At 38.1% G+C, this 72,089-nt stretch overlaps 1 protein-coding gene and 1 long non-coding RNA gene across 4 annotated transcripts; one reads left to right on the forward strand and one right to left on the reverse strand.

Moving 5' to 3' along the window:
• Positions 1-655: 655 nt before the first annotated feature.
• On the reverse strand, positions 656-53,122 carry GASK1B (golgi associated kinase 1B). Of its 3 annotated transcripts, none has more exons than XM_082729199.1 (5): positions 52,971-53,122; positions 50,690-51,826; positions 35,101-35,315; positions 6,241-6,467; positions 656-3,383 (listed from the first exon to the last, which is right to left on the reverse strand). In XM_082729199.1, exons 2-5 carry the CDS (start codon positions 51,585-51,587, stop codon positions 3,176-3,178), a joined length of 1,548 nt encoding a protein of 515 aa, XP_082585325.1. In that variant the 5' UTR covers positions 51,588-51,826; positions 52,971-53,122; the 3' UTR covers positions 656-3,175. The 3 variants fall into 3 exon arrangements, with proteins under 3 accessions (XP_082585325.1, XP_082585323.1, XP_082585324.1); XM_082729197.1 differs by lacking the exon at positions 52,971-53,122 and adding an exon at positions 52,517-52,702; XM_082729198.1 differs by lacking the exon at positions 52,971-53,122 and adding an exon at positions 52,513-52,702.
• Positions 53,123-53,194: 72 nt separating this feature from the next.
• LOC309863945 lies at positions 53,195-57,896 on the forward strand. Its single transcript, XR_014311313.1, has 3 exons — positions 53,195-53,288; positions 53,651-53,739; positions 57,234-57,896. It is a non-coding gene; the product is annotated as an uncharacterized lncRNA (long non-coding RNA).
• Positions 57,897-72,089: the final 14,193 nt, after the last annotated feature.

A 72,089-nucleotide genomic window follows, 5' to 3' on the forward strand; every position in this document is an offset into this window, starting at 1 on the left:
TATGAAGGAAAGTTCTTAATTCTTGATGATACCAGTTTTTAGAGAACAGTCTTTATCCTCTTTCTTTGACCCACGTACAATTTCCATATCATTTTTTGACTGGTGCCCTAAGAGTGCCTTCCTTTGTTCTGTGCTGAGATAAGCATTAGAATTTCCTATGATACTGTATAGATAAATCTACATCTAGGTTATTTTATTCATTAGATATAATGTAATATATATTTAAAGGTACAATGGAATAAACATGTTATTATACAAGTTCAGAGATTATAAATGTTTTAAGTATAAGTCTAAAGCATTTTATATTTTGATAAATTCCCCAGAATGCCTAATAAACTTAATAAATATGAATTTTACAAAGATAACCTTAATTATATAATTCTAAAACTCACCTCCAACAAAGAAAAACAAAAATTGTGGTATCTGTTAACTAATTTGCATACCATCTAAGACAATGCTCTATGTACACCAGGGAAAGCAAACGATCACTAATATCAATATCAAATAAATGTATATACAAACACAATCCAATAAAACTCTGTCTGTTTCTTTTATCATGGACAGTGGTAGCAGACAGTCTTCTGTACTTAACTTCTGAAAAGTAATGCATGTACAAAAAAAAAAAAACCCATCTAAAAAATAAAAACCACGCATCTTTAATTTCTAATATTTTTATTACAGATTTTTAAGATATGTATTTATTTTCATATTATCAGCTTAAAGAAAATAAATCACACAAGAATAAACTTTTGTACTTCTGCCAAGGTAAATTGTTCTATTTCAAATTTATCAAGTTATAAATAAACCACATAATATGCTTATGTGAATGAAACCACAGTATAATCTGAGTGCACTAGAAAGGTACAGAATACTCTCATTGTTTCAGTAAGAGAAAAGAAGAGCATTACTTAGAATTAAAAGCCTGGCCCCGTAGCTATTCATTATTCAACAATAATACGGCATGAATTATTCACTGATTATAAAACAAAACACAATGTTAAAAAGCAAAGGTGACTAAAATAAACATGTGTTCCAGGACCTTTCATTTAATATTAAGCATGTCAGAATCACTGGAGGCAAATAAGCAAAGCCAGACCCACATTAGGGAGAACCAAGCCACCCAAAGGCTGTGTAGCTTGGTACACAACATGAAAGCTGATTTCTAGAGAGACTGGATTCTCACCACTAATTTCACAAATTTGGATAAAGATGACCTATTCCATAAAAAGCTTATTAAAATGCAAATATGCCATCTCGATAAGACAAGGTATAAGGCAACCTGACAAAGTTCTTTCAAGTCAGTGGCTCAAAATAAAACCTTGGTCTCCAAGGTTTTGGTAGTCCAATTTTTTATTAAAATGCTGATTAATGAGAGAAAAGGGAGATCTTAAAAAACTCAAAGACAGCAAGTCAAAGTGGAGACTTGGGCAAACTAAAGAGTGCACAGAATGTGTGAAACCAGAGAAAGGACCTCAGAGGGATAATGGAACAGTAGAATGGTCTGAAAACCACTTCTCCAATGGTCAGCACAGCAAATACGGATGCTACAATGTAGTTCTTTAATATGAGTCTAGGAAAGTTACGATTAGATGGTCAAATGATCCCTCTCTCATTAGCCATTTCTCTTCTAGTTACCATGTGTTGTTCTGACATTTTGCCCCTATATATTTGCATAAATTAGAATCCATAGGTATATATTTTTTAAAAAGACTAGTCTTTATTGTAATGTTTTAAATAGTTCTACTTTACAGTGGTGTTAAATGACCCTTGATTGGAACATAGAAAACGCAATGTTTTAGCAATAACATACAGAACTTAGAAAACAGAGACTAGAAAGCATTACAATACTCTTAAATTGTATTCTTCAGCTTTCAGGGGAAAAAGAAGTCAGTATAACAGTTTTTACATAGGAGTGGGTGAGGTGGGGGGCAGGGATGATGACTTGTTTGAGATTTAAAACCTCTGTATGAATATTTATCATATGTGATGACAGGCATATCTTCCCAGGACACAAAGACCCAACATGTGAATACTGTATGTCCATGTCTTATGCCTAATTAGGAAGTTGGTAGAAGGTGTTTGGGGAAAATTATTTGAAGCTCAACATTGTCCAAATTCACCATTTTGATTCTAGTCATGTGCTTTCACTGAGGAGAGTCAGGTTTTATTTTATTTTGTTCATATTTCTCCTATTAGAATAAGCTAAACAATATATTTAAATGCACTCCATACCTGGTTCTATTGTCCGTATCTGGGCAATATCATTTAAATCTGAAGAACACCACTATTATTAAGAAAATATACAAAAACTAGAATATATCATTTGTAAAAATGACAAAATTTGTTAAAAAAGCATCTATTAAAAAAAGGCACTCTGTAAGTATAATTTCAAATAGGTAACATAACTTAAAATTATTCAAGGTCTAAGCCACTAGACATAAGCTGGACCAAAACTGAGAAAACAAAACTACTGAATGCATAAATTGTCAGATTTGGATAGTTTCAATACTGAAGAGAAAATAAATATCTTTAAAAAAAAGGAAACTATGATTCTTACTTCTCAGATTCACAGGGATGGCCAATCGTTTTATAGATACAGTAGAATATATAGTGGCGCTTTTTTGCAAATAACCCACCATTTCTGTGCAGAATTATCGTACAACCTGATGTTTTTGCAAATCACATGCCTCAGTTTTCCAATGCGGACCTGCCTCTGGGTCGTACTCGGACAGCTCTGTTTCAACAATCAGACTGAAGAGTGTTAAGAGCCCTTCCCATCAGTACTTGGGCAGACCAGTCAATGTGGCATAAAATATGCTTTGTTGAAGGATCAGTACCTCTGTCTTACACTGTTCTTTTAAATGCATGACAAATGTTTTAACAAAGCTAGCTGGAATAATAATTGCAACCATCCTGTAAAATCAGATGTAGAGACTCACGTGACATGATGTTAGAGAAAAATGTGAACAAACGTTTTTTGAGCAATATATTTCTTAAAAGGTTTTAAGCCTGCTTATCGTCTTCAGACCCATCATAAACACTTGGTTAAATTTATTTACTTTATATATTCATCTACACTGCCTCATTCCTATAAAGACTTGAGGCTTGTGTACCTATTTAAAAACAAAAACAAAAAATGCATAACTTTATCTAGTAATCTAACCAGAAGATCCTTTTATTCATTCATAGGTAATACCCTGGCCCCATGTGCATTGATGTAGGTAAGAAGGATTTTGGCTCTCTGCTCTACGACATCAATAAGCTTTTCTATTCCTTGTCTGCCTCCTTGACTTTCCCAATAAACTTTATCAAGAAACAGGGACTGAAGGAGTTTCTGCCGTAAGTGCTGGCTCTTCAAAACAGAAACTGCAGATTCGGGAAACCTGAGAAGATAAAATGATATTTCATTCTTAGTAATTGCTTAGAAATATTATGCCTTACCCAAATGCTTTGCCTTTCATTAATCTGGCATAAATCACACTCTCAAATAGTACCTGGAGAATGAAAATATTTTTGTCACTGTCAAGCTGACACTTCTCTTAATAATAATATACTAGAAGAATATGTTTCAAGGGAACTGAATTTTCTATGTTGAACTTTCCACTGAGAACCTGACATACTAACATCTTACTTTAAGTCATTATCTGCAGGCAAAGAGAGGCGTGGAATTAAAGAGTTCTGTTAGCCTGGCAAAAATACTTCCCTCAATCTTAAGCTCCATTTCACCCATAGAAACCACTTTAATCTGTCAAGTAGAATAGTATCCTCATAAGCGTCAACGTGGGGTTTTTATGCAAGAAGATATGAGAAGCAAAATGCTGACAAATGCATGACTGAATTTAATGTGAAATAATCCGAAATGTAGGTGGTAAGAAGAGAAAGGAATCATTCCATAATGCTCAATTAAATAAAGAATTACTTCTGATTCAGATTATACTTTAGGAATTCTGAGAATCTGGGAGCACTTTACTAAATTGGAATACTAAAGTGTTTTCATAAATTTAACAAAACTCGTGTTTTAGAAGCAGGCATTTCACTGTGACCCACCTCTGGAACACCTGAGGCCAATATGGAAGGGTCCTTGTTGAATTACCTTAAGAGAGTGGTTTGTGCTTCTTACTTTTCATTTAGAAAGTAAAAACAAGCTGCCTACCATTTACATTATCTGAAGAACTTTATCAAGGTTCAAGTTTCATAAGGAGTGTTTTGCTGAATCTCCAATTGACCCCATCCAGCTTTCATTGAAATACTGATGAAAGCACAGTAAAAATACTGGGGTTGCATAGTAAATTTCATGCAAATGTAGTTGCTCCTTAACAACTAAACCAAGAATATATCCTTGTTTGAAGAATACAGTTTGCTGGAAGTTTCAGTCCTCCTAAATGCCTTTTCCAAATTTCAGTGGAGTGAGCTAAGGATGGCATTCAGGGGACATGAATGCAAGGAACCCAAGTGCTGTGATGCTGCAGAAAGACCAAAGGGCACAGAGCTGGACGTGCTTAATGACTCTGAGTAGGTGTGGAATTAATTAATGCTGATAAGATGCTCTGAGCTCCCTGAAGACATGTACTATATAATTTAGTGGCTATGGTATTAATTAAGTAAGCATTTTTGCTCTATGAAATATTTATAATCCATGATTTATAAATTCTATGACCCTTCAACTAATTTAGCTGTACCAGAATGTATGAGATGAAACCGTGAAAACCATGGATCTCTTTGGTGACTAATCCTTTTCACAAAAGAAAATTTAAAAAGTACTTGTCTGTGCATTACACTGATTAATAGGAATATTCTATGCATAAATCTGGGCTAGCAAAGTCTTCATTTTCACTTTTCAATGTGTGACTTACTTATTCAAAAAAATTTTTTGACTCCACTCATTACTCCTCATATTGCATTTAAAGTTAACTTCTTTCAAAGGATAAATAAAACAGTATTCATAATAATATGGATGTACTGAATAGATGAACCATATTCTCAGGCACTCCTAATTCCAAGAGAAAATTTAAAGACTTAAGAAGACCCCACAATATCAACTCAGTAAGTGATGCCTTCGGTCAATTTTTCCACACATAAAATTCCCTTAGTTTAGCCACTTTAAAGAAAGAATTTGTCATACATTCTACTTTCAATCCACAAAGAGATGTGAGAATGAGTATTAATGGGCAAGACATGGCAAAAACTCAGGAAACTGGGGCTCACGAAACTCTCATGGGAATAGTATTGTCTCTAGTCCTGGAAGTACACAAAAACCACACTACCTAATGCGGAGTGCTAGGAAGAAATAATGAAACATGCTTTAGAGTGTTGTTAACAAAAATAAAAGGAACAGCTTGAATAACACAAGTTACTGTAGAAAAATGATTGGACTTGGATTTGAAAGATTCGGGTTTTACTCTCAATTTTAGACTCCTTCATGTGCTCTCCAGGAGTCACTTAGCTTCACACAGCTGGTTCACTCTCTCACTAATGCACCTCTCTATTTCCAAGTCTCAAACATACCCATGTCTTGGTCACTCTGATTTCTAAGGTAGGAAGGCTATGAAAGAGTGGCTATGATCTGGGTCCTGAAATCCAGCCTTGATCCCTATAGCTAAAATTGAATGGCCCACACTCTACAGTGGGTTCCTGCCACTATTAAATGCATTAGTTTCCTTTATTTCCAAATAGATAAGCTCGACACTTTTGTCCCTAGTCTATGTCTATGAGAAAGATTTCCAAATGTTCAAAACCTTCCCACCTGAACTCAAACAACTGCTGTCCTTTGATACTGTGTCCTAATCAGCAGATTAGCTCCAATTCCCCGCCACATTCAGAAAAATATCTTGAGTTTATTATACCTTTAGACATCCCACCACATCAGTAACTGTGTCTGTTAGTCCCCCTGACCCATATCCTGATAATGGAGCTTCTGGCCACCTCCGTATCCCTACTTTGCCAGCTCCTATTCCAGAGATTCCTGCATGCTTCCAACTTTACCCACATGGATTTTCACAGTAAGGGCCAAGGAAACCTAGCAGGAATTTTGTAGGTTGCATGGGTTGGTGAAAGTGACACCATGGCTGCAGTCTTGTTCTGTTCTGCTTAGGTCTGTTTCCCATTTCTGGGCCTCCACATCCACAATTCTTTTTCAAGGGTTAGATCAGTCACACATAGCATTTGAGTTTTCTCAAAACCTTACCACTTATTTAATAGAAATGTGATGTCCCATAGATGTTACTACATCTTAAAACTTACTCTTTGATGCCTTCTAACAATTTGAAGTTTAAGTTATCTTCACTTCTGTCAAAGAAACCCTTGTTGTCTATGAAGACCAAATGCCTTGGGTCATGCTTTCGCTGGATAACATGTGCTAGAGCCACAGAATCTTGGTTGTCACATTTTGGCCTCAGACCATTCTGTACACAGACATCTTCCTTTCGAGGTCGGAATCCACAGCAATTTGTATCTAAGCGATTATAAATCTGAAAATGGAAAGCGAAAACAAAATCTAAGATGCTGAGTGAAAACAAAACTTGGGAAAATAAGATTTCTGAAGAATTAGTGCTTTCTAAATAGCTGACTTGCCAGAATCTAATAAGGCCAGGTTCATTTAATTAGAGGCAACTGTCAGAGGAAGTCCAAGGTTCATATCCCTCTGACTCAGCCATGGTTAAAAGCATTTCCAGCTTCTAACAGCTCCAAAGTCAGATCATCCAAGTTAGACATCTCCACCCTTAATATTCAAAGTTCCCACTGACATCATATGTAGACACATGGCCAGAAGAATCTCTGACTCTATTCATGGCAGAAGATAGAAACCACGGCACTTTTTTTTTTTTTTTAAGATTTTATTTATTTATATGACAGAGAGGGACACAGCAAGAGAGAGAACACAGCAGAGGAAGTGGAAGAGGGAGAAGCAGGCACCCGTAGAGCAGGGAGTCTGATGAGGGGCTCAATCCCAGGACCCTGGGATCATGACCTGAGCCAAAGGCAGATGCTTAACAACTGAGCCACCCAGACACCCCTACCACTGCACTTTTATATACCTAAAGGCTATAGCTCATATTTTTTTTTTCCTCTAGCTGGATTATAGAAAACCTAACTTATCTCAGTGGCTCAAAAGTTAACTGCATCCTCTAACCTTTTTGGACTTTAGAATTACACTAACCTGAAATAAATAACATGGAATAAATCTTTTGAAAAGATGTGACATCCAGCAATCATAACAAGAAGCACTACCTATATGGAGCCCACAGCTAGATTCTAAATAAGTGAGCAAGATGAACAAAATTATTGGGCCCAGTGGGGTTTATTACGGGGATAGGGTTTCTATCCTATAGAAGAAGTAAACAAATTAATTAGAAAGGGAGACCTGTGTTATTTCCATTTCCTTTGGGCACAAAAGAAATGATATTTATAATCAGGGTAAATTAAAGCCTCAAGCTAGGAATTAGATAAGTTTCAAGTCCAATCTCTATGACCTTGTGTAGATTCCTTTACATCACTGACTTTCAATTCAATTACCTATGTAATAGGAATGATACTATGGCACTGTACCTTGTACAATTAGTGAGGATAGTAATGAAAATGTTTATATACCATCCAGCCCTCACCCAGGCATCTAGAATATACTCCAAAAGATGAAAAGTTATTATTTTTGAAACCCACACATACACACTGTATGAATTGATTCACCTCAAAACAAGCTTCCAAGACAAAAGGCAATTTCTCCATATTAATGAAGAAAAATTGAGCTTCAGAGAGGTTAAAAAATCCTCTCTGGGGGCACCTGGGTGGCTCAGTGGGGTAAAGCCTCTGTCTTCAGCTCAGGTCACCATCCCAGGGTCCTGGGATCAAGCCCCGCATCGGGCTCTCTGCCAGGCAGGGAGCCTGTGCCAGCCTCTCTGCCTACTTGTGATCTCTGTCCGTCAAATAAATAAAAATCTTAAAAAAAAAATCCACTCTGAGTAGGATAGAAGTAAGTAGCAAAGTTAAGATTTAGACACAGCTATCGTTTCTCGGCCTTTTGGCTAAGATCAAGTGTAGACACAGGTATATTTGTCTCCAAAATTCCAAGATTTTCCTCCCAATACATCATGTCGAATAGTTTAAGGTTAATCAAAGAAAATACATATGCTCATGATTCAAAAGATGGCTGGACATAACACTGTCACTTTTATTCCTTTGACACTAAATTTCAATTATTTCTCTTTCCCTGTTTTTACAGATCTTGTGGAGCTAGCCACACTTAAGAGGTCAACTGCTCAATAAGGAATGCAGAAAGTGTAGTACCAAAAAGATAAAAGAAAGTGTAGTACCAAAATTTAGCCTACTTTGAAATGATGATTCATTCATTCATTCATTCATCCAACAAATTTTTCTGACCGTCTCCCATCCATCAGTGGGGTAAGGCACCAAGGCAAATATTGCCCATGCTCAGTGCCACCACACCATCACTACTCCCGGAGGAAAATGAAGTGGTCATTTAATTTTGCCTTCCTACCACAGCAAACTTTAAGAACTGGACAAATGACCTTTGTCTCTGTTTTCTGCACATAAGTGAACTTTGTATCAAATAGCATATCTTGAGAAACAGGGATTATAAAAGAGGTCAGCCTAAGCCAATTTTCTGTGACATTTATATAAAACCAGTCACATGGGACAGGGGTGGTTAGTGAGCCAAGAAGCATTTGGATAATGCAGAGGATACATTGCTGATCTACAAGCAACCTACAGATAAAGGGAGGACTGTCTGGATTGGTTCCAGACAACTGATCCATGGGGCTATAAGTCTAAGCAATGATTTATCCAAAATGTCACTTAGGCTGACTGCAGAGAACAGTAAGTTCCCACTCTGGTTAAAGTGTCTTTGTCTGACATGAGCACAGGGGTTGCCCAAAGGTAAGCAAGAGTGACCCAAGCAAATCACTATAGGTTAAATGAAAAAAAGCACAAATGAGAACTATAAGAAAAAATTATTGAGTCTTTTCACTTCAAACAATTTGATCCACTTTGTGTAGTACCTTGACTTCCTTTGAATATAAGAGAAATCAAGTGACGTAATTAGATTGCATCTGATTGCCAATTATTTAAGATCAGGGAGTCAGGGAGAACATGAAAAATAATCCTTCTAGAAGCTGCTTCTCATCCAATTTCCCCTCTTTTATAATTCCCAAAGAATCTCTATACCATGCTCCAACATCATCATATGCTTATAACCTGTCATAATGGCATTATATAATAGAAAAAAAAAACATAAATCCTATTTAATTTTGACCACAACATTCAAGGTCTGTTACAAAGGATAAATGGCAGGCATTTTAGTTTTAATGATTAATCTATCAACCGCTTAATAAATGGTACCCCGAACCCTGAGCTTTTTCTTCATTGTTGATTTCATATCAGTGAAGAAAAGACTAAGAATTATAGCTACATTTCTGTTGTTTCTACAAAAAAGCCATGAGTCAAAAATATTAATGTTAAATAATAAGCTCTTCAGAGTCCAGATATCAACTCTCAGTACTCCTATAAATATTATACTTTTCTATTTTTAAACTACAAGAAAACATTAAAAGTTAGAGGTGGAAAAGACCGATTTAGGTCATTTTTTTTTATTGCCTTCCCAGCATTAGATTGTTTCCTACAGTGTATTTTTAAAGTGCTTTGTCTGATCTAATTTTGAATCACTCAACAGTCTGTGATGATTTCACCACTTCCCTGACAGACTGTTGTGCTATTCAAGTCTAACAGACCTTATTATTAAAAATGGGTGTGTGTTTGGCTCAACTTCTTGTCCAGAAAATGTTCACCGCCCCCTTTTATTTGGACGTACATGTGAAGTTGGTAGGTATGTTAATACATGTTGAGTGTGTGTGGGGTGGTGTGAGTGTGTACACCTACAAATATAGAATCAGGTTGCAAGGCTTCAAATAATCTGGGTTTCTCTTCATTTTTCTTATCCTCTAAGTAAAGTAAATTATGTCTTTGTATTATTGTCCTTGTCTAGCAGGGGCTTAAGTAGCTCTTAAATCTTATTCCCTAGCTTTTCTCAGAATTTTGTTTGTAGTCTTCCTTTTGAATTCACATTCACTATACCAAAAATAATTTGACCACAAAACCATAATCCACTCCCTTAAATTCAGTGCCATATTGCTAGGCATTTAATTTAGTTATATATTGAATATATTTCTGCTTACTTCCAAGAGAGTTTATCAATTTTTTAAAGCCTAATAAAGCATATCCTAGATAGCTGTGAATCTATAATATGGTTTTAATATATATTTTTTGGCTCACATAGTAAAACTATCATTTCATTTAACTACCACATAATTAATCACTATTGTTCACATCTATGGGTCTATATACTTAGATAATTCTCCTACAAAGAAGACTCATTTGGGGTAAATCTTACCAGTTAAGCGATTGTGAGTATTGATCATCATTATTGCAACTTATTCAAATTCACAACCTCTCACTCTTTAAAACAAGGAAAATCTTTTACAGAAGTAATCTTCTAGATTACTACCAACCATCATTTTCCATAAAATTGCTCTTTCCTCTTTTAGGAAAATATATATTTTCAATGTTTACCTAACTAAAATTATACTCAGAAAAATCCAGGTGTTCCAGCCAAATTTTTTGTTGTTGGGAATATTTTTAGATACACTGCCTTCTTCTAAAATTCCTTTTTTTTTAATTCTATTTTTCCTTTTGGGGGTGTAACTTTTGCCTGCATGAAAAAAGTATCTTTTGAGTGACTCAGTTAAGTTTACAGAGCCTAAACAAGGATGCCTCTGCTGCACTGACCAGCTCTCCAAAGCCCCATAAGAATCTATAGAAATCCAATGACTTTCCACCCTTTTGCACACCACCCATTCTAGCTGTGTCTTCAAAAAGTGGGTCTATCAAAGCAATGGCTTCATAGCTTCTTTTTCTTCAAAGCAATGAAATTAAAGAACTAATTTCAGGCAATGTCTGAACAAAAGCAAGAAAAAAATATTCTAAGAGCGCTGCTAATATTAATGAAAAACACAAAAGCAGTCATCTACTGAGTGTTTAGTATATGCCAGGAACTGTACACTTAATGCTTTACATGTATCATTGCATGCCTGCCAACAGTCCTGTCTGATAAATGAAGCAAGTAAAGAACATGAAGGCTGGTTGACTGACCCAAGGTCCCTCATTTCATAAAAGATAGAACTTGGGATTCTAACCCAGATATTCATGCCCTTCTCCATCCTGATAATCTCTCCCACATGCAGCCAATGTGGTGGTGGGGGGGGGAAGCAAGTGCACTTGTATAGAATACTATACTACACTACTACTGAATGTAGTGACATTCAGTAAATACTGGTTATAAAGTTTCAGCAGAATACAAAAAACTGCAGTTCAGGTAAAAACACATGAAGGAGAGGATGTTACGGTTGTGTTTTGAGGGACAGGAAGTATTAACTAAAAAATAGACAAAAGCATGAAGGTAGGCAATCAAAGACATCTTTAGAAGAACTGAGAGTACATGAGACCAGTGCTTCTCAGAATGTCTGTAGTGAAAGACCAGGGGTTTTTGTTTTTTTCTTTCCTTCAGCCCCACAATCTATATGGATTGTTGTTTGTTAAATGATACTGATAATTATAGTAATAATAATTATAATAATAATTTATTACTAGAGAAATAAAATACAAAATACCAGCCAAATATTTGAATCAACAGATGAAATTCCCCTACCAAATGGCCATCAAAGTTTCTAAGTGCTTATTTGCAATTTTTGTACTTGTCATGGACTAATAAATTGGCAGGTTGAGTCACTCAAAATGAGTCACATTTTAAGTAGGATAATGCAGGACAGTTCTGTCGAGGATTAGGGGAACATGAAGGCAAGTAGCAGAGCAAAAGGTGGATAAAAGTATTGTGCCCAAGAGGGAAAGCCAAATTTCTGAAGGGTCTTCAATTTTCACTATCATTTTCTCAAATAGAGCTGGAAGGAAGGTAAAAACAAGGGAGCAGGGCATCAGAGGGAAATGTTAAAAAGAACAAAAACTGAAGGTAATCAAGACAGAGTGTAGTTGGAAGCTGAAGAGAGAGGAAAATGAAGATGTTCCTCCTCACATAGATTAGAAATTCCCCCGATCCAAATATTTTTCTCATTCAACTCTTTTAGTTAAATTACATAACCCTGTAGATTTTTCTACTACCATTTTTGTACACCTCTTTAAAGGTCTCAGTGAGCATATGTGTGTAGGTATGTGTGCATTTCTGGTTGGTGAGTCAATATCTTAAGATCTCACCATCTCTTTTCAGGCCATTTGTTTTTATCCACTTAAAATTCGTACTTTTACAAAGAAAACTGTATTTTTAAAGAGAAAGTTTAAAGAATGTAATAACATGTAGTAAGTAGAAGTTAACAGTTTACCATAGCAACTCATCCAATACTTGGCACATAGTAGGCACTTGATAAGTGTGTATTATAAAAAGAACCTCGGAGAGTTGGTATTCACTGTGAATTTCGCTATTTGCAAAACTCCTTCAAAACCCTGTTTTCTACTGGGAAGAATCAAAGACAAAATAATGGTGGCAAAGGAAGACATGGGTCTTTTTTAAAGTAGCATCCAGTGAATGAAGGGGGAAAAAAAAATTGAAAGGGAGCAAAAGATGGAACTGCCTGTGCTTGCCATTTCTCTTGGTTGGCTCCCTTATTTGGGTTTAATTTCACCAACCATGGACCAGAAACTGTTATATCCCACAGACAGTCTGCCCTAACACCTTGCCAGTACTAGGCATTTCATAAATACATAACAAGCAGATGGGACAGAAAAGCAATAGGGCATCCTTTTGTATAATTAACAGTTTCCTGGAATATTCCTTTGATTCCCAGTTATCTCACTGTCCAATGAGATAATTTGTCTTTAGAAAGCTTGTTTTGTCATTTTGTCAAATTATCATTTGTTTTTAGGAAATGCATGGGGGAGGGGAAGTCTTATTGTCTCATTTTCAACAATTAACTTATTTCAAAAAGGCATAAAGACAGTGCGGATCACAACTAGTATCAGCCCTACCCTAGGTAAAGAAAAACACGGAAATATATAGACTTACTTATTTATATGCTAATAACACATAATTAGAAAAGCCTTGTATGTGAATGTGTCTTGATGTGAATTTGTGTACTGTTACCATGTTACCAGCGAAACTAGATGGATCCCTGTAGTCTAATGAATGTATAAAGGTAGACCAGATCATAGAGAAGAGCAACCTCAAACAAATCCCATAGTCCCCAGGGTACTTGTTAATACAGACTTAGTGTCTTACCTTGCTCTATACAAGCAAAAGCAAAAGTGTTCTCAGCAGCCTGTACCTGTATCACTTGGGGACTCTCACCTCATAAAATAACAGATTTCATTTTTGTTCTTTGCTGCCATGGCAACGGGTGCCCATTAAATTACTCTGCATGTAAATGTGACTAGCAAAATATCTGATGAACACTAAGAAAAGTAAAAATAGTTCTCAATATATATACCTAACAATGGCCGTAGGCTCACTTTTGCCTCTGCCTCTGGAAAGAAGAGTCATTTGCTCTATACTACTCAGTCTCTAGAATTCCACATTTAAAAATATCTATCAATATGAACCAATTCAATGCAGCATGTCTAGTTTCTTCCAAGTTACTGAATCATAAGTAAATATGGAATAGTATTTCTTTATGCAGAAGTAAAAACATGTTTAATGCTATGATATATTTGGATCTATTTCTATAAAGGCAATGTTTAGAACCCAGATACTGTACCTCTGAATAAGTACCAAAAGTCAAACATCATTCTGCCCCAGAAAGACTAAAGAGAGTCACCAGACAAATGATAATCTATTTTTAGAGAAAGAAAATCCACAATCTGTAATTTGCACAAGAAGAGCTGCATGGAAATAGACTCTGCCAAAGGCACACCCATTTTCCTGTAAAAACTTATAAAGAAAACTAAGAGAAATAATTTTTACATTTTATAAAGTTCTGATTTATGAAATGGGTTTATATTAAACAAAGAAAATTAAAACAAGAATAATATAGGTAAAATGTTTTAAAAGTGCCTTCTTTTGAGGATATGAAACACCATTTTTAATAATTTAATATTAAATAGGGTTGTAAACACTTAAGATTACATATACTTATAGCTGAGGTAAATACTGTCACTAAAAACTTTCTTTCCTTGACTTGACTATATTAACTTTCAGTATTCTCATGAAATTTCTATCACTCTTATTTTCCCCTAAATGTAGTATTTTACTATAAGGATATTGGCAAAAATAAGATAATCTAAATGACTAGGCAAAAACGCAATTGTGATTATAGTGACAAAGTTCCTTCGCTTGATGTCACTTTCGTCAGGCTCCTGAACCTTTCTCCTAGGCCCATCTAGGTACTTCCATATACAATCCAGTTTTAGCAAGTCAGTTTAACCAGAACCCTGCCACCATTGATATATGATCGCATTCATCTTCCACTGGCCCCCAGGGATATGTCTGATTCCCCTGGTCTGTCTTCAGCAAGAATCTGGTTAGACCAGTTAAACCAGACCTCCTCTTAATCCTGGCACTTCCTTTTCATAATTTGCCTTCCCACTGACCCCATGCTGTATTCAGGGCGGAGCCCAGTCTCTCTCTCCCACTGGAATATCCCATTACAGTGGTCCCTATACCTACAACCATCATCACCAATAAAGTCTTCCTTGACCATCTTTACCAATGTCACTGACTATTTCTTCAACAATGATTAACAAAATCTAATATAACATATCTGAAAGCTATTTAAACTTGGGGTGCCTGGGTGGCTCAGTGGGTTAAAGCCTCTGCCTTCGGTTCAGGTCATGATCCGAGGGTTCTGGGATCGAGCCCCGCATGGGGCTCTCTGCTCAACAGGGACCCTGCTTCCTCCTCTCTCTCTGCCTACCTCTCAGCCTACTTGTAATCTCTGCCTGTCAAATAAATAAATAAAATCTTTAAAAAAAAAAAAAGCTATTTAAACTTATATCTTTCAATGGAAATTGGTTCTCTTTATAAAAAGCTAACTAATTCTGACAGACTGATTATTCTCTGGTTATTGAAAAATAAGTAATACTTGAGAGTAGAATGGTGGTTTCCAGGGGCTGGGAAGTGAGGAAATGAACAGATGTTGGTCAAAGGGTACAAGCTTTTAGTTGCCAGTTGGGTAAAATCTGAGGATCAGACCATGGTTAATAATATTGTATTGTATACTTTAAATTTGCAGAGAAGATCTTAAGCATTCTCTCCCACACACATACAAAAGGTAACTATGAGAGGTGACAGGCGTTTAGTTACCTTGATTGTGGTAAATATTTCACATGTATACAAACATCAGATCACCACACTCTACACTTTAAGTATATACAGTTGTGTTTGTCAAGTATACTTCAATAGAACTGGAAATAAAACTAAATAAAGTTGAGTTTCAACCTTTTTCAAAGATTACTACTACATGCACTTACATACTTACAGAAGTTCCCATTTGAAGACAGATTTGTTTTAATTCTCTTTAGGATAGCAAGTAGCTATAAAGGAAGCCCTTTATGCAGCTTCGATACAAAAATCCCAGGATACTGCTAACTCACTTTACATTATAAAGTTTCTAATTATCAAAATAACCCAAAGGGACATACATCATCTTTTCCCACATTACAAGTAAGGAAAAAATTCAAAGATGGTAAGTAACTTGCCCAAGGAGACAAAACTAGTGTATGATGCGAACTTCTAGCAACTTCTGCCTGACTCATCACAATGCCTTCCAGGGTAGAAAAGACAAGCTTTTGCTTTCATGAAGATCACAGTCTGATGCTTCTAAGTATGATGCACTGTGCCTGATCCATCATGTTTTACAGAGTGCACGTACTCAAAAACTGTCTGTTGAAAAAATGAAAGAATGAATATGGGCATCGCTCAGCTCACCCACTCAAACCTATCTAATGCAGAGAGCTAACTGCCAAAAGACCTCTCATTAGGCCAGACCTCCATGTTTTCTACTACCCGTTTTCTTGTAAGAAGCTCAGAATCTTCAAATCAAAATCACAGAATCTTAGAATCACAGAGATGTGATACCTTTGACGTTATGAGCTACTATTTGGACAAAGGGAAGTTTTTTTTTTCAGAAAAATCACCCAGGCCCTGCTTCTCAAATGTTTTTTAAGTATCTCTGACACATAGAGTTATTGAAGACACCAAAAAGGATGAATTCATGTGAGCTAGTTATTATATAGAAATTAAACCTGAAAAAATAACTTGTTACGTATTATTTAAAAATAACACTGACCCATCCATTCAACGTTAACATACTTTTAAAGAAATTGCTGTACTTTCCAACAAAATAATAAGAGAAATGAAATTGTTCTTCCAATTAAAAATGATGTTTAATGAAAAAAAAGCAGCTGGTTCAGCTCACAAGTCAAACTACTGCCTAAGTAGTTCTCCTCCAGGCAACTACCACACTATGGGAGGCATTAGGAGTGCCTTTGGCATTCTTCCTGTGTTATAACACAGAATTTTTATTTTTTCCATTTTTAAATTTTTTTATTTTATTTATTTAATAATAATTTAATTTATTTATTTGAGAGAGAGAAACAGGAGGAGCAGAGAGAGAGGGAGAGAGAATCTCAAGCTGACACAGAGCTCAATCTCACAACCCTGAGATCGTGACCAGATCTGAAACCAAGAGTCAGACACTTAACTGACTGTACCACCAAGGTTCCCCTCAAGCAGAATTTTTTAAAAGATTTTATTTATGTATTTGACAGAGAGAGAGAAAGATCACAAGTAGGCAGAGAGGCAGGCAGAGAGGGGGAAGCAGGCTCCCTGCTGAGCAGAGAACCCGATGCAGGCTCTATCCCACAACCCCGAGATCATGACCTGAGCCGAAGGCAGAGGCTTAAACCCACTGAGCCACCCAGGCGCCCCTCAAACAGAATTTTTAAAAGATGCATACTTACAGGTACAGATTTAAGAAAATTAATAGTTTTACTACTTTATCAAGGACATTCTTAGTGAATCAGGCATATTTTACATGTACTTTTTCACATGAGCACAGTGGCAATGAAAGGTAGGACAGGTATTGGTATAATGTAGCGCCAGCTTTGATTCATGCTAAGGCTCCAACAAGTTTACCCCACTACTGCAAACATCAACATAGAGGGGGAAAAAAGCAAAAACTGGCTTAACATCATTATGGGAATAGTGTTGACCTCATGGATCCTCTGAAATGGCAAAAAAAAAAAAAAAAAAAAAAAAAGACATCACCCCAAACAGTCCTATTCAGTAATAATTTTTTGAGCTCCATTTTCTCTTAGTTATCTATGTTCATTAAATAACTTGAATATGGTTGACAAGAAGATGGAACCAATAGAATCTTTATGAACCACCTCTCACCTAATCCTTTCTGAGTCTACTTTGTCGGGCAAAATTATTTTTAAAGTAAATCTTCTAAAAATAATTATATCAAAAAATATCTATATTGAGGCCAGATGAATATATGCCTGCCCTCTCAGGTACTCCTATGAAAATACTAGTGTATTAAGTTATCCATGGTTTTTTATTTGCTTCCTGGAGGATTTATCGAGGTCTGAGGCTTAGATCTCCTGTTTTCGAACATAGCATTTAAGGTTGGTTTCAAACTGTCTGTGGTTCAATGGCATAGGATTAATGGGGAAGCCAATCCCACAGCTAGCTCAAAGGATACATTAAACAATCTCTGAATATCAAAAGGTGGTTAGGGAATCACACAGACTTCCTCAAATCCCTGATCTTTCGCCCCCAGCTATCTATACATCAAGATTTAGGACTGAGACATAGTAACTATGAACTACTCAATTTCAGCAGAGTTTATAAATTCCATGGCAAGTGCTGAAATAAGCTAAAATGTGTATCCTTAAATAACATATACTGTGTTTTTGATTAATAATTAAATTAGAACTGACCCATGAATGCTCATTAGGTTGTCACTTAGCAATATGAAGTTCATGAATATAACTTATTTGACCATTTTCCCCCTTTGATTCAGAATGATAAAAGAGCAAAGATTATGTGAACCAATTTCCTAGTCCATGTTTTATGCAAATAAAGCTTTAGTATAATCAATGCCAGAAATCTCTGAGAATAAATACTAGACAGTAGGTTCTAAAAGCCTCTACGTTAGAAGCCAATGTCTGAGGAACTTATATGCTCCTTAACAGGAGCGATGTGCTTTGAGACACAGGGAAGTCTTAACGAGAAGTGGATCAGTGTACAGAGAAACACATTCTTGTTGTAAAGGCCAAAAAGCCATGCCTCTGTGATAAACCAGGGTCAGTATGGCTAGACAATTGTTTTTCTTTGATGTTGCCTCCATGAAAAATCAAATAAATAGCTTTGATGCTGTGAAGAGAATGTAGTTTCTAAAAGTCAGACCTCCACGAGAGCCACGATGTCAAAGCCCAGAACAGAGGCTCACAGGCCACTGCCTTTGTGTTTACTTTCTCAATCCTGTCATATTCTTGTAGAAAATTTTTAGCAGCAGACGTACATTCCACTTAACGGCCATAAAAAGCGAAACTATTTGCCTTTTGAAATACAGGCCAATATAATTCTACTGTTGGTTTCCTAATCTCCCCAAGGTTTTGAGAAGGCCTAACTGTTAAGGGAACAAGGTACAATCTAGCAGGTCAGTTTCTTCACAGAAGGGGGGGTTTCACAGACTTCCTACATCAGACTCTCTTTGGAAGAGAGGATTCTGAAGGAGCAAACGTGTGTAACTGGGATGTATTCCATGAATAATCAAAGGGGAATTGGCTGTGTGGATTAACCAAGAGGACATCTGGAAAGGAATCACACTGAGAAACAAGAGTACAATAGTTCCCAGGCATAGAAATGACATCGTATCAGACTCAAAGCCAAGTCACAAAATCTCACATGATGACTGAGCCTCACAGATTGATTTGGAATTGTCTAGACAGAACACAGCAATTCTTCAAGTTAGTTCAATTTAACTGAATCCCATGAGCAGTGTACTGTTTGCTTATAAATCCTGGTTTTTGTTTATAAATTATAATAAAAAGTACTAAGCTATGAGAACAGGAAAAAGAACAAAAGATTATAAAGTAAACTATCTAAATAAAACACCTACGAGACCAAGCAAAGTCTTTCATATGGTGTCAAAGTAGCCAGAAGCAATAAATAAATGCTCTAAGGTATTTGTTATATTAAGATGCTGTTTCAATCTAAGGAAAACTTTCTTGGCTATTGCCTTGCAGACCTATGTTCTCAGGAATAGAACCTCCCTAATATCTACCTCCTACAACATCCCTTTTACTGGCATCATAAAACCACAGCCTGCCTAAACCCTGCTTCTCTCTAACTGGTAAAAGGACAGGAGTAGCATGTGGCCAACGGAACTTAATGTATTTAAGTTTTTAAAAACACACAAATATCTACTTACTATGCACATAAGATTCCTTTAAAATTGGGTGAATGAATCACTTATGACAGTGACCATTTATTCGAGAAAGTGCAGGAAGGGGACTTGAAGAGATGGTCAAAGGGGAGTTTAACTGATTTTTAATGTGTTAGTGTTTCTAAAGTAAATTATAAAAGCAAACACGCAAAAATAACAACAACAAAAAATTAACAGTAGAATCCTAGAACGTAGAAACATGGTATTTGTTATGTTAGTCTTTGTTCTTTAAGTTTTGGGGGATTTGTTATTGTTTTATGTTTCAACAAAGGAACTAGAGATCTTGAGGAACAGAATCTCAGAATATAATCCCAACTAGCTTCCCAGATTCTGTATGGTAAGAACCCTGCAGTTAACAAACATGTAAGAATGTATTCTCTGAAATGCCCTCATCTCTGCAAAAATGACAGCCCTTTATCCCAATTTGACCTGAATGGCTGGTCCATAGAAACAACATTATATGATCTCATGATTCCCTACATAGTACAATACGCTATAATGAGTAGCTCTTTACTGCAGAAAATTCACAGAGAAACAGACATGAACCCTACTCTAAGGACCTGCAGATTTGGAGATTCAAAAAATCACAGCTATGTGTGCATATATACATTCAAATTCTTGTAAATAGGGTGATTCTAGATGAGATCTCTGCTGATCTATTGAGTACTTTCCATCTGCCAGTACCTTGGTCCATTTGCGCTGCTACAATTATACAATTAAAAATAAAATAAAAAGGGTGCCTGGGTGGCTCAGTGGATTAAGCCACTGCCTTCGGCTCAGGTCATGGTCTCAGGGTCCTGGGATCGAGCCCCGCATCTGCCTCAGCATTCCTGCTGAGCGGAGAGCCTGCTTCCCCTTCTCTCTCTGCCTGACTCTCTGCCTACTTGTGATCTCTCTCTCTCTCTCTCTCTGTCAAATAAATAAATAAATACAAACAAAAAAAAAAACATCATGGTCTGTGCTGTGAGGTTAGGATCCAGTGTCTTCAACGACCACCACCCTCTCTCCTTAAAAAAAAAAAAAAAAAAAAAAAAAATTAAAATAAATAAATAAAATAAATAACATAGACTGGGTAATTTATAAACAATATTTATTTCTCATGGTTCTGGAGGCTGGAAGTATGAGATCAAGGTGCCAACACAGTCTGTTTTTCGTAAAGGCCCCCTTCCCAATAGCAAACTGGCAACATCTCACTCTGTCCCTACCTGGTAGATGAAACTAGGGAACTCTGTCAGGCCTCTTTGACAAGGTACTAATCCCACTCATGAAAGCTCTGTCTTCAGGAGCTAGTCACCTCTTAAAGCCACCCTCCCATACCCCACCTTGGGGGCTAAGATTCAATGTATGAATTTTGGTGAGACACAAACATTCAGACCATAGGCAGCCAGATATCATGATAAACATTTCACGTGATAAAGATTTTATTTCATATCAATCTCCAAGTGAAGTGAGATCATTCTCCATTTCAGTAATAAAGAAATCAAAGATTATGAACTTGTCCTAGATTACAGACCAGACTATTGAAGAAGCTGGGATATGAATCGAGCCTTACAACAATCAATGCTGCTGTTTTATTTCTGTTGCATATCCCTATGATTCTGTGTTGTTGCCCTCTGATTTTAATGTATTGAAAACTTGTGAACATTTTTTAAATGATGTTAGATATTCAGAGGAAAGAGGGAGCTTAATATGATTGACTTGGTTCCAGAAGACTTTGCAGAGAAAGGATTTGACTGGAGTTTGAAGGCCAGGCTGCACATTAGATGGGGAAGTAGAAGCAGTGGTGAGTAATCTGTGGGAAAAGTGGGGGTGGAGGGTGCAATAGGCAGTGAGTAACCACAGCACACATACAAAGAGGCATACACAACCCTGAAGTTAACAAGCACATACCTCCTTATGTGTTTGCTAACTACAGGGTTCTCAGTCTACAGTACTAAAATACCACAAAAGATCATGGCTGATGAGCAGATGAGGACAGAAAGGAAGTTACAAGGTCACGTTATGGTGTTTCTTCAATGGTAACATTTCTCTATATAAGTTGTACCACTAGACAACCAGGTTTTATATCAAATCTACCATGAAAGAACCAGGTAAGAGATGAAGGTAAGCTACTCCTTAGAGAAGTATTCCAAATAATAAATGAAGAAGTGATGAGAGTAGGAATACCCCCCCATTTCTCAATGCCTAGTGAATGGATGGATCAACATTGAGCATCCATAGCTACTACTGTCACAAAAATGAAAGACCAACCAGACATTATCTCTCCTAGTAGAGAAATATACCACCATCTACGTAGAAGTCTTGAAAAAACAAGTTAAATCTAAATTGTATCAAGTCTCTAAACTCCACACCAATGTCTATTGAATATAGGTGACAGGAAGACAAATAAAGACATCATGGAAGTAAAACCAGCAAACTCCAGAATCTAGAACTCTAGAAAACAAGGCGAATGCTTTCTTCAATAAGTAAACTGGTAAGGGGGGGGAGAAAAAAAAAAGGTGGGCGCAGAGTCTATACATTAAAAGACATATCAACTGATCACAAAGTGCAAGCTTTATTTGAATCCTGGTTCCAATAAACAAACTGAAATAATAAATAAGCAAGCAAGCAAATAAATAAATAAAGCATTTATTAGACAATTAAAAATTAGACCAGTTACTGGACATGTTACTGGAATTATAGCAAATTTTCCTTTTGGGTGTTATAATAGTTACATGCTTATGTTTTATTTTCTGGTGATCATAGCATGAGCCAAAGGCAGACGCTTAACTGATTGAGCCATCCAGGTGTCCCTAATGCACTAAGGCACTTAAAATTTATTTTCCAGGGGTACCTGGGTGATTCGGATAGTTAAGCGTCTGCTTTTGGCTCAGGTCTTTATGTTTGGGCCCTGGAATTGAGCCAGCAGCTGGCTCTTTGCTCAGTGGGGACTCTGCTTCTTTCTCTCCCTGCGCTTCTCACCCCTATCACTAATTCTCTCTCTCAAGTGAATAAATAAGTTCTTTAAAAAAATTAAAATTAAAATTAGAAAAAATATTTTCCAATCAAATGGAACTTCTCAGAGTTTTTTGTTTGTTTTGGTTTTTTGTTTTTGTTTTTGTTTTTTGCAAGAAGCAATTAAAACAATTTAAAGGAAAGTAGGAAAAATAAATTCAGCCATAGTTTACACAATAAGTTGAGTTGGGGAAGATAGAGACAAAGAGATCAGCCAGAAGTCTCTTACAACATCTGGACCTATATTGATAAGAGTTTGATTAGGATAGCATTAATAGGGAAGAAAAGGGAAACATAAGTGGAGTAATCCTGAGGAACTACAAAGTTTAGTGTATCTCAAAGAAGAGTCAAAGATTCAAAGATGATTCAAAAATATCTGACCTGACCAATTTTTAAAATAGTAATATCATGAGAAGGAACAGGTAAGTCAAGGGGGCAAATTGTCGGGGCATGAGGTGACAAATTTGCTTCTAGACATCAAGTATGAGAGACTGACATGACCATTTGTCATTTAAAGTGAAGTATTGTTTTGCCACATGCGTATAAAAATGTTTTGTGCCCTCTCCAATCATAATGAATTATTTAAAAACAGCCATGAATTAAAGTTGTATAATCAAATAAATGAATAAAAATGTATGTCAGACCTCCTCAAACAAGGAAGATGACCCAAAATCTTCCTTAATAAACATACTTTCTTGGCATAGGTTAGCCATTTCTTCTATATCCTTTTCTCTGCAAAAATCTCTTGTGTTCTCTGATACAGAAGCAAATCTGTAAACTTCTTTGACATCACCTCCTCTGTCTCCACATAAACATAGCTGCCCAGTAAACACCAGCTTTTCTGGCCAATTTGCTCACATATGATAAGTAATACTTAGAAGAATAAAATTATAATGTCACAAAATAATTTGGTAAGTGTTCTGAGGCCTTTTAAAATAAGATAGTCCCTCCTTGTATTATAGCATCAATAATACTGAAAATAATTTCTCCTAGTGAAAAATCATGGACATGTGTATAGTAAAAACTATGTCAAAGTCAGACATTTGAATTTCATTTGTAAGAAAGAGCACACTTTATACAATTAAAAATCTGTAGAAACTGCGATGTATTTTGGTTCTTAGCACATCCATACCTTTGAAGTTCAGAGTTGGTCAATTTTAATGTCTAGAATATCACACTCCCATGTCCTTTATCTTAGGAAATGACTCTCTGTAATCAAGTGAACCATTGTGATTCTCATCATAAAAACAAATTGTGAAGGTTTTCAATAATTAGAAGCAATAATATGTCTTCTCAAAACCCTCTCATCCTTGGCCATCTTTGCTCCCTCAATCCCAGTCAGCTCAGCAATTAATATTGCCCAAGCTAATCATTTTCATCGGTATTTGAAGACAAGATAGTATGTGACTTACATCACGTTTCATTGTTTGCTAGCAAATGAACAAAAACCTATATTATTTGCTTGCTTGGACTTAACAATAAATATAAGGCTACAGCCTATTTGGATCGGCAATGTGTTACTTCTGCAAAACAATGAAACTGACCCAAACTATTAGAAATCCCAGTGTCCAAGACCCTGGATTGTTATGCCTCTTGCTGTCAGAGCACCTATTGTGAGTGATCTCTGAAAGTTAGAGGCAAAACCCTTGGTCACTGAGTAGTAGGGATAAAAGGAGGCGATGCTTGGAAGACCTTCATAATCTACCATGGAGGCCACAGTTGGAATCTTTCTTTGCCTAGCATTGGATATTCCCACAGATACAAATATTTTTTAATGAAAAGTTATATTTTCTCTGGTTTGATGATAGTTCATTGGAATTTTTACTTTTACTATTATCATATCATTAAGCGAAAAAAATGATGCATAGAAAGAAGAGTGGAAGAGAATAGGTCAAAGATTAACACCTATTAATTTAATGCATTATATTCAGGAGCTAAATCATTAGAAGCCAGGTAAGAGCTAGGAGAGTTGATTGATAAAAGACAACTCTAGGGTGACAAGGCATACCAATTCATATTATTGTTGTTCATTGAATTTATGAACATAAGTTTATTACTCACAGCCACCTGGGGAAAACTACTTAATGGATTTTCCCACTCTGCCCTTTGTTAGAATCCCTCTCTCTGAAACCCTCTTCCTGTCTCCTGGACTCACTTGATTTCTGCAAGGTCTTCAGTTTCTAGATTAAATGTCATATTCTCTGTTTACACACTACAAATCTCAAAGAACTAGTAGCATCTTATTTGTTTCAAAAGGATGTTAAACTTAATTATGACACCTGATTCATTTTGTTATGATTATCTGTCTCTGCTTTTAGACTGCATAACTCGAGGTCAGGGACGGGATCTCCGCTATTCTATCACCAGCACTAAACCTGCCAAGTGTCTAGGATAGAAAAGGGCCCAAAAAAGTCTGTCAAGTCCAAGTGGAAAGAAATATATGTAATTTGTTTTGTTGAAGGTGGAAGAAAACATCTCCCAAAACACATCTCTGTTAGTACTCCTCTATCTAAACACTCCTTAATTGCTCATCAAATAAATTATTCTTAGAAAATATAAGTACACAAAGAACTCCATTAAATAGGAAAAATATTAAATATTTTTTATTCATTTGATTTTTCATTTTCTAACCTTCTAATTCTCTTATTTTAACAAAATTTATTTCTTTATTACAATTACACTTTTGTTGCTTCAACTTTTAACATTTTTAATTGGACACTTTTGATTTAATATTTTAATAATATAACTAGGTAGTTTTCTTTGATCAAAAAAATAACACCCTGAGTGTGACATTCTCAGCTACTCTGCTACTAATTGAAAGGTTATAGAGTTGGATAAGACAGGGGCTTGCCCTTAAGAAATTCACAGCTATTAAAAAAGACAGACTAGTCAAAAACAATTAAAACTTAATGGGCTAAGGTCTTAATATAAGTATATAAGAATAGAAAATATAACAACTTGGGAATGACTTACAATTTAATGAATAAAATAATGGTAAAATACTTTATTTTATTGGTATTAATCTCTACTATTATTTCCGAATAATAAATTTCTTAACATGTAATATTCACTGAACCTATTATGTAACAGACATTATACTAAATTCTTCATGTGTGTAAATGTATTGAATTCTCTCAATAACCTTCTCTATAAACATTGTTATTATTCCTGACGGAACCAAGGTAGAGAGAGGTTAAATAACTTCTCAATGTTAAAAAATTAGTATTAGACATTTGGATTGAACTGTAGCAGACTGGTTCCAGAATCTCAGTTCCTAACCATTATATAGACTATCTACAAGCTCAAAAAGCAAGTTTTATACATCCTAAATCTTTTCCTATTATTTTATTTGACCTTTTGATAGAAACTTCCCAAGTCTTAGAAACTCAGATTTTCTCTAGAATACTCTTCTTTGGCATCCTAATGGAGGTGAATTTTTGTCTCTGCAGTTCATACCCCCACGCTTCAAGAATAAAAGGTTACTTGTGCCTCTATCACATTTACAGACCCAGTAAAATGGCATAGCTTTTATGAATGTAGATTTGTTAATTGGGTAAAACAAAAAGAATGTTGTGTACAGAAAATTAACAACTGGGTTCTGTATTCTCTTGCCTTGTTGTAGCATCACAGAACAAGTGATTTTAGTTTACTTCAGGCAGAACTTTTCTAAAATTGTTAACAAACTCTACTCAATGCATTCCCAACACATTCACAATCACCATTTAAATAAGACATATATTTGACTTTAAAATAAACATCTCAGTGTAACTGATGAGGATTATTGAATAAAAGATAACTACTATAGTACTCATGAAAAATGGCCTACATATGTTCATTTATTCATTTATTTGTTCAGCAAACATTTTAACAAACACCTCTCTATAAAAATTGTATGATCCTAAATACAGAAAGTAAAAAGGTCAATTAAGATATCACCTTATACCCAAATTAATAAAATTATGAATGAAAAGGGAGAGATCACAACTAACACCAAAAAAGTAGAAACAATCATCAGAAGTTATTAGCAACAGTTATATGCCAATAAGCTAAACAACCTAGATGAAATGGATGCATTCCTCTGAAAATATAAACTCCCAAAATTGAACCAGGAAGAAATTGACAACCTGAATAGACTGATATCTAGTAACGAGATTGAAGCAGTGATCAAAAACCTCCCAAAAAAAAAGAGCCCAGGACCCGATGGATTCCCTGGGGAATTCTACCAAACTTTCAAAGAAGAAATAACACCTATTCTCCTGAAGCTATTCCAAAAAATTGAAGCAGAAGGAAAACTTCCAGACTCTTTCTATGAAGCTAGCATTACCATGATCCCCAAACCAGGCAAAGACCCTAACAAAAAGGAGAATTTCAGACTAATATCACTGATGAATATGGATGCTAAAATTCTCAACAAGATCCTAGCAAACAGGATCCAACAGCACATTAAAAAGATTATCCACCATAAGCAGGTGGGATTCATTCCTGGGCTACAAGGATGGTTCAACATATGCAAATCAATCAATGTGATAGAAAAATTAATATGAGAAGAGAGAAGAACCACATGGTCCTCTCAGTTGATGCAGAAAAAGCATTTGACAAAATCCAGCATCCATTCCTGATTAAAACACTTCAAAGTATAGGGATAGAGGGAACATTCCTGAACTTCATAAAATGTATCTATGAAAGACCCACAGCAAATACCATCCTCAATGGGAAAAAGCTCACAGCCTTCCCGTTGAGATCAGGAACATGACCAGGATGCTGACTCTCACCACTCTTGTTCAACATAGCATTAGAAGTCCTAGCAATAGTGATCAGACAACAAAAAGAAATAAAAGGTATCCAAATTGGCGATGAAGAAGCCAAATTCTCTTTCTTCGCAGATGACATGATCCTTTATATGGAAAACCCAAAAGACTCCACCCCCAAACTACTAGAACTCATACAGCAATTCAGTAATGTGGCAGGATACAAAGTCAATGTACAGAAATCAGTGGCTCTCTTATACACTAACAATGAAAATACAGAAAGAGAAATTAGAGAATCAATTCCATTTACTATAGCACCAAGAACCATAAGATACCTGGGAATAAACCTAACCAAAGAGGTAAAGAATATGTACTCAAGGAACTACAGAACACTCATGAAAGAAACTGAAGGAGACACAAAAAGATGGAAGACCATTCCATGCTCTTGGATGGAAAGAATAAACATTGTTAAAATGTCTATTCTGCCTAGAGCAATCTATACTTTTAATACCATTCCGATCAAAATTCCACTGGTATTTTTCAAAGAGCTGGAGCAAATAATCCAAAAATTTGTATGGAACCAGAAGAGACCCCGAATGGTTAAGGAAATGCTGAAAAACAAAAATAAAACTGGGGACATCACGTTACCTGATTTCAAGCTTTACTGCAAAGTTGTGATCACCAAGACACATGGTACTGGCATAAAAACAGACCCATAGACCAGTGGAACAGAGTAGAGAGCCCAGATATGGACCCTAACTCTATGGTCAAATAATCTTCGACAAAACAGGAAAAAATATACAGTGGAAAAAGACAGTCTCTTCAATAAATGGTGCTGGGAAAATTGGACAGCTATATGTAAAAGAATGAAACTCGAACATTCTCTTACACCATACACAAAAATAAACTCAAAATGGATAAAAGACCTCAGCATGAGACAGGAGTCCATCAGAATCCTAGCGGCGAACATAGGCAGTAACCTCTTTGATATCAGCCACAGCAACTTCTTTCAAGATATGTCTCCAAAGGCAAAGGAAACAAAGGCGAAAATGAACTTTTGGGACTTCATCAAAATCAAAAGCTTCTGCACAGCAAAGGAAACAGTCAAGAAAACAAAGAGGCAACCCACAGAATGGGAGAAGATATTTGCAAATGACAGTACAGACAAAAGGTTGATATCCAGGATCTATAAAGAACTCCTCAAACTCAACACACACAAAACAGATAATCATATCAAAAAATGGGCAGAAGATATGAACAGACACTTCTCCAATCAAGACATACAAATGGCTATCAGACACATGAAAAAATGTTCATCATCACTAGCCATCAGGGAGATTCAAATCAAAACCACATTGAAAGAAATTGGGGAAGACACAAAGAAATGGAAAAATGTTCCATGCTCCTGGATTGGAAGAATAAATATTGTGAAAATGTCTATGTTACCTAAAGCAATCTACACATTTAATGCAATTCCTATCAAAGTACCATCCATCTTTTTCAAAGAAATGGAACAAATAATTCTAAAATTTATATGGAACCAGAAAAGACCTCGAATAGCTAAAGGGATATTGAAAAAGAAAGCCAACGTTGGTGGCATCACAATCCCGGACTTCAAGCTCTATTACAAAGCTGTCATCATCAAGACAGCATGGTACTGGCACAAAAACAGACCCATAGATCAATGGAACAGAATAGAGAGCCCAGAAATAGACCCTCAAATCTATGGTCAACTCATCTTCGACAAAGCAGGAAAGAATGTCCAATGGAAAAAAGACAGCCTCTTCAATAAATGGTGCTGGGAAAATTGGACAGCCACATGCAGAAAAATGAAATTGGACCATTTCCTTACACCACACACGAAAATAGACTCAAAATGGATGAAGGACCTCAATGTGCGAAAGGAATCCATCAAAATCCTTGAGGAGAACACAGGCAGCAACCTCTTCGACCTCAGCCGCAGCAACATCTTCCTAGGAACAACGCAAAAGGCAAGGGAAGCAAGGGAAAAAATGAACTATTGGGATTTCATCAAGATCAAAAGCTTTTGCACAGCAAAGGAAACAGTGAACAAAATCAAAAGACAACTGACAGAATGGGAGAAGATATTTGCAAACGACATATCAGATAAAGGACTAGTGTCCAGAATCTATAAAGAACTTAGCAAACTCAACACCCAAAGAACAAATAATCCAATCAAGAAATGGGCAGAGGACATGAACAGACATTTCTGCAAAGAAGACATCCAGATGGCCAACAGACACATGAAAAAGTGCTCCATATCACTCGGCATCAGGGAAATACAAATCAAAACCACAATGAGATATCACCTCACACCAGTCAGAATGGCTAAAATCAACAAGTCAGGAAATGACAGATGCTGGCGAGGATGCGGAGAAAGGGGAACCCTCCTACACTGTTGGTGGGAATGCAAGCTGGTGCAGCCACTCTGGAAAACAGCATGGAGGTTCCTCAAAATGTTGAAAATAGAACTGCCCTATGACCCAGCAATTGCACTATTGGGTATTTACCCTAAAGATACAAACGTAGTGATCCAAAGGGGCACGTGTACTCGAATGTTTATAGCAGCAATATCCACAATAGCCAAACTATGGAAAGAACCTAGATGTCCATCAACAGATGAATGGATCAAGAAGATGTGGTATATATACACAATGGAATACTATGCAGCCATCAAAAGAAATGAAATCTTGCCATTTGCGACAACATGGATGGAACTAGAGCGTATCATGCTTAGCGAAATAAGTCAAGCAGAGAAAGACAACTATCATATGATCTCCCTGATATGAGGAAGTGGTGATGCAACATGGGGGCTTAAGTGGGTACGAGAAGAATAAATGAAAGAAGATGGGATTGGGAGGGAGACAAACCATAAGTGACTCTTAATCTCACAAAACAAACTGAGGGTTGCTGGGGGGAGGGGGTTTGGGAGAAGGGGGTGGTATTATGGACATTGGGGAGGGTATGTGTTTTGGTGAGTGCTGTGAAGTGTGTAAACCTGGTGATTCACAGACCTGTACCCCTGGGGATAAAAATATATGTTTATAAAAAATAAAAAATTATATTAAAAAAAAAAAAAACCACATTGAGATATATCACCTCACACCAGCTAGAATGGCCAAAATTAGCAAGACAGGAAACAACATGTGTTGGAGAGGAAGTGGAGAAAGAGGGACCCTCTTACACTGTTGGTGGGAATGCAAGTTGGTGCAGCCTCTTTCGAAAACAGTGTGGAGATTCCTCAAGAAATTAAAAATAGAGCTTCCCTATGACCCTGCCATTGCACTACTGGGTATTTACCCCAAAGATACAGATGTAGTGAAAAGAAGGGCCATCTGTACCCCAATGTTTATAGCAGCAATGGCCACAGTCGCCAAACTGTGGAAAGAACCCAGATGCCCTTCAACAGATGAATGGATAAGGAAGATGTGGTCCATATATACTATGGAGTATTATGCCTCCATCAGAAAGGGTGAATACCCAACTTTTATAGCAACATGGACAGGACTGGAAGAGATTATGCTGAGTGAAATAAGTCAAGCAGAGAGAGTCAATTATCATATGGTTTCACTTATTTGTGAAGCATAACAAATAGCATGAAGGACAAGGGGAGTTAGAGAGGAGAAGGGAGTTGAGGGAAATTGGAAGGGAAGGTGAGCCATGAGAGATTATGGACTCTGAAAAACAATCTGAGGGGTTTGAAGGGGCGGGGGGTGCGAGGTTGGGGGAACCAGGTGGTGGGTATTGGAGAGGACACGGATTGCATGGAGCACTGGGTGTGGTGCAAAAACAATGAATACTATTATGCTGAAAATAAAAAAAAATTTAAAAAGATATCACCATATAAAAAAATGTAAAATTTCTCTGGAGTAATATCTACTATGAGCAAAGTCAAATGAAAAACAACAAAATAAAAAATTATTTGAGATATATAGGATTGATAATAATTTTCATGATAATCAAAATGTTTTTATAAATAAGGAAAAGCTATGGAATGCAAAAAAAATGGGAATTATATGAACAGGCAACTCACAAAAAATGAACTATAAATAATGCATATTTGAAAGTATGAGATCCTCAATCTCACTCATAATGAAAAAACTGGAAATATAAGCAAGACCTTACTACCCTCCATAAAATCAGTAAAAATATTAATCAGTTTTCCACTTCCCAAGGTTGGCAAGAAAGAAGAAAACACTTGCTCTTCTATCTTACTGATAAAATTATAAAATGCTGCAGCATCTAGAGGAAATCAGTATTTTGTTTGTTGTACTGTGGGAAGCAAGTAAATGTTGGATGAATGAAAGAATTTAAGTCTATTCTCTCAGATGCCATCCTCATATATATAATTTGATATACTTTGATAGATACCAACCAAATTAACTCTTAACAATCGAATTAACTTCTGACTTTTAGATTCAATGCTTTAGGCAGAGCCAAAACTGGGAACTCCCACTGGTGTCATAACTTAGGTTCCAGTAAAGCCTTGCAGAGATCACATCCTCATGGATTATGAGGAATATGAAAGACACCTTCACAAGCTCCTGAGGGCAGAAGGGACAAGGGAGTAGATTACAAATAGAACTAACTGATCTACCAATAGAATCCATTGCTGCAGAGTTAACAGCAACCTGCTGCCCAGTATTTCAAGCCAAAGGTGATCTTGGATTATATAGTTTGAGTGGACTGGAGGAATTCATCCTGTTAGGAAATGACAAAGCCTGAACTCAGATACGAGCACAAGCCATACAAGAAGGTGGATTGGGGAGATATTTCAAGGACTTGGTCACTTGGGGAGATATTTCAAGGACTTGGTCACTGTATGGAAATGAGGGTAAGTATCAAGAGGCATATAAATGACTCCCAAATTTTTGACTTGAGAAATAGGAGGATGATGGCACCATTGCCCTATAAAATGAATAGGAGGAAGCTTTGCTTATAAGTTTGTCTCTTAAGCCAGAATTCCTCAGTTGGACTACAAATTCTTGGATACCAGCTCTGTGACTCTAGCCAAATTAGTTAATTTCTCCTTGCCTTGATTTCCTCATTTCCAAAATATGAATAATAATAAGATCCACTTCATAGGACTGTTATGAGGATTAAATAAGTTAGTATCTTAGTGCTCAGGACAGAGAGAGTGCTTAGAACTGTGCCAAGCACATAGCAAGTGTCACATAATTGTTAGAATATTAACAGTATTAGTTTAAGTTCTTAAAATATTTGTCTTTGAAAACTTATATAATAGTGATGTGTCTACATTCATCCTCAAGACCACAGACAATGGGCACAATGACAAAGGCCGCTGATGCTCTCAGGAGACTGTGCATCAGTTTGAATTCATTCTTGCTCAATCAAGATAATGAACACAAAGGTTACAATGCGAACACACCTCTTGTGAAAAAAAGCTTTCTTCCTCTGTTTTCTATTATATCTCTTATAGATAGGGAGCATCACTACTCCCCCAAATGACTCTCCTTCAGATAAATGGTATATTTAGGATGCCCTAAATATCCTATGAACATTGCCAACCCCATGTCCTTCCTTACATTTGTGCCTCTCCTCTTTATCATTTGTAGCCTGCAATCTTACTCAAACTCTCCCTCCTTTATTATTTTATGGCAAAGCACTCTCTCTTTTTTAACCTCGTACCAGTAAGAAATTTTGTATTATCCCATCCAGCCCTTCTTACATGGATCTATTTTTGTTTCATACTATACTTTCTTATGTAATTTTCTAAAAACCCAAATGTGGGGGGCACCTGGGTGGCTCAGTGGGTTGAGCCTCTGCCTTAGCTCGGGTTATGATCTCACGATCCTGGGATGGAATCCCGCATCGGGCTCCCTGCTCAGCGGGGAACCTGCTTCCCCCTCTCCCTCTGCAGCTCCCCCCACTTGTGCTCTCTCTCCTTTTCCCACTCTCTGTCAAATAAATAAATTCTTAAAAAAAAAAAAAAAAACAAATGTGGGATAAGGAGAGGGGATAACTCTCTTTACTATTTTGCTACCCCTGTGTCAATTTTCTTCAGTGTAATGCACAGTAGGTGCTGCATAAACACTTCATCATTTGTTGAATGATGGTTGTAGTTTTCCTCAACAGAAAGGAGAAGAACAAAGACAGAAGGTAGGTGGAGATTTAGTTGAAATTTCCATAATTAAAACAAACGTCACTAGAGACAACTTCTAAAAGGGTTTTCCCTCTAATTCAGTCTAGGTTAGCTCTTATGTTCCTCAACTACAAACCTCAAGGTCATTCCTTTCTTATAGACTTCACTGCCACATTCAAGACTCTCCTATCCCTCCTGTCTCTAGTCACCATTTTCAAGAGCTTCAATCTCTCTACCAACCACTCCCCTAAACACCTGGCCTCATAGTAAGTACATTTACCTACTTAGCCCTCATTTTTCTATTTTATTGCTAATACATTTTATCACACCAAACCCCTTTATTAACCTAAAGATACCTTGGGAGTTGCCATACAATAATGGTCAAAAATATGGAATCTAGTGTTAGCCAAAACTGCCGAAATCTCTATTTGGGAACTTAACAGCTCTGTAATACTGAACAAGTTAGGTAACTCTTTAGAAACAATTCTCCATGGCATTTCTGCACATCTTAGATCAGGTTTTACTTTGCACTGTCTCTTCAAGGATGTTATTATAGCAAACAGCCTTGGAAAATACAAAGATTGTTTCCCACTAATGTGGAAGTCAGATTTTATTTATCAGCTAACGAAGATAATAAAGATAATGTCTCCTTCTGGGACAATGTTGGACAGGTTTGCTAGCAACCTCTTATAAGATTGGGAGTTTCTTAAACTTAGAGTTTCTCTATAGTAACAAACCCCTACATGCAACATTCACCAGGCTACTTTGTATCATCCCAATGGGACTCTGGGGGCAAAGGAGCATGAAGTTCGTTCCATTTGTTATACCATGAGTAATGAAGTCATCTGTCTGTCTCTGTTCTCTGCTACCATCTATGAACATGTGGCTGGCTAATCTGTTAGCTTGCAAGAAATGTAAGATCTCAGACTTTCCACAGTTCTTGATAAAAACCTCTTTACACTTCAGTTTCCCTTTTACCAACCCAAAAAATGGAAAGAAGATGCCTATCTCAGAGTTAGCATGTTAATTAAATGGGGAAAAAATGAGATAATATATATACAATGCTTTAGACTAGTCTGAACCTCATACCTGGACTCTACAACAGTTTTTGGTGACTTCTGACTGCCTGCTTGTCAAATGCCCTGCTCTCCAACTCTATTCTCACTGGTGGTTTTGCAATGCTGACACCATAAATCATTCTCTTCTTGAAAGTTCCTAATCCCTTGAAAGTCTGTGACTCTGGTTTCCTTCTTACATTTTTACCTCTCTCTGTTCCTTCCCAAAATGTCACACTCACACACACATACAGAGGAATTTACAAAAGGAGAGTGCTTTGCAAATGTCTTAAGACAGTTCTAAATTCTACAAAATATTAATTAGTGACACAACAATAGCAGCCAACAGGTTTTTCTAAAATGGAGGAAAGGAAAAGCAGTAATCAGAATGAGGGGAAGAAGAGAGTCACAAGATCTTTATCAAAAGGGGACAAGAGTTATTAGACATCTGTGATATTCCGTGTCACTCACTTATACAGAAGGTCAATATTTATCATTCTATTATTCTCCAATGTCCAATCTTAATTAAATATTTGTAAAAAAATTACTAGAAAGAAAACAATAGAAATGGTGGCTGTAAGCTATAGAACCAAATGCCACTATAGAACTTATACTTTGGCTTCATGAAAATTCAAGGTATAGAAAATTCTTAGCGTTAGCCTTACATAACTCAGTGTCAGCCTTAGATCACCCCTTACTTGATCTGATCAGCTTACCTGTAACAAAAAATCAAAGAGTGCCAGCTTGGACCACTCGTGATGATGTATTTCAGTACAACCCCATTCAGGCTTAGGTACTCGGCCATTCTGCCAACACTTCTGTTTTAACAACTGTTGGTAAGTTCCCCAGGTGAGCTTAACAGAAGAGTGGGTCTCATTACTTGCTGGAGATAAAGATGAGTCCCAGAGAATGAGGGGGCATGGTCGGCCATCTATAAAATCCAAACAAACAAACAAATTTGCTTTAGCATGTTCAGCATGACTCAGTATGAGATTTTAGACAGTCACTCATAGCTTTGCCCTCTCACCTCCCAAATGCAAGAGTTGGATTAGATGATATTTCAAGGTCCCTGTTAGGCAATGAAAGGAAAGATTTTTGAGACAAGATGTTTTATTGATGTGGCACAGGAATAAGCCACTAATTACCAATAACAACGTCCTCTGGTTAATGTGGTTTTATTCCACTTCTAAAAGCAAACACCATGAAAAGGGAAAGAATCCAGGTGTTTATAATCATCTATTCGATGTCTGAGTGGAGCTGCTCTCTATGTGTAATAACAACTGTCTGATTTTCTGGGGCCACAGAAAAAGAATTTTTGGAAGTCACAAATTTAAAAGTGAAATTGCACGGCTCACACCAGCCACCACCAGAATTTCCAAAGAAATAAAAAAGAAGCAAGATGGAAACATTTTTTCTCTTTTGGTGGAAACAGTAGTGCTCTTGGTAATCGATCATGTATTCACACATAACCTCACGAAGTGCATTTAAGCAAATGTATTTCTTCAACTGCATGCACACAAACGATATGTTAAAATATATATATATATATATCATTCTAATTGTTTTTGTCTCACTCTTGAGAGTTTAGAAAGGCCACTGGTAGACTGTACCAAGAATGATGAACCCAAGTAAAGTCATAAACAGGGAAGATCACGAAGGTCCATTAAATGATACTTCAAGCTTAAAACAAATGACATCACTTTCCAGCCCCCATTTCTGCCAAATAAAGTCACTGACAGATGATGTTAAGCAGCTTTGCTTCTAAGTTAAAAATCAGAATGATGCTCTTGGGGAGAAAAAAAGTCACAAAGATCTGGAAAAGCCCTCTTAACTCATTCTTAGCAGGCCTGGACAACAGAAGCCTCTGAAATTATGACTGGAATGTCTAAGACACATCACAGGAATTTTTAAAAGTCCTTTTAAATAACCTGAGAGGCTCTTGATCTATGACTGTATTCCTTTGGTTAAAGACATTTATTTTCCCATCTTGCTTGTTTGCCTTTTGTAGAGTTCTTATCTCTGTCTGGTCTTTACTACAGGAAACTGCTGTCTTCTCTAACCTCTTTTGAATTTGCTGTTACAGTGACCTCAATAACTTTGGTAGTGTTCACAGATCACGTGCATTCCAGTTTTATTCAAAAGAAAAATCTTCTTCCTTTTAGCCTTGGAATTTCAGCCTAGGACTTTTATGCAAGAAGTTCTTTAGATTTGGGGAAGCCTGCCACAGTGACTGACACAATTAAGAAAAAAAATAGAGAAAGAACATAGATCTAAACTAAAGAACTTCATTTTTAACACCATCACCCCTTTTCTTTCTTTTGACTTTCCTAAATGGTTTTGGGGCTGCTCAAAACTAATTGTTTTCTTAGGTAGAAGATAAATATAATTTTAAATGAGTAGACTCCAAATACGACATCAGTTTAACAAATAATAATAATAGTAAAGCCCAGGCAAATGCAGTCCATCATGAGTGGGAGACAGGTAGAGACCAATGTCTCTACCAAATATGAGTGGAAGACAAACATCACTTGCAAAGATATGTGTACTTCAGACTTCGAAAGATAAACACCAAGAAGTTCTACCCATCGATGTCTCTGGACTAAAGTTATACACAGATGGCACTTTAGATTCGCAGGGCTAGGAAGTATTCAAAGGGAGTTGAAACAATCCTGAACCTCAACAACACACATCAGTACAGGAGACAGACAGGCGGGCCGTTTCCTCAGCAATTCACATGAGGCCCACAGAGAAATAGGGAAATGATTTACATAAACAATTGAAACAGTTAACCTTCTGGGCTGTTTTTCTTTCCTTTAAGACATTTGTTTCTTATTTTTAAAGCAATTAAAAACAAATCTACTCATTTCAGGAAATGTGGAAAAACATTAGCATGTAAAACTAAGAAAACAAAAATCATCTATAAGCCCCGGGTAGGAGCTTAATAATTGGTTCTGTGATTTATATACTGACTTCTGGTATTTTCCCATCCTTTTCTTTCTCACCTCAAAATGTACACTGTTTTTAGAAACTTAAGAAGTAGAACTTCTGGTGAGAGCTTAGGCTCTGGAATCCTACAGATCTTTTGAAATCTGGTCACCTTACTTCTTAGCTTTGTAACATTAGACAAGTTAAGCAATCTCTCTAAGCCTTGCCTTCATCCTCTGTAAAATGGGGGTGAGAATGTATCTTCCCAAATTGGTTTTTAGGATTAAATGAGTTCTTACATTTGAAGTCCTCAACCTGATGCCTAATGTATATGCATATCCCAGAAACTTCTGCTATAAGTATTACTCTATAGAGACATGATGCAATGACACAATTCATCAGTCTTTGACTGCCTTCATTTGTATATGGAGCATCTACTATGTGAAGCATAGTACTAGGAACTGAACCTAAATCAATCAATCAATAAATGCCAATTTCTATTTATTTTCCTGGCGTTTACATTTCAACTGGGGGAAGAGGCAAAAATTATGTGAGGAAAGTAAACTATGTGGGACTGCCTTGTATTATACAGTTAGTCATATATACAGTTTGACTGCTTGACTAAATATTTTACCACAAACATTTCTCTTACAATTAAATATTTTTAAATGGCATCAGTTCAACTGTCATATAATAGCCTAACCCAGTGGTCAGCACACCCTGTCAAAGGTAGGTAGTAAACATTTTGGGTTTTGAAGGCCGCCTCATCTCCATCACAACTATTGACCCAGAAAATGCTTAACTCTGCTGTGGCATGAAAGCAGTCAAAAACAATAGATCAGCAGATGGATGTGACTGTTCCAATAAAACTTTATTATAGACATGAAATTTGCATTTCATATAATTTTCAAGTGTCATAAGAAATGCTATTGTTCTTTTTATTTTTTTCAACGATTTCAAATTGGAGAAAGCATCTGTAGCTCACAAGCCACTCAGAAAGAGGGAAGGGGCCATCTTGGCCCGCAGACTGTTGTCAGTCAGCCCCTGATCTAGTCTTTAAGGATATTGAATTTCATTTGCCATTTCTCTATTTCAGCACATCGAATTTTCTGAATGATACATTTTCTATACTATTATTTAAAAAGTTGTTCCCAAACTGCCAAAGGAGCTTTCAGCTGCTAGGAGTAATTGGTTTTCAGTTAATATTCTGGGGTTTTCTCCACATCCATCCATGTCCCCTCAGCAAAATATTTTGAATGCTGACCATAACACAAAGATATTCCATCCTGCCCTGCTGGAAGTCTGTGTCCCTCAGGCAAGGGAGATTTCCAGAAAGCAAGAAGAAAGCAGGGCAAGTAGTAATTCTCAGGCTGAGCGTGGGTGGGGTGGGTCCTTCACACATACTGGTCTCCTTCCTGCATCTCAGTGCGTATGGCCGGCCCTCCAGATGATAGTCATAGTCAGAATGGCTCCAGATCTCAGAGCCATGAGTATGAGTGTGGAAGAATTCCACTTTTTATAAAATATGACTGTTAGAAGAATGAAATGAACTTTGGTAGATCTGAAGGGATGACAGAAAAATAGCCTCTGAAAACAGGAAACTGGTTAAAGCAACTTACCCTGAAGTGTTTCAGAGATGAGGAGCATTCATCTCTTCACATTCAGGTTTGTCAAAATGATGCAGTACTTCACTCTCCAGAGAAATCTGAAGAGTGAAGAGATAAAATTCTAACTGTCAGAGTGGTGAGAAAGCAGGTTTTAAAAGATATGTGGGTGTTCGTGTGAATTAAAGGTTATACAGCTGCTTTAAAAAATGCGACTTGCCAGCATAAGTTGGTTTTTTTTCCCAAAATTTGAATATTTCCTCTGATTATTTATGTTCTCCCAAGTCATTCTCTACCCAAAAGCACAAAGAAGACATCCTTTTGAGAAGATGAACATGAACATTCACTAAGAATGAGTCCTCTACGTGATCTCCTTTGTCTGGAATTTTTAAACACCCTTCCCTTTGAACACCGGCTGCCTGGTTGTGTTGAACTGCAGGTGAACGCTAATCATGCTGGCTGGAGTTCTCAGTGTCTGTCTGCATTTGTCACTGAACAAAAATAAGTAAAAACATTCTGGAGTTCTAAAATCAAAGGTCCTTTCTATCATATGGGCCAAGTTCCGAGACTGTTTCAAGACTCCTTGTGAACAAGACAAAAAGAAAAGTGGCAGCTCAGCTCAGAGCCCTTCCTTAAAAACAACTCTCCAGGGCGCCTGGGTGGCTCAGTGGGTTAAGACCTCTGCCTTCAGCTCATGTCATGGTCCCAGGATTCTGGGATCCAGCCCCACGTGGGGCTCTCTGCTCAGCAGGGAGCCTACTTCCTCCTCTCTCTCTCTGCCTGTTTCTCTGCCTGCTTGTGATCTCTGTCTGTCGAATAAATAAATAAAATCTTTAAAGAAAAAAAAAATACTCTCCAAATTCTATTCAAGAAAACAAAAGCCAATCAAAATTTTAGACTCATCTTTGTTATAGGAAATGAATTCTGTCAGGTTCCACAACTATCAACAGTGCATTGGAGGGAAACCTTAAAGCGTTGGATCTCTAATTGCTAAAGGCAATTATTGGTGTTGCTGTAACTCCAATGATAGTGTAGCAAGTGTCTAGCTGTTAATGATCCCTTAAGTACTGTCTGTTCTATTTTTCTAGAGTGCCTCTCCCAGTAGGATTTTGGCAATTAAAAGTATTAGACTGAAGTGAAGAAGCAGGTAAGATCTCTTGGCTTAGAGCTGGTAAATGTGAGCAAGTCAGAGAATGCGAGAGAAGATTCCGGGACAGCCCTGAGGGAGAAGACAAGTTGAAAGAGTTGATAAAATTTTAATTCCGCTCAGGGTTTTAGATATTGTTAATTTACTTATTCAAACAAAATTTTACATTGTCCTCAAGTGGACCTATTAGTGCCTGGGTTTTAGACGGAAAGAATTCAGTGAGACACAGCAAACATAGAAGCCTCACAAGATCCCTATCCCTGGTAAGCCCTAGCCTCAGAAACAGAGAAGTTGCACACCTAATGATGATCAGACAAAACTATCTGCCAGTCGAACAAGGGTTTGAAGGGAACAAGTGAAAGACGAAGGTAAAGATTGAGTTGTCAGTGCAAAGTTAAGAATCGGAGGAATACTGTGCCCTAGAATAGCTATGTGCCGAAATGTCGCAGTTAATAAGGAAAAGAAACTTCGCTGAAAAAGAGCTAAGAACATGCAGTGTTGTAGAAAAAGAAATCACAAATGTTGACTCTACTCCTGACTGATCACTCATCTCCACAGAACATGAGTCAAGTCCCTCAACCACCTTGATTAAAGCACTGAGTTCCCCAAGGTATGAGAAGAGTACCTTCCAAATCTATCTCATGTTTGTGTGAGAATCCAGTGAAATACTGGAAATATAGCCTTGTCAAATATTTAAAAGAACCAAACTTGGGTTTTTATGATTTAAAGAAAGGAGAGGCAGAAGAGAAGCAGAATTCTATAGATTCCATATGTATATGTTCTCGATAGTCAACCAAGTCCTATCTCAGAATAGATTTCTGGCTAATTTAGATGACATTTCTTCAAACAACAAAGAAAAAACCTTTATTTACTTACATAACTGTTTTTCAGTTTATAACTTGTTTTCTCTAGATTGGACTGAGTTAAAATAATTTCCATATCTCCTTAAGAGTTAGCTAAGTGAGAAGCTGAGGAAACAGGAAAGGAGAATGTCCTGTGACTTCTGCCATCACAAACTACTTAACAATCTAAATCATCAGTTCTACTTTAAAAACACAGTGTGCTTCTCTTTTCTGAACCTTTGACTAATGGACTTCTGCTTTCTAGGTCTGCCCTGGACTTCTGCTATATATGTAAATGAAATTTCCCAGAAAATTCCTGTCTCAATATTCCATTTAGAAAAACAGAAATCAAATGTGACTTCTGAGAGTGTCACATCTGTGTCACATATGTGAGGATGTGGTCACTGTGCCAGGCTCCAAAAAAACAGTCATATTTTATGAACAATGTCCTGGTCACATTAGGGTGACCCAGTCCTGGGCCATTTCATTTTATTAATGTAGATAAAGGAGCCATGAATTCTTGCCCAGGGTCACCTTCCTACAATGCAAAACTCATTATATCACTCCTCTTCTTCAAACCCTTCAATGATTCCCCATTATCTGCAAGATAAAGTCTATGTCCTTACATGACATCAAACCCAGTCACTCTGGAGTACCACAGTTTTATCTCACTTCATCCCCCCCACAATCCTCCCAAACCCTATCTCCTTCAGAGCTCTGAGATTCCCTAAGCACCTCTGTCTTCACAAGTTTTTCACACATCTATTCTCTCTACCCTTCCGACACCCACCCCATCTCTCACTCCACCCACAGTGACTTTAGATCAAGTTCTGACTCTAGCTCTTTGAGACGTTTTTATAATGCCCCACCCACCCCCCTACGCACACATTCTGAGCTAAATTTTCCTCCTCTGTGACTGCAAGATCTCCTCAAAATATCTCCATTGAGGTCTTTGTCATACCCTTTTTGTATGGTGCAGTTGCTTAGCTGTCTTCTACCCTCCAAGCTGAGCATTCTATGAGAACAGGGACTATTTCATTATTACCTTTGGACCTCCAACTCCTGACATGATATCTGCACCAAAGCAAGCACTCAAAAATATTGGAGAATGGGGGCACCTGGGTGGCTCAGTTGGCTAAGTGTCTGCATTTAGCTCGGTCATATTCCAGGGTCCTGGGATCAAGCCCCATGTCTGGCTCTCGGCTCAGCAGGGTGCCTGCTTCTCCCTCTTCCTCTGCCACTCCCCCTGATTATGCTCTCTCTCTCTCTCTCTCTGTCAAATAAATAAATCTTTTTTAAAAATCTTGGAGAATGAATGAATGAATTTTTTAGAATCCCTCAATTTTCATCTATAGCCCTGAAGTTCCAAGGAATGGTCAATGGGCTCAGAATCGAAGTTTGGTTAATGGGACATCCATTCACATTAAGCTGTGACTGAAGTGCCCTCACTCCCAGTTGAGTTAAGAAAGATCAGAAAGAAACTTCATAAACAAAGGTGAGGATATGTAGAAGCTTCCATGACTTGGTTCTATCTAGTTTGTGCTCAACAGTCCATTCCCAGGTCTCCATAACCCTGTGAGTCACTGGAATAATGAAAATGAGGGTGGTGGAAACCTGTCTCTCTCCTCCAGACCCCAGATCACTGTCTTGAGAAGGGGAATAGTGAGAGAGAGCATGAGCAGGGGGAGGGGCAGAGGGAGAGGGAGAAACAGACTCCCCGCAGAGCAGGGACCCTGATGTGGGGCTTGATCCCAGGACCCCAGAATCATGACCTGAGATGAAGGCATATGCTTAACCCACTGAGCCACCCAAGTGCTAATATGAAAAAAAAGTTTTTTTTTTTTATATCAACTCACTTAATTTTCACAACTTCATGAGGTAAGTTATGTTACCATCATTATTTTTATTGTCATTATCCCCAATATACTAATGAAGAAATAAGGTGCACAGAAATTAAGTTAATTTATCCCAGGTAAAACAACCACTTGATCACAAATGACTACAGTATCGGGATTCAAACTCAGTTACTTTGGATTGTCAGTTGCATGAACTGAATTGTGTTCCCCCAAAATTTATATGTGAAAGCCCTCAATACGTCAGAATGTGATGGTATTTGAAGACAGGGCCTTTAGAGAGGCAGTTACGTTAAAATGAGGCCATTATGGTGGGCCCTAATCCCAAATGTCTGGTGTTGCCATAAAAAGAGATTGAAACACAGAGAGACACGGGTGAGGGCACTTACAGAGGAAAGGCCATGTGAGGGCATAGAGAGAAGGCAGCCATCAGCAAGCCAAGGAGAGAGGTCTCAGAAAAAAACAAACCTGTGGACACCTTGATCTTAGATTTCCAGCCTCCAGGACTGTGAGAAAATAAAACTATGTGGTTTCAGCCACTCCTCCTATGGTATTTTGTGATGGCAACCCTAGAAACCTAATATGACAATCCATGCCCTGAACGACACAACTATTTGAATCAGAGTGTGCGGCTTCTTCTCCATGTTTAGAACAGTGCCTCACACACACAGAAAGTAAATGTTATCAACTACAATGGGATACGACTGCAATATTCACCCATTCAATGAAATCGGAGTGAGGCTGTCTAGTCCCTCTGCACCTTCATGGTCCTTAGACAGATCCAGAAACAATAACAGATTCAGTCCTAATGGAAAGATCATAACTTTGAGCTCAGGAAGGTTCTAAGTAGGTCCTGGCATCGGTAGTGGATGAAGATTCCCTTCCGGCCACCCAACTGCCACACAGCCCACTGGTGTCAGCTCTAAAAAGGCAGAGATCCTTGACTTTTGTGTTCACTGGTGTAGCCCGCAGTGACCAGAGGAGCAGCTGGCACAGAGCAGGTGCTCAATAATATATTTCCTAAAAGAAGAAAAAATGACTATGATACTGGAGAAGGGCGCAGATTGCACAGAACTGAGAAGCACATGCATTCTTCACGCCATGGTAACTATTCATTGTACTTTCTGTCTGGGCCATGTGTGGGATCAAGGGACAAGCCGCAGAAGCATGGCAGAGAAGGTTACCAGGTCCCCTCACTTGTTTAGGAAAGTATGTAGTAAACAAACAAGAGGATCCTGGAACACAGTGCCACCCTGAGTGGATGCTCAGCAAACTTTTGTTCACCAGTGAATGAAAAGTATTAAGCTCACCAGCTCAATTTGATTGCTAATGAAATACTCTTAGGACTTTTCTGGTAACACAATGTGCTTTCAATCCAGATTTTAACAATGAAACGTGATTCCTAGACTCCCAAAGAAATCTTTGAAGAAAGTTTGTACAAATGTCCAAGGCTTTAGGATTTTGAGTTATTGTAGCTCCAGGTTGTGGGGGCATCTGGATTATTTTCATAACTCCCTGCAAAAGGTTTCTGTCCTTACCTGAGAGCCTGAAACAACATGAAATAGGCAGATGCCATCTCCCTGCTCTGGCTACCGCCCCATTACCCAGCAAATGCAGTTCTACCCACATGGCCTCAAAAAGAGAGTGGAAAATATGCACTGGATTTCTCCTACTCTATCATAAAATGAGGAGATGCCAGTTGGAAAACAGTGAGCAACTTGGGATCTACAATGAATTTAAATGGAAGTGGATGGGGCGCCTGCAGTTTGTCATGGAAGCAGCCTTGACATACAGAATTCCTGGAACTGGGCTACCTTAATTCGGTGTGACATCTCTGTGGCAATAAAGCAGCATCTTAAAAATAAAGCATACATAATGTATCTCCCATACTGGGCATGAAAAATAGTACAATGCTTAAATGCTACCAAAATGGTGTCCCTTGGGATCCATTCACATTACTGAGCAGACTTTGAGGGAAGCTTTGGCAAAGCTGCTCAAGCAAAGATCACAGAGGGGTGCTGGGTTTTCTTATGCTCTTGAGTTTTATGTGGATGTAGTCTGCTTTTCTAATCTTAGGTAAACAGTTCAAAATACTTTGTTAAAAAAATTAAATGTATCAGCACCATAGAGTATCTGGTGACCCTTGAAACTTTTGCAAGGATAGTTTGGCAGAAAACACACCAATATGTTCAGTCATGTTTATATAATCATTTATGGTAAAACAAGAAAATCTAGTAAGCATTGGCTTGCATTTTAAAAAAAAGAAAGAAAAAAATTCTTGCAAAAGTATTCAGAGTGGTATGTCATACTTCATTTAACAAAATATCACCCATGTTCAGTTGTTGAATTGAAAACAGAAATTGAGTAGAAACAACAGTGATAAATCAGAAATAACCAGGCTAAAATTTGCCCATTTTTGCCACTATCCCATAACTATACCAAGTTATATCTTAGAGGTGATGTGGGTTAAAAGAATCAACTTAAGGAGGTTTTAGGTATCAGACAGAATGGTTACAAATTTCAGTTTCATTGCTCACTATTGTCCTTGGGCAAATTTCATAATCTTTCTGAATCTCAGTATTCTCATATGTAAAGTATCAATAGTATCTTCTTTACATTATGATAAAGTGATGCATTGGCTTATAATACCAAATGTGTTGTAGGAACTGGGTGATGTATAGCAGTAGATTCCTTACAAATTCACAGTTGAAGAAGATATCATTGTTGCAGAAATTGATTTTTTAAAAAAGTCCTTTGATGCTGTCTTTCCATTCAATTTTGCATTTCCCACATAGATATGCACAAGAAGGAGACTCTGTTCCAGTGACAATTGCTAGATTTTGTAGCATGGTACACCACTGGTACTCCCTATCTAATTACAACCTTGCTTTTCCCTAAGGACACCATTCTCATTTTTTGGGTTATCTTTGGAGTCACAGAACATGGTCTGATATAGAGCACCAGGTCAGTGAGTCCATGAATTTCACATACATACTTTTTGTATTCAAAGAGAATCAGATACAATTCATCAAGTTATACAACCAAAAACCTGTCCTAAGCTAACCTGAGCTAGTGGGTCTCTGCTGGTAGGATCACCCACAACAGTTTTATTAATTAAAAAAACAAACAAACAAAACCTGAAGATGAGCTTTATAGCTGAGACTTCAGACTCAATCAACAGAAAGATTTCACCTGAGAGGTTGGGGGCAGGTAGACCATTTAATTGTAGCATTGGATTTTCTCATTAAAAAAATTTTCTACTGTAAAGGTTTCTTAAAAAGATTTACTGAGATAAGCCAAATATCTGTATTTGATTCATAATACAGACCAGCTATGTTCTTGGTTCTGGGCATGAATTTATTTTCACAAACAATCAAAAGTCAGAGAACAGAAACAACACTTAGGGCAGGATTACTTACAGGATTTTCTGGCCACTCAATCTCCCATATATTAAAAAATTTATTCTTAGACCAAGCCAGATCATCAGAGGAAATACATATCTAAAATAATCCAACAGTTCCTCCTACAGAAAACCCACTATCAAATTACATTACAGTGTAAGACCTGCAGACCACATTGATGGTCCTCACAAGAATAAGCTCTATAAATCTCATTATTTGCATAACACAGAGGTTGCCAAAGACATTTTTCATTACCTCTATAGTGAGCTCTTTCTAAGATCCTCCAGGAGAAATCTCAGCATGACTTTAAGTCTAAAAATGGTCATACTTGTCTCCTGAGTATTGGAAGTGGAAGTAAATACAGATTTACTGTTAAGAATCAATAGAACACGGGGAGCGTCTGTGACTCAGTGGGTTAAGCCTCTGCCTTCGGCTCAGGTCATGGTCTCAGGGTCCTGGAATCAAGCCCCACATAGGGCTCTCTGCTCAGTGGGGAGCCGGCTTACCCCCCACCTTTCTGCCTGCCTTTCTGTCTACTTGTGATCTCTATCCATCAAATAAATAAATAAAATATTTTTTTAAAAAATCAGTAGAACAAGCCAAGATGTATTCCTGCATTCATTCAAAAATATTTATTGAACACCTACTATGTGCCAGATTCTCCACTAGGATCTAGAAATAATAAACAAGACAGGAAATGTTTCTGCCTTCACAGACCTAGAGACTAGTGGAAATGAAAAGATGATTAAACAAGTAACTAAAATACAAAGAGATGATATAAAATGAACCAGAGGGGCACCTGGATAGCTCAGTGGGTTAAGCCTCTGCCTTCAGCTCAGGTCATGAACTTCGTGTCCTGGGATGAGCCCTGCATCAGGCTCCCTGCTCAGTGCGGAGCCTGCTTTCCCGCGCCCCCCCCCCCGGTGCGGAGCCTGCTTCCCCCCCCTCTCTGCCTGCCTCTCTGCCTACTTATCATCTTTGTCTGTCAAATAAATAAATAAAATCTTTAAAAAAATAAATGAACCAAAAATAGGTCCTGGGCAACTAGGTAAGATCTATCATCTCCTTAGGTAGACAGGGAGCCTGAAATAAATCTAAGCTTGGACCAAAAGAAGAATAAGAGGACGTTAGAGGAAAATATACCCTTCTGTGGAAATCAGGAGAGGAAACGCATGTCAAGAAAACCCTCAGGCGCCTGGGTGGCTCAGTGGGTTAAAGCCTCTGCCTTCAGCTCAGGTCATGATCTCAGGGTCCTGGGATCGAGCCCCACATCGGGCTCTCTGCTCAGCAGGGAGCCTGCTTCCTCCTCTCTCTCTGCCTGCCTCTCTGCTTACTTGTGATCTCTGTCTGTCAAATAAATAAATAAAATCTTAAAAAAAAAAAAAAAAGAAAACCCTAGAAATCAGTGGATAGAGAGAGATACCAAGAACCTAAGACTGTCTATATATCTCCTACCATGACCAGCACTGATCTATTTATGCACTTTACACAAATATAATAGCCTACATGAGTAGAATTATATTGTGTAGAGTGTTCATAACTATATTTAAATCATGTCACAGATTCCTGAGGAAATTGGCCTGATTTTATGTCTCTAAATAACTACATAGAAGGTATTAAAAAAAACAAACAAACAAAAAAAAAAAAAAAACAAAGAGAGATTTAGTATTGTTTGAGAAATAATCTTAGGTAACTCATCACACTGAGAGTCATATTGATACAACTTTGTTTCTTTTCATCACCGCTTAGGTCCAAAATGAGAGAATAATACCAAGATATATTGGGACTATAAAATCAGTCCTTTAAATTGAGTACAACTGCCCTCTTGATCCTGACAAATGCTGAATATTCAGGGGTGCCTGGGAGGCTCAGAGGGTTAAGCGACCAATTCTCAATTTCAGCTCAGGTCATGATTTCAGGGTTATAGGATCAAGTCCTGTGTCAGGCTCCATGCTCAGCAGGGAGTCTGCTTGAGATTCTCTCTCTGCCTCTACCTCTGCCCCACATCCCACCTCTCTATCTCATTTGCTCTAAAACAAATAAATAAATGTGTGTGTGTGTGTGTGTGTGTGTGTGTGTGTGTGTGTGTGTGTATAAAATACATTTTTTAAAAAAATATCCTGGATATTAAGAGCAAAAAATAAGTATATACAAGGAATCCCAATATTGAAAAGTTTAATTCAACAATCAAGAGACCAGTGTTCTAGACCTGGTTATGTCATATAAAGACATGATATGTGAGGCTTGGAGGCCATGTAAGTAACTCAGTGAACTTGGTACCTCATGTATATAGTGTAGTAACATAAACAGACAATATTTATTGAAGATCTACTGGGTGAAAATCACTCATTCTACTTGTTTTTCATGTATTAACTAACAATAACTTCATCAGGTAAGTACTATTGTCCTTTTATAGCTGAGGAGACTGAGGCATTCAGAGATATTGTAACACTTCTGGCTCACATGGTTGGTAAATTCAAACTCAGTCAGAACGGTTCCAAGTTCCTACCCATTATTTCATTCTCCCAACTTCCACCCAAGAGTATCCCAAGGAAGTACCATATTGGAGTATCATACCTCAGGATCTATTCACCTTCTCTACCCAGGGGCCTTTATGACATGATAGTGAATGGGTAATAAGAGTGACCCTATGGTATGACCTACTTTGCCAAGACAGACTTGGTAGATGCCTGTTATCTCCATGCACACCAGTATCTTCTTTTACTCCAGGGTGTTCTGCTTTGGATGATAAGTTATACAGTCACCTAAACCCAGTGGTTTAGAGCTTAAGTTCTGCTTAAGCAGAATCTACCTTATAGCTTAGTTGTGAGAAATATAGGCATGTATCAGCTATATGAATCAATTAGTATAATGCCTAGCAAATAGTGAGCACCCAAGAAAAATGAGCTTCAACCAATGTTTTATTAAATGTTTGGGAGGTTGGGGCGCCTGGGTGGCTCAGTGGGTTAAGCCGCTGCCTTTGGCTCAGGTCATGATCTTAGGGTCCTGGGATCGAGTCCCGCATCGGGCTCTCTGCTTGGCAGGGAGCCTGCTTCCCTCTCTCTCTGCCTGCCTCTCCATCTACTTGTGATTTCTCTCTGTCAAATAAATAAATAAAATCTTAAAAAAAAAAATCATTAAATGTTTGGGAGGTTATTGCACATCTGCCTAATCATGGTGGACTATTTTGTGAACTTGAGACATCAAAACATAACTGTGAGACTGAAGCACCTAGACATGGACCAGGATAAGTAAGGAATGTAAAGTCTTTGTAAGTAAATCACTGGTACTTCTAGAAGTACCCATTGTAAGACTAAATTATAACCCTAAAGCTGTTGAAAATACAGATTCGTTCTTGGCCACTCCCAAGAATTTTAATCCATTCCATTCTGGACTCCATAAAATGCTAAATTTTACCATGATGAAAAAATAAGAAAATATTCTTTGAGCTTATAATTCCCTTGTGGTCCTTTCTAGTCTCTTGGGCCAGTCTCGATTCATACTAGCAAATTCTGGGCTTATTCTGCTTTCAAACACAAACCACTGACCCACACTGTATTCAAAGCCTGGAACAGCCTCAAAATTCAGAAAATATCCTTCATACAGTGTGAGCACAGCCACAGACCACCCCCTTTGCCTGACACCCAAGTGACTGGCTCTATAACCCAGAACCTGCCAAAATGTCACCTGACAGAGTCTTAGAAATCAAGCTCAATAAATTTTAGTCATGGGCTCGAAGAAACCATATACCTAGTTAGTATATACTGAACAAATTACCTAGTTTCATTTCATTTTCTTTGTAAAACTAAGGGAGTTAAATCAATTGTAAAAGAACCAAAGGGTCTGGTCACCAGGGTGACTCAGTTGGTCCAAGCCACTGCCTTAAGCTCAGGTCATGATCCCAGAGTCCCTGGATCTGGTCTGGCATCAGGCTCCAATCTGCTTCTCCCTCTGACCCTCTCCCACTTTTGTGGTCTCTCTCATTCTCTCTCTCCCAAATAAATAAAATCTTAAAAAAAAAAAAAATCAAAGGGTCAAATCTAACATGGTCTGACTCTGGGCCTTTTAAAAAGTTTCCATCTGCTGAAGAAAGATAACACCCTCTCCCTTTTACTTTTAAAAACTCCTAAGGAATGAAATTCTACTTACTTCCATAGTAACCTCTCTAATAATATGCCTGACTGTCAGCAAGTTCTTTGCCTCCACCCGGCTTCCTCTTCTCATCATGCAAATTGCCACTGGCTTTAATTAGATTTAATAAGCCACTGGGAAGTGCAGTGAGGGAAAAGGAGAGCAAAGATTACACAGTGTGGGCTTACCCTTGCATGTTGAATACAGCATTTCCCTGGAACGTTCATATCCTCCCAAAGTTGGGGAAATAAAGAACGCCAAACCTATGGAAAGACATGCTGCTGCTGTCCAAATGTGAGACGTGGGTGGAGAAAATCATTTCGAAAGAGAGACTGAGGGAAAAGAGGAAAATCAACCCAAATCCCCAACAGCTGCAAATCACGAAGCATGTGAAGCTGTTACCTTGGATGAACTCTGATTTCCTGCTCACAGACGGCAGGGTCCTGTTGAGCCCAAGGATCCTGTCCAGGTGGAAGGCAAACACCTCACTCATGTCCAAAGGCTGCTTGAGTAGTCCGCAGGGACTGGGGCCACAGCGGGGCACAGAGCCAGCAGAGCTCCCCTCCAGCACCAGCAAGTGCGCTCCACTTTTAGAGGACACAGGCTGAAGACCTGCCACTGCACCATCCGCCAACAGGCGCATTCGGAGGATGTCTTCTTTGCTCAGCCACGAGGGGGCGCTCTCACTGTAGATCCTAATGTTGCTCTCCTGGGTCTTGGGCCGCTGAAAATCTGAGCCCCCAACTTGCACTCCGGAGCCCCGTATCAACCTCCAGGGTCGTTCCCCAACCTTGGCCAGGTTTCCTCCCTGGACGTACCCAGGCACTTCAGCATCAGCATCCTGTGGCTGAAGGGATGGTCCGACCAAAGCCTCCTGTCCCAAGGCTGGCGAGGCCACTGCGTACTTCTTCCTGCGCTTGGGTTTCACTGTGCCTCGGATATTGGCAGGCTTGCTGCGCTTGGAGCGTAGGGTAATGTACACCACATTGAGCTGCAGCGTTGTCCCATTGCCCTGAGACTCCGGAGGGGCCAAGGTACCATCCAAGGGTATCTCAGGAAAGGGTGCCTCGGCGGTGTCGCGGCTCTGGTGCGGCCCCTTTTCTGCTGCCCTTCCTTGCTGGAGAGAGGCACGTCCCACCTGGCTCACCAGAAAGCCCAGGTAGATGGCGCAGGCAGTGCCCAGCAGGAGGTTCCTCCGGGTCCTTGGGCGCCGGCCGCTCCAGAGTTTACGCACCCGCGGGACACACAGGGAGCAGATGAACCAGTTTATGAGTTGCCCTGGCTTGTCTGGACAGGTCATTTCTCTGCTGCATCCACATGTTGAACAGAGTTTAAAGTCTGCAGTTGGTTCCTGCTGACATGATGCATGGTTTCCTGAATTCAGCTGTCGTCTCCTCTTAGGTATATAAGTGATCTCCAGTGGGTAGGGTAGAGGTGGAAATAAAGGGCTGGTGATGAAGTTGGGAATGTTTCTGACACTCGCGGCAGCAAACCTTTTAAACTCCTATCAGCTTCCCCAAGGAGAAGTGTGGCTTGTTTCTGGGAATGAATGGAAACAGAGTTAACTGAGTCACAATCTCAAACTAGTTCAGTTCCTCTTCAACAGTAAAGAAAAAGAGTAACCCTTTCCTTTCATAAAAACCACCACCATGAATTTTTTTTAATTATGTTTAAAAAGAGAAACAGGACAATATAGACTCAATATTCAGTTTAAACAAGTGAAAACAAACCACGAAAATCCAAGAATATTTTATAACTTGTAGCTAGAGTAGTTTAATTTGACTCTGAAAGAAAAACATTAAAATCTGACAAACCCTTTTTGAAATTTAGAAATGATTTCAGATAAGGGATAGATGGTGTTTAAAAACAATCTATAGGCATCCCATTTTTATTTTTTAAAGTTCTGCATTACAGATTGGGCAGAAGCAGCAAGTATTAACATTCAAATTCAGAAACAGGTTCTCTTAATCTGATGGTACAACTTTTTCCTCACTGTAAATTTCATCATCTCTACATAAAGAATGATCTCAATATAAAGCCAAATGTCCATATATCTCAGAAGAAGTTACAGTTTTTCAGTCACACACACAGAAACACAAAACACAAATCCAACTGCCTTTCATTCCTTTTCTTCCCACAAAAGTCAGCTGAAAGAAAATAAAGGGATCTCTAGCTTTCTCTCTCGCTCTTTTTTACTAAAAAGAAGAACTCATAAGCAACCTTACTTACACAGCTGGCCCCGTGCTTGGCTCCAGGAAGAATGTAATCCCTGACTGTAATGCAAAGAACTTTTAAAGGCTGAGGCATGTAAGTAGAACATATTTCATGGTCAAGAGTGTTCCACATTTCAAATATCTCAGCTCAGCTTTAAAAGCTCTCTTGAAAACTCCTGATTGCAAAGCAAAACGGTTACTTGTCAACTGGCTGTTGGTAGCCCAGTTTTAAGACACGCAAGGTTTTTTGTTTTTTTTTTTTTATAATTTAAAAAATAAACTTTAATTTTAAGATCTGAAAAAACAAAAGCCAAAGCCGTACAGAAGCAGTGTTCATTCAAATAATTTTCCACTTATTTTTAACCCCTGGGAGCCCTCTAGTGTCCTGTTTGGAAACAGACTCAGAAATTTCAGTCTCACGGTGTTAAAAAGGATTGAAAGTGTTTGCTAAGCAGCAGGAGGATAAATACCTTATAAAAGGAGGAATGCCATAACCCTGCTGTCCATCCCGGGTAGCGGGGGAATAGAACACCAAAGTTCCCAGCGACTACGACTCATCTTACCATCTTGACTGTTTACAGAACATTTGTCTCCCACCACTTCTGAGAAGGCCTAGAGGCTCATAAAAAGGTAAGAAAGGGTTAACTTAAATGAGGAAAAAAATAGACCGGTGAGATAAGAGTGCACCCAGATAGAGGAAGACATTTATAGAGTGCTCTTACAGGGTGCAACAGCTCACAAAAAGAAGTCATGGATTCCCTCTGATTGGAGGTTGTCTTTAAAAACAGGTTAGTAATTGGCTTGGGGAGTTTGCATGTCCTGACACAAACGCAGGGTTGATGACCTCTGGGTCTCACTTAAGCTCATTCTTTTTGCTTCAAAGGCAGATAGAATCAGAAGGTAGGAAGGTGACAGGGATTGTGGGTCTCACTGGAAAAGAAGTTTGTGATACTGGGAGGCCAGTAAGAGATTAGCATATGGTGTAGAATCGGAAAAATACTACATTTTATAATGCAAAAAAAACCAGATCAAGGGGATTGAAACATAGAGAGAAGGAAAGAATAAGCTTCCAAGTGATTAAAATACTCAAAAAGTGTAATACAGCTGTTACTTTAATACTCAAACTCTCTCCCGTCTTCTTTTTTAAAAGTTCTGCCACATGGAGAAAAGAGAGGAACAATTCCAATATTGACAATGGTCTAGAAGTACCTGTGGATTCTGGCTAAACTTCATGAGACTGTAAGCATTTTTCCAGAAGCATTTTTCTTTGTGTTCCAAAACTCTTAAAGCTCATTTAAGTTATTTTCTTGGTAGTAACTGTTAACTTCTTGAAAGGAAACCATGAGAGAGTTGTTTTATCATAATGATATTAGGGGTGCCTGGGTGGCTCAACCAATTAAGACTCTGCCTTCCATCCAGGTCATGATCCCAGGGTCCTTGGATCGAGTCCCACGTCAGGCCTCCTGCTCAGCGGGGAGTCGGCTTCTCTCTCTGCACCTCCCTCTGCTCATGCTCTCTCTCTCACTCACTTTCTCTCTCTCAAATACACAAGTACAATCTTTTAAAAATTATATTGCAATGATATTATTCTCACATACCAAGAAGAATAACTGGCCTGATTCCAAAAATTAAAAGTGCTTCTTAAATTAAAGGCAGAAGCCAAGTTATAACAGGCAAAAGCCTCATTGGCTATTTCTAAATCAACTTCTTTAGTAAAGAAATGTTTCGGAAATAGACGAAAGTTGTATGAGTTGGTAAATTTGCTTGACTGACCCTCACACCAACAGAAGTCTGTTTTGTTTTTTTTTTTTTAGAAGACCAGCACACTGCCTCCTCTTACAGCCTAAAAATGAGTAGTAGAGGCTAAAGGGTAGGCTATTTAAAGAATGGGCTCCAGAGGGAAAAAGACTGGCTCCTAATCATCTTTGGCTTTCTAACTGTAGTCCCTTATGACAAATAGCCTTACCTCTCTAGCCTCAGTTTCCCTAAGAGAAAACTAATAATAGCACTTACCGCACAAGTTTCTTGTGATGGTTAAATGAGGTAACAGTGACAGAATGATCATTTGAAAGATTAGTCAATATTTTTTATTTCCCCAGCACCTTACTGAACTTCTCAGAGACCCTTCTCCCAGCCCAGGCAGCTTGACAGGGAATCACCACCTCATCAAAGGGCAAGCTATCATCATATAATTAGGAACATGCTCACTGAATCATTGGAATAATCAATATATGGATATAACCAATATAGTGGACAAGAATATTCATCAGATGTTACCAGAAAAAAATTCTCACTGGGGCGCCTGGGTAGCTCCGCTAGTTAAGGGTTGGGCTCTTGATTTAGGCTCAGGTCAATGTCTCGGGATCTCGAGATTGAGCCCCTGTGACTGGCTCTGCTCTCAGCGGGGAATCTGCTTAGGATTCTCTCTCCCTCTCCTTCTGCCTCTGCCCCTTCCCCATCCCCACACCCCCGACTCACTCACTTCCTGTCTCTCCCCTTCTCTAAAAAAATAAAGAAAAGAAAAAAAAAAACATTTTCCTCATTCTCCCCACTACCTATTCAAACTTGAATTGTGTCCTAGTAGCACTTTCCAACTTCCTTGCATAAAAATGCAGACGTGGTTTTTCTAGTCATACTAAGATTTTTTAAAATGTCTCCATTTATTTTAGTCACACACACACACACACACACACACACAAACTGCATGAAAACTAAACAAATGTTTGATCTAAACATAGTCAAAATTTTTAAATTTCTCTTAAGTTTTAAGTATTTTCCTTTTCCAGAAATTAGCTGTCCCTCAAAAAGCATAGCAGAAGCCCACTGAAAAGGGGGAGAGGAAATCCCCCATGCACTGTTTGTTTCTTTGTTTTTACTGTCTAGACCTTCTACCTCACCTACATACCCACTCACCCCACTCTGGGTCTGTCTCTGGCTATTCCAGACTTAAAGGGTAGTGGAGATGTAAAAGTAGTAACTACAGTGGAAAGATTCTTGCCACTCCCTTATATTGTCATGAATTGGTTTATAAGCTCTCCGGGCTTAGCATAGGTATATAAAGCTGACCATCTGGTGAGCATTTTGCAGTTTCTTCAAAAATACCACTGTGACTGTCTCTCCTCAGCCTGTTGGGTTCCGGCAGCTCTCTGCCCTGTTGAGGTCACATTCTCTCTTCAGGCCGTTCTCTTGGACAGCTTTTAAAATGGCCAGTGGGGTGGCTTTCTCATGTGGGCCTGTCTGCATCACCCACAAGTGGTCTGATACACAGAGTCACCATCCTTTGCCTCAGTGACATTAGGCTATCTATTTCCCTTGGCATGGTGGACCCTCATTTTGGGATGGGGAAGCAACTGCCATCTATTGCTCATGGTCCAGGTTGAAACTGAACCGAAAGGTATTTTCTACCCCCAAGCTCAAGAGAGAAGTTTAATTTCATTTTAGAAAAATAAACCGGGATGCCTGGGTGGCTCAGTGGGTTAAAGCCTCTGCCTTCGGCTCAGGTCATGATCCCAGGGTCCTGGGATCAAGCTTCGAGTCGGGCTCTCTGTTCAGCAGGGACCCTGCTTCCCTTCCTCTCTCTCTGCCTGCCTCTCTGGCCTACTTGTACTGTCTGTCTGTCAAATAAATAAATAAAATCTTAAAAAAAAAAAAAAAAGAAAGAAAGAAAGAAAAATAAACCTAAATTCCTTGAATGCATAATGGCTCAAAAGTTTGTTGTCACAATATAACATTCACATGTAACACATATATATGTGTTCACATATAACACTGCAAATGTTTGTTGTTGGTATTAATATTGGATCAGAGAGATCATATCCTCATACATAAAGTACTTTCTCTTCATTAAAAAAAAAAAAATCCATGAGGAAAACAAAGCAGAAAGGTAGACAGCAAGACAATGATATGGCTCATTAAAATTACCAGGGAAACTTTTTGTACCTTTATGGAGGCAAGAGAGGGTAACAAGAAGCAACGGGAGCAGGGTCCAGAGCCTCTGGCGGTGTTCGATTTCTCCACCTATATGGTATTTAGGAAAAGATGTTTATTTTGAGACATTTTGTTGGCTATACACTTACAATTTATGAAACAAGTGGTAGGTAAATAAATATTCTTCTTATATACTTTATATCTTGCTTATGTTCTACGTCTATATAGAAAAGGGGTAGAAGTAATAATTTTTTTAGATCTCATATAATTTTTTTAATTTAATTTTATTTTTTCAGTGTTCCAGGATTCATTGTTTATGCACCACACCCAGAAGTAATAATTTTTTACATATTTTTATTTACAATGAAGAGTTCATGATATCTTCAACATTTAAAATTAAAGAAGCTAAAGCAAAATAAAATCATTGAAATTTTTAAAAATATATAGATACCTAGGCCCCATCCACCTCCCCAGAGATTTTAATTTAATTGATCTGAGGTAGAACCCAGCAATCCAAACTTGGAAAGACTTCCAGTGTGTGGGGTTATAATTCACTTTTCTAAAAACTAAATGGTTAGTTTCAGAAGGAAATTATCACCTTCTTGCCATCAGGTGATAAGTCTAAGGTTTCACTGGCAGTAAAATAATCTTTAAATCCTCCAAGGCTTCCAGTTGTAAGCACTGAGTGCGGTCAAGACTGCTTCTCCTTCAGACTAGGAGAACTCCAGGACAAGATTGGACAGTGCATAGGGCTCCAGATCTGTCATTCACATTACTCACATTTCTCATTTCTCCACTCCTGTCAGGTGTGCCTTTGGTGCCTACTGTGGGCTCAAGCTCAGCCACCTTCTCAGAGCCATTCAGAAAATGAAGAGGAAAAATATCTAAGGGCTCCAGTCACAGAGAAACTAAGTATCACGCTTTTCCTTGCTTTTGTGGACTCATGTTTATTACATAGATTACAGACCTACAGAGGAACACCTTATTCCTAGCTCTATGCTGACCAGACCTTTTCGCTGGGTCCCTAACCCTTGCTCACAGCCTTCCCCACTCTCTAGGACCTATAGCTGTTCTAGAACTATAATCCTGGCTTGAGCCTAGGTTCTTAGGTAACACCTCTGTCTTGCTTGTGATATGAAATTTGCAATATTTTTGCTATCCATTCTAACACCAGGCCTGGGCAGTCCCAACCTGGCCTGTCCAGACACTGAAGAATTCTCAGTCTTACAATCTGTGAAATGTTGTCATAAAGGTGTTTGACTGGGGTGCCTGGGCGACTCAATCTGTTGAGCATCTAGCTCTTGATTTCAGCTCAGGTCATGATCTCAGGGTCATGAGATCGAGCCTCACATCGAGCTGTGCACTGAGGGTGGAGTCTGCTTGAGATTTTCCCTCTCCTTCTGCCTCTGCCCCACCCCGTGCTTGCAGGCTCTCTCTCTCAAGATAAATAAAATCTTAAAAAAAATAAAGATGTTTGATTGGTACCAAGAATTTTGTAGTTCCTTAAATAGTGCTCTATATTATATAGGTCTTCAGAACTGTATGCAAAAGAAATCACAGTGTTCTGCTGTATTAAAAAAAGTGTGCCCCTTCATCGCACACCTGATTATTTGGTCACTCCAAAGGACATCTTCCCGGTTGACCTACACCACTACATCTACTTACCATACGTAGGAGAAGCACTTTGAAAAAGAACTGTCTTCTCAGAGCTAGCCTTTCAAATCTGTGAAGTGACGCTGCATGCCATCTCTTGATCTCTCCTGTGTGACTAGACGGGCACCAAATAAGCATAGCTCCAGGGGACGCAGTGCTTGATATTTTATTGCTTTGGGTGTTCTCCCCTGTATCCCTGTTATACCTGGAAAAGAGAAACACAAGCCTCCATGCCAGTGTGAAATCTGCAATCACCCATTTAGCTTCTCTTCCCTGGGAGTGTTTGTTGCACTTATATAAAGTTTTGTTTGGGTCAGGATGTTTCTGCCACAGGACGAGAAACAGTGCAACGTTTGTATGAAATGAGCGTAATACAGGAAACAAATAAAATGTCTGATAGCCAATTTGACATATGTCTGACATATGTTTGAAATAGTGTATTTATATTATTATATTGTTATATTGTTGTTCTTTCATTTCTGGATAATTGGATCATTTCTGCATGTTTTAATAACCAGCATTTTTCCATAGTTCTGAAACCCAAGAATGCATAGATTCTTCATGGAATAAGAGAAGACAGGTAAATCAGAGGCCCCTGAGTTCCCTCTAAAATCCCCTTAGACAATCTAAACAATGTAGCTCCTCTTCTGCAGCAGTGAGTGCTGAAAGCCCCCACGCTCTGCCTCCCACCTCCACTCCCAGGCCACACACACAGAAACGAGGCCAGATGCAGCGGCCCTCAATCGTTCTTGGCTTAGGATCGGAAACCAAAGCAGCAGTGGTTTGGGACTTCTATAAAGCGTAAAGATTGGGTAAAGCTGTCTTAATCCTTAGGCTCCTTGCAGAAAATTACGCAGGGCTACAAATGATTTCTTTTCTCTTCACCTAAGGCATCATTTGCCTGAAAGAAATGAGTTGCAGAGTCAAGAGGAAGGAAGTCTCCCTGGCTAGACTAAATTTGGCCTATTAGAAATGCAATGGGGTTATAAACAAACACCTTCAAAGAGGAAGAGAAGGGAGGGAGAAATTTGGGGTCCTTTTTTCATCTGCACTAGTAGTTTTGAGACTCAGCTGTGTCTCCACTGGGATTCAGGCACGTGTGGCGTATCTGAGAAGATGTTGGATTGTGAAAACTGCACATGCATTTTTCATGAACTTTTGAGACTAGCTGGATTCAAAAAGAAAGTGTTATCACATTCCTTGCCCATCCACCTATTGTCACCTTCTCAGATCTAGAGATTCAAGCCCTGGGAAATAACTACAGGCAAACACGAATGGAGATATTTTTCACATCTTGTTCTGGAAGATATCAAGGCATCAGCAGGCTGCTTTTGTTTCCAAGCAAGGAAATGTGATGTGGAGTCTGGGAGCATGCCATTGTCCCCACCCTTCCAATTTCAGGCACACTGTCGGGCAGCACATGGACCTCAGGCTTCCCATGGAAGGCGGCAGCAGGCTCAGTGGTGCGGCAGCCTTAAGTAGCTGCACAGACAGGAAACATAGAGGAGGAGCTGGAATATGGTAACCAGAACTGACTGGGTGATAAGCACTTAAGTGAGAAGCCCTGGCATCCTGTGACACAGCTGCATACTTGTCTGAGAGGTGCTGGAGATCATATTTTATGCAGGAGAGGGTAAGAGTCAGTGCAATTTGAGTCACTCCCACTAAAGAGTGCTTGGGACCCACATGCTTCTGAGACTCAGGGAAAGGCACAGCCACTTAACATTTATTAAAGACCCACTAAATGCCAGTAATGTCCCAATGAATATTGAATGAATGAATGAATTAGTGAGTGAATGGATGAAATAGTGAATGAATGAATGAAACTATTAAGATAATAAAACACAGTCTCTAGACCACACAGTTTCTCAAAGTGTGGCCCCAGACCATCAGCATCAACTTCCCCTGGGAATTTATTAGAAATGCAAATACTTAAACCCCACCCCAAACCTATTGGCCTCGAGACTCTGGAGGAGAGGCTCTGCAATGTGTATTGTGACAACCCCTCCAGGTAATCCAAGGTGTTCTGAAGTTTGAGAACCATCGCTCTGGTCGAGGAACCCCAAAAAGAATGGGGCAGGCCAGGAAGAAGACAGGAAAATGCCAAAAGAAAAATGATAGAATAAAGCAAAAAGTTGTAAGAAGGTTGGAAACAGCATTTGTAATTTATGTGAAGTTATTCTCTACCTTTTCCTTCTTTATGAGAGTTCATTTACTCCTTGATACCTCATCCGTTGGTTGAGAAAAGACAGAATACACTAATATCACATGTTCTGCCAGCCAGGCACCCCACCTACCCAGCCCTATTGATTCTAGCCCCTTTCTCAAAGCAGGGTTATAGCATGTAGATACTGGGAAAAGAAGGAGTCTGGGAGACGACAATCACAAACCATAGAATAGAAATCAGGAACACTCCTGGGTATGGAGGAACTTTCTATGGAAAATTACAGGAGGAAATGAAATCCTCTACAAGCCGTCACCAGCTCTGGACCCATAAAGAAACCTTTGATAGAAAAATCACACTGTTTTCCAAAACGCAGTCATAGGGTTCCCAGGGCCACATAATATGTAGCAGAGACAGCAATTATAAGCCAAAAAGCTTTGGTGAGGAGCCTGGAATGGGTTCTGAATTGTGAAAAGTGAACAAATATAAAACAGTATCACACATAGAAGAAAATTAAATATTTGCATAAGAATTAACAAGTTGCTTCCTTATATATAACACACCTCAACCATTTTTTCCCAGGAAGTAACCAAGGCTTTGGTTAAGAATGCACATTATTTTGCAGTTCTTTGTGTTGGGTAATAAACTATTGAGTAGTCACCAGCTTGGAAACAACACTCTTTTTTTTTTTTCTTTCTTTTAAATCTTTGTACTAGTTTTTCATAGTATAGAAATAGCCAAAAATACAGTTTATGACAATAAATCTACATTTAATTCTATTGATTTAAGGAATTTGTAAACAAATATTCTTAGCTGGGTGCTTTTGGCAAGTGTTATGAACTGAATGTTTGTCAAAATTAGTATGTTGGAATTCTTATTACCAACCTGAGGTAAATGTGAGGTAAAATGGAGACAGGGCCTCCGGAAAGTAACCAGGTCATGAAGGTAGAGTCCTCATGATGGAAACTGCCCCGGTAAGAAGAGACGAAAGAGAGCTTGCTTCCTCTCTCTGGTCTCTGCCTTGTGAGGACACAGTAAGAAGGTAACCATCTGGGAACCAGAAGGAGGATCCTCACCAGAAGCCAATCATATTAGCACTTTGATCTCAGACTTCCCAACCTTCAGAACTGTGAGAAATAAATTTCTGTTCTTTTACCCATCCAGTCCAGGGTAATTTGTTAGTGCAGTCCAAACTAAGACACCAAAATATTTTATTTTGCTCAGTTTCACCTTCTGAAAAATTTATTATATCCAGCTCATAGGGTTATTCTAAAATCTGTTATACATAAAGCACTTAACACAGTGCTTGTACACAGAAAGAAGTAATGGCTCATTCACTTGCTCTTTTCTTCTTGCAAGATGATGCCAGTGACTAAGATCTCTCTAAAGAGATCCCAAGAAAACGCTGATGGATAAAACATTGATCAATACATAATTTCAGGTTTAAAAAATAGTTGTCATCTTACCAAGTTACCGATGCAACATATTATCCAGAATTTGCTTATTATCTCCTTCTATTCTTGACAAAGTACTTAAAATTAATCAGGAGCATATTTGGCATGCTACCTTGGATTAAAATCTTTGGTCATTTTTGCCATTGGTATTGAGAATGAGTTTATGGTAACCATGGTGAGGCTCTAGTAAGGTGGGTCCTTGACAATGTAATTGAAATCATGGGACATTTGTCATACAAGGTATTTAGTGTAGATCATACTTTGAAGATTTGACCTCAGGCAATTTGACACTTTCAGCCTGGTTAGGCGCACCCCCTCTAGGTCTCTAACAGTATTCCCAGAACAATAATAACTTATGATAATAGTAGTACAATAGTTTAATAACAGCACTTCATAGAGTTGATATGAGGATTAGATGAATCCATAAATAAAAGCCATTATCATGCAACAATAAAATGTTAACTTTTCCACTACTGGGACATGTGATAGGGAAAATAGACCTTAGAAATATTCACCTTTTATGGACAAAGAGACATTCAGAGTTCATTGTGCCCATTTACATACTGATCTGGGAAGAGGTCATTCAATTATTGGCTCACTTTATCTCGCCAGTTCTTCTGCCAGGTATCTTCCTATTATGGAGAAACTTCTAATTTTCAGAGACTGAGTCTAATTATCTTTAGACTTCTATTCTTTTGGGGGCTTTTTATTTAAAACCTTTTTGGTGCAACTACTATGTGACAAGCATTATCAAGTCACTTTGGGTATAGCACCAAAAAAGATACTCAGTGGGCTAGCAGTCAAGGAATATACAGGATCCAACCTTCCAGACTGGATTGTCTTCTAAAACTTTCAGTTTTGTCAGTTCTCCACCTTCTTGCCCACCTGCCACCCTTAGAACCTGCCCATACCCAACAGACACAGCGTCTACATTCAGATTTCAAGTCTCCCCATTGTCTTGTAGAGCATGCCTACACACAGCATCCAATATGACAATTCTAATCTGACCAAATCTGTCATCTGCCATGTAATGGTAATAGACTGGGTTGATGTGTTTTATAAATTATTCATTTTCATTTAATGAATAATTCACCCACCATCCATCATAAATTTCAAACTGAACCAAAGCTTATTTTCACTTATTCCCTTATTGGATCCTGGGGAAAAAAATGCATTTTTTTCTTTTCCTTAAGTAAGAAAAGAATCCTTTAAAATTAGTTGAATTACAGCTAACAAGTAGGTAGCTTTCCCTCTCAAATACATATTTTTAAATAAATAAGTTTAATAAGATGGGTTTAGAATTTCTGCAGCTAAAGCTTTTAAATGTCCAAGAAGTTGGTGAATCTAAGTATATCACAAAACGTTTGTATTGCTTTCTTAAGTTTTCCGTGGAGAGCATAATTCAAGATCAAAATATATAACTTCTGCCTCAACAGTATGTCAGGCTAGATGCTCTCAAAGGCCTTCTTACTTTAAACCTAAACCCAGGATAAATAAGGAAAAAAAAAATACATAACCCACTGTTTACAAGTTTTCTAAAAAGAAAGGACTCTCCAATTTAAAGCTTTCACAAATTATCACTTTGTATGAAGTGAATATAAGCATGCAAAGAAGAAGAAAAAAAGAAAACAGAAATTTTTAAATTATCAGAATCTAAATACAAATTTAGTGTATATACAAAATGTTTAAAGGAAGACAAAGTGAGTATGCAACAAAAAAATTAAATGAGACATATTAAAGAGAAATTTTAAAAAATAACACTCAGAGAGGATAAAACAAACTGTTGAAATTAAAATTTAATGGATAGAGGCACCTGGGTGGTTCAGTCAGTTAAACATCTGCCTTCAGCTCAGGTCATGATCCTGGGGTCCTGGGATGGAGCTCCACAATGGGATCCTTGCTCAACAGGGAGTGTTTTGCCCCCTCTGCCTGCCTCTCCCCCCTGCTTCTGCTCTCTCTTTCTGACAAATAAATAAGATTTTTAAAAATTAATGGATAAAATTTTTAGAACTTCAGAAGGAGTCCCCAAAACTGCATTCAAAAATGCCCTCAATTGGATGGCCAGCTTCTGAGCTGTGAATGTGCAAGGCAATCCTGGAGAACTGCAGTAAACGGCAGACTGGAAGCTCAAGAACGGAGGTGGATTTCAGCAACCAGACAGCACAGGGGTGTTAAAAGATTGCTATTAAAGATGGAGGAGACTTCAGGCCTGAGACCTACCCCTGTGAGGAAATGCAGAACAGGAAAAGGCATAACAAAGCTGAAAAACAAGTTTTGACTGAATCAAGGTCATTCACTACAACGCTTTGACTAAAAATCTTAACACTTGTTGGAAGAATGTCATCTAAGGCCTCTACAGTTTATCATCCATAATCTGAAAAGCAACTGAAAATTATAAGCATACTAAAAACAAAAGCAAATGACCAAAGAGAAAAGGCAAGAAATAAAGAGATATAGGTGCCATCTATATGGCCACCACAAGAGCAGGTGTGTTGCTGCCCTAGCCACCTGCAGAAGGCCAGTCCAATGCTATTTGGCCACATTCAGCATCTGGGAGGGCACCTCACTACACACTGGACTTCCCTTAGCCCAGGCTACTTCTTGGCCAGTCTTCTTCCCATGTGCCTGTGCAAGTCAGGGCCCTCCTGCACCAAAACGGCCCCAATGGTAGGCTGCCAGTGGTCATCAACCCCAAAAGCAACGGAAAATTCTTGTCAGAAGAAATTTGGCCAGCATAAATAAGTTCTGTAAAATAAGACTTGAAAACCTTGTCCTATACAATAAGACTTATATAAATTTTATTTGGACCATACATTAGAAGGCAGGGGGAAAATGGCTGTCCATCACATTTTTAATTGCTGAGAGGTGCTCCAGCTTTAACCAGGAGATGACCTATATTTACAGGATTCAGACTTTTTAGAATTACTTGTTCACTGTAAAAAGAGACTAAAGAAATTATGAGGTAAGGCAAGAAATCTCACCACATATAGGAATCTTTATAGTATTCACATGACTATAATGCTATAATGTGCTATAGTTTTTATGGTATCCACATGACTGTTCAAAGTATAAACACATTTATCCTGAGATCTATGTAGTAAGTAAGAGCCTTTTATTTGTAAGCTGACGTATATGAAATAGTCCTAATGAATAATGAGAGTTACTAGATGTGCTTGAAATGGGAACTTGGTTCCTCTGAAAGTTATAGCAATCTTTCTTATTTCAACTGTAATATAGGGCTCACTTGCTTCTTTTGTTTTTTAAACAATAAAATATGCCATATTATGAAGGATTATAATCTTGTTGCTGAAACAAGAAAAAATGTTCAAAACAATTCCTGCTTCTGTATAAAATAAGATGTTCTGCTGCTATTGTTCTTTCTACCCGTCCAGCATATTAGTGGTTCCCTGATGTGCTGTGGGCAAATCCATGAACTAGCAGAATTTCTGCTGGAATTAATTTAGGAGGGTCTCATTTGATGCTAAACAAACATCAAGTGACAATGTCATTTTTTTTTTGTCATGGCTTTAGCTTGATAAGTAAGGTATATTTCTGTTTAAAACCACATGCCATTAGTTTTTAATTTGCTTCCAGAATTGGAAATCTTTTTCAGTCAATATTTTAAGGAAATAGGAAACTGTGATTATTTTTACTCTGGAGTGCTAGTTAATGAATACAAATAGGTTAGAGAGATTTAGAGATATTCATCATTTAATAGTATTTAATGTTTATTTCAGTATATTTAATATGGATAACATTTTAGGAAGAGGAATAATGTTTTGATTTAATGTGGGAAATGAAAGGGGTCCCAAGAGTGGCGGACTCCTGATTTTGGTTTAGGTCTTGATCTCAGGGTCATGGGATAGAGCTCTGCATCAGGCCCCATGCTCAGCCAGAGTCTGCTTAAGATTCCCTCTCCCTCAGCCCCACCTCTCCCCCTAAAATGAATAAATAAATTCTCTTTAAAAGTGTGGGAAACAATGGTTAGGAACCAAATTCTATATCAAGACCTGTGACTATATTACTTATGCAGCAGATTTCATTTTTCATGACATGTCTTATTTTCCTAAGCTATAAAACAGAGATAATGATTTTTAAAAGAGCGAGAGAGAGAAATAAAGAATCCACAAGTGACTCAGTCTTTAAAATATTAGGTAGGATTGGTAAGTTAAAAAAGCAAAAAATGAGGAGTGAGAAAATTTCGACAGGAAATTGGGACCTATAAAAAGAAATCAAATGGACATTCTTAATCTGAAATTTATATATATATTATATATATATATATCATACATATATACACATATATATACATATATACATATATCATATATAATTATGATAAATATATATGATATATATATCCAATAAAAATTTATTTGGTCCTAAATAAAATAAATGCAAGGTTTCTAAAATCAGAAAGAGGTCCCTAGGAAATATAAAAAAACTGTCAGAGAGGAAAACGGGAAAAAATAAAAACAGTGTTTAAGAGATACATTGGACAAACTTCAAAGATTTAATGTATAGCTAGATGTCCAGAAGAAAAGAGAAAAACAATGTGGCAGAAACAATACTGGTCGAGATAATGACAGAGAACTTTCAAACTGGCAAAAGACATCAATTCAAAGTTCCAAAAAAAATGCACTGAGATCAAGAAAAGATATGTCAAAGAAAACTCAATAAACACCTCAGAGTTGACTTACCAAAAATGAGACCAGATGGCGCTGAGAATTTGTAAACTGAAAGGGGGGGTCAAAGACAGATGAACAGAAGCACAAACAGCTAAAAGGATGGGAAATATAGAAAGGAGGATATGAGACACAGTAGACATAGGGATGAGACAAGATTTAAAACAAGAATAACCTGAGGTGTAAAAGAAAGGAGATAGAATCTGACTAAAGCAGTATTTGAAAATAAAATGGCTATTATTTTTCAGATTTAAGGAATGCTACAAACCTCAGGAAGGATTATTACAGACAAACATTTTATATAAAGGAATCACTATAAAGTTTGAACAGTTGAAGCATAGTTGTACTTTACAGTGGAATCTTAAAACTGGGAGAGGTCTGAGAGATAAACTATTATAACACATGGATTTGAGGAAGCAGATCAACAACTGCACAAGCAAATGACCTAAGGAACGGCACAGATAAGGCACAGCCAGAATCAGAATTCTTGAATTTAGATTAGGTGATATTTTCACTATACAAGACTTTCTATTTTATTTAACTTTATATGTCAGCAGCATTATCCAAAGATATTGATCCTCCTATCATTTTAAAATTATACTTTGTTAACTAAACTATTTTTATTTTTTTTTAATATAATTTTTTATTTTTTATAAACATATATTTTTATCCCCAGGGGTACAGGTCTGTGAATCACCAGGTTTACACACTTCACAGCACTCACCAAAACTAAACTATTTTTAAATCTTTCTTGCTGACTTCCATATTGCCAAACAGATTGTAATGTAAAAAAGTAATTCGAAGTCCATCACTCCCTCAGGCTGCTTTGTGTTAAAGGTAGAACGGGGACAGAAATTCAGATAATTGAACTTCGAATCACAGAGCATTTTTCACATCCAGCTTGTTGATGTTGCTGGTTTTTAATATCAGTGGTGCACTGTGTCTTTTTTTTTTTTTTTTAACATAAATGTATTATTTGTTTCAGGGGTACAGGTCTGTGATTCAATTCACACAATTCACAGAGCTCACCATAGCCTATACCTTCTCCTATTTCTATCATCCAGCCACCCTATCCCTCCCACCCCCTACCTTCAAGCAACCCTCGGTTTGTTTCCTGAGATTAAGAGTCTCTTGTGTTTTGTCTCCCTCCCCGGCCCCATCTTGCTTCATTTTTCCCTCCATTGCCCCATGATCCCTCACCCTGCCTCTCAAATTCCTCATATTAAGTGAGATCATATGATAATTATCTTTCTCAGATTGACTTTTACTCTTAGCATAATACCTTCTAGTTTCATCCACGTCATTGCAAATGGCAAGATTTCATTTTTGATAGCTGCATAATATTCCTGTGTGTGTGTGTCTGTGTGTGTGTGTGTGTGTGTGTGTGTGCATGAGAGAGAGAGAGAGAGACATATCTCACATCTTTTTTATCCATTCATCTCTTAATGGACTTCTAGGCTCTTTCCACAGCCCAGAGACACTGCCAGATTTTAAAGAGTGATCTTTAAGTTAGAGCAGTCAGATCATTAATGTGCAGCTGGGACTGCTACTCTGACCCCAAGCCCAAAGGGGCAAGTGTAAGTGACGGGCACTTGAGCTGAAGCTTCTTTAGGTTCATGGTTTAGAAGAGACCCATTTCACCAGTAGTTAGCAATCTTAGAAAGTTAGATAATCAGGCACTATGCTGACAGAAAAGTTGAACTGTCTACCACACAATACAGGAAAATTGATTTTTTTTTGCACTCTTTTCTCCAAGATTAAAGATTACCTCCTCTTCCTCCCTTGATATATTCTTCCTCTGTAAATTTAGTAATTCCCTCTACTTATTTCCATTATTTTCACTAATCCCACTGGTATTGTCATTTGAAATTAGTTGGTTGCTCTTCTTGGTTTCAGGCAACAGAAAACCCAGAAACCCTACTGAAGTTTCCATAAAAAGAAATGTTATTGACTAGTTTCACTCAAACATCCGGAGGTAAAGTAGGCTTCCATGCAGTTCGTTCATGTCTGGCTAAGTTTCTCTGTAGTCCTTTTGGCTACATCCTTGGCTGACTTTCCTCCTTATCACAGGGTGGCTTCATGAAGCAAAGGACTCTGCCTGATCCCTCTTTCACATCTAGGTAAAAAAGAACAAGCATCTCACAGCCATCAAACAAGATTTCTCAGGTCTGTACAGAAAACAATCACTATAGATAATACATGCTTATTATTGAAATGATAACCATTGTAAATGATACTGAATTGCCTCTAGAGCTGGGTGTGATATTCATCCCACACAAATCCTTAATCTCCTCGCTGCTACACAATGGGAAACAAAATGGCATTAGGTAGATATGCAAAACATCCATTATAACTGTGGTGGATTTTGTTTTTTCTATTGTCTCTGTAAAACCATGACAACCTGGAAGATAGAGACAGTACTGACATATCTCTGTATCTTCAGGTCCTACTTCAGAGCTGGCATATATAATCAGTATTCAATAGTCACCTGAATGAATGAACAACTAAAATAACTAATAACTAATTCTTCTCAGAAATGTATTTGTCATCAACCATCTCAGAATTCTTATAACGTATTGTAGTTGTAATAATATTTGCACAACACCATATTGTTCAATCCCACCCTGCATGGTTATAATTTTTACCTATTGCTTTCTGGGTGTTTCACTTTGTTTCAACACATTACCGATTATTTTTAGAGCTGCTATTAACACAGACTTCAATTCCTGTCCTGTTTTCCCCTTGAGCAGTGAAGCAGTTGCCATGGAAACGGAATCCAATACCTCTCTCTAGAGCCTCACATCAATGCAATTTGATGTGGGGGACTAACATACTACCTCCTACCTGTATTTTATAAGTCTGTAGATATAATACCTCAAAAGATGTAAGTCATTACTGGGGTAAGGCATACTCAATAAAGTATGGGCTTGACAGCTTGTCCAAGAGATGTATCAGAGCTCTCATCTGGAAATAATCCCCTAATCAGAGCTGGAAAAAGGTTTTCATGCTTGAATTGACTAAAAATTCCAAGTCACAAGGTAAATTTTATTTCAAGATGGGAAGAAGGATCATTTTAATTGGCACCACTCATTCAGCACAAGGTCACAGACACCTAACCTTTGTCAGAGAACCAAGTGTGGTGATTATGTGGGATGCTTCTTTCCCATCTCCACCCTACACAAAAAGTGAGGTTTGGAAGCAAATCCAGGTAGACTGATAGAGGAAGAGAAGTGTAATTTCCCAAGTATATCTTGTTGAGGCAACTCCCATCAGCCAAGATCTTTTCTCTGAACAATTTATAGATCTAAGCTTTAGCTTTAGTACTCTCAGCACCTGGGAGAAGGATACATTGGCTATGGTGGAAGCTAGGTGGGGAACCAACAGCATTGACTGTATATGAGAAGAAATGGTTAATTACCAGGTCCTAAGCTGTCGGCTGGAACTGATCTTCATAGTTTAAAATGAAGCTTTGACCTGTCAGCACTACAGGATCTTTTATTTGGTGGACATATTTGTTATGATGGAATCTTCCATCCTTCCATGAGATACATGTTTACATAGTCTATCTCTACGGGTATATATCTGTGGGTAACCTGGCTTAACCCAAGGACATGGAACAGAAGAAGCCAAAATGGGAAGATGCAGGTGATTAAAATATTAGATGCAATGATATCAACAGTACCTAAAGTGTAGTGACCTAAGAAAAGTGGGTTGTGAGTAGACAAGGCACAGCCTACTAATCCTAAGGGGCATTGAATCTTTTAGAAATGAAGAGATAACAATGAGCACATGGATGAGAAACAAAACAAAAAAATACACATACCAACTGGAACAGGGTATATAGACTGAAATCAGCACCAAAAAAGAAGAGCCAGGGAGTGAGTTTAGACTGTAAGACAATAGTCAGGATACCCCCGATTCTGTTGTAGGATTCCAATAGATTCCTTTATGCCATATTTTTAAGTTGGAGAAGCAAAAGATTTGTTTTTAGAATTTGTTTTGTTTTTAACTGTCTGCTTCTTTGGTTTACAGTCCTGGCCCTACCAAAATGATTTTTTAAAGATGACACTCAGTTTTGTCGGTTCTTGGTCTGTGCCTTCCCTGTCTCTTTCAAAAGGGAAGTCTAACCATGAGCTAAATCAAGCCTCATTCTCCCACTGCCCTGTTCGCCACAGTTTTGTTCTTTGCTGTGTAAACACTTGCTCTCATCCTAGCCCCCTCCCAGCTGCTCCCAAGAAACATTCAGTTCCCATCATTTTTCTGGAAAGAAGGAGGTCAATATTATTAGTGGAGTGTTTTCTACATAGCACCAGGTTTGGAAATATTTTTTGTCAAGACATGCATAGGCTTTCTCACACTGAATACTTCTACTACAAAGCCAGCCCACACTTGGCCCGTTTCTATCTAGGACTCAGGGGCATTCAGGTTTGCCAGGTTCTCTGCAGGGTATTAGTTGGGGTTGTTTTCTTGGCTCCTTCATACTAGGCCCATTTCCAGGTAGCTGGGTACATATCCTGTTCTTACTTGATTTGCTTTGGACAGAATTGTTGACCTGCTCCTTCTCTACCCCTTTCTTTTTTTGCCCTATACTACTTAAACCCAACCCCCCACACATGCCACCACTTCATTCACTATGTCCATTCTTGCCTTCTCGCCCATTCTTATTTTCACAATCCTACTCTACTCCCTTCTCTTAGTCCATTATATAATGGCTGGGGGGGCTAGACTGGATTAAGTGAGGAAATGTAGTAGAAGGAGATGTCAGAGGACAACTCAAGATCTTATGGGCCATTGTAAAGACTTTGGCTTTTACTCCTAAGGAAATGGGAAGCTACTGGAAATTTTTCAGATAAAGAATAGACATGATCTAAAAATGATGGAAAAGAATCACTCTGGTTGTTATTTTAGGAACAGTCTGAGGGATTGTGGGGTCACAAGAGTGAAATCCAGAAAACCATCTGTAAGCCACCAAAATAATTCAGATTGAAATGATGGAGTCTCCATCCAAGGTAGTAAAGATGTAGAAAAGATGTCAGGGTTCAAAGCTGATGGCAAAGAAAGAATTCTTGATATGTCTTTGGTGCAAAAAGCTGGTTTTATCAAAGCATGGTAACAGGACCTGTGGGCAGGAAGAGCTGCAATCAGGTCATGAGGAGTGGCCCATCATATACTTTCAAGTTGGGAGGGGGTTAGGGATAACATAAGTCTCCCAGGTTGATTAAAAACATGGTTTCCAGGATCCTGAGGGAGCTATCTATTGTTAGGAAAGGTGATTTATTACTGTTTAGTAAACACTCAGTCATGAGACTCTTCAGATGTATATCAGTGGGCCATATGCTTGAAGGTTGATTGCCAACATGCATCTTGAGGGGTAGAGATAAAGTAGGTTTCCAAAGGAATTTTTATATGTTGAAGTAGACTTACAGGATCCTTGGGTTTGGGCTAAGATTGCCTCCTGCCCTTAGCAAAGTAGTATTGTCAAGGCAGCTGAGTTGCTAGAGGAATGTCACTTTGCCCATTTCAAGGACTTGTCAATGGGTGGTAAATAGTAAGGAAATTGAATTTTTCTTTTGTCTTTGTTTCCCACACCAGTCACAATAGAGGTGATAAGATGAGGTCAGATCCAAATATATGTAGTCAAGCTGAAAGAATTTCCTGACAGTTTGAATATAGGGTATGAGAGAAAGAATGGAGGGAAGGCTGATT

Source organism: Mustela nivalis (genome assembly GCF_964662115.1).
Source record: "Mustela nivalis genome assembly, chromosome: 4".
Classification (NCBI taxonomy): domain Eukaryota; kingdom Metazoa; phylum Chordata; class Mammalia; order Carnivora; family Mustelidae; genus Mustela; species Mustela nivalis.

Bases quoted from the DNA above. Each gene is read 5' to 3' on its own strand.
- GASK1B (XM_082729199.1), bottom strand. From the start codon at position 51,587: ATGACCTGTCCAGACAAGCCAGGGCAACTCATAAACTGGTTCATCTGC. The intron at 35,316-50,689 runs GTAACAGCTTCA...TGGATTTTATAG, and splicing joins GAAATCAGAGTTCATCCAAG to ATGGCCGACCATGCCCCCTC. The intron at 3,384-6,240 runs GTAAGTTTTAAG...TTATCTTCTCAG, and splicing joins TTGTTAGAAGGCATCAAAGA to GTTTCCCGAATCTGCAGTTT.